The 72,089-nt window shown below is 38.5% G+C and overlaps 4 protein-coding genes across 12 annotated transcripts; 3 read left to right on the forward strand and 1 right to left on the reverse strand.

Annotated features, from left to right (window-relative positions):
* Positions 1–2,590: 2,590 nt before the first annotated feature.
* On the reverse strand, positions 2,591–4,910 carry LOC145799627 (uncharacterized). The gene is made up of 2 exons (XM_082889246.1): positions 4,743–4,910; positions 2,591–3,103 (listed from the first exon to the last, which is right to left on the reverse strand). Exons 1-2 carry the CDS (start codon positions 4,908–4,910, stop codon positions 2,591–2,593), a joined length of 681 nt encoding a protein of 226 aa, XP_082745372.1.
* Positions 4,911–10,967: 6,057 nt separating this feature from the next.
* On the forward strand, positions 10,968–26,558 carry LOC114307335 (ubiquinol-cytochrome C chaperone family protein). 9 transcript variants are annotated; one of them, XM_082878978.1, is made up of 9 exons: positions 10,995–11,182; positions 11,281–11,481; positions 12,194–12,242; positions 12,502–12,718; positions 14,351–14,517; positions 17,679–17,803; positions 23,316–23,376; positions 24,586–24,634; positions 26,194–26,558. In XM_082878978.1, the coding sequence occupies exons 4-9, from the start codon at positions 12,520–12,522 to the stop codon at positions 26,283–26,285; spliced, it is 693 nt and encodes a 230-aa protein (XP_082735104.1). In that variant the 5' UTR covers positions 10,995–11,182; positions 11,281–11,481; positions 12,194–12,242; positions 12,502–12,519; the 3' UTR covers positions 26,286–26,558. The 9 variants fall into 9 exon arrangements, 8 of the variants coding, with proteins under 8 accessions (XP_082735080.1, XP_082735104.1, XP_082735093.1 ...); XM_082878996.1 differs by having other exon boundaries at positions 11,090–11,182; positions 11,281–11,466; XM_082878985.1 differs by having other exon boundaries at positions 11,108–11,182; positions 12,505–12,718.
* Positions 26,559–39,094: 12,536 nt separating this feature from the next.
* Positions 39,095–40,683, forward strand: LOC114301653 (phenylacetaldehyde reductase). The gene is given in 3 exon segments (XM_082889289.1): positions 39,095–39,119; positions 39,434–40,134; positions 40,136–40,683. Coding segments are annotated over 3 exon segments (846 nt in total). The 3' UTR covers positions 40,256–40,683.
* Positions 40,684–42,813: 2,130 nt separating this feature from the next.
* Positions 42,814–44,455, forward strand: LOC114307334 (F-box protein At5g07610). Its single transcript, XM_082878885.1, has one exon. The coding sequence runs from the start codon at positions 42,924–42,926 to the stop codon at positions 44,058–44,060; it is 1,137 nt and encodes a 378-aa protein (XP_082735011.1). The 5' UTR covers positions 42,814–42,923; the 3' UTR covers positions 44,061–44,455.
* The last annotated feature ends 27,634 nt before the right edge of the window (positions 44,456–72,089 follow it).

A 72,089-nucleotide genomic window follows, 5' to 3' on the forward strand; every position in this document is an offset into this window, starting at 1 on the left:
CGCACCACATACATTAGATCATCACTAATCTCCAACACTTTTGGTGATACTATTTGGGAAGGGTCTTGTACACACTTCCGTAATAAAGATACATGGAACACATTGTGAATCAAAACTAAAGCAGGTGGTAGAGCTAATTTGTAAGCCACATTACCAATCTTCTCAGTGATCTCATATGGTCCCACAAATCTAGGTGCTAACTTTCCTTTCTTTCCGAACTGCATGATACCTTTCATCGACAAGACCTTCAAAAACACAAAATCTCCAACATTTAACTCAACCCCCCTACGTTTTTTATCAGCATAACTCTTCTAACAGCTTTGTGTAGTCTTAATACGTTCCCGAATAATGTTCAGCTTTTCTGTGGTCTCTCTCACCAACTCTGGCCCTAACAACGGTACATCTCCTACCTCCATCCAATATGCAGGTGATCGACATGGCCTCTCATACAAAGCCTCAAAAGGTGCCATCCCGATACTAGAGTGATAGCTATTATTATAAGCAAACTCCACCAATGGCAAGTGTTCTTCCCAACTACCGCCAAGATCGAGAACACAAGCTCTCAACATATCCTCCAAGATCTGCTTTACCCGCTCAGTTTGCCCATCTGTCTGGGGATGATAAGCCGTGCTCAAGTCTAACCTAGCACCCAAAGCATGCTGAAAACTCTCCCAAAACTCTGCCACAAACAATGGATCACGATCCGAAACTATAGAAACTGGTGCGCCATGAAATCGCACCACCTCTTGAATATACACCCTAGCTAGTTTATCCGTAGTTCGATGAACACTGATAGGAATAAAATGAGCAGACTTGGTGAGTCGATCCACTATCACCCAAATAAAATAAGTTGCCTCGCTTAGACCGCGACAATCCATCCACGAAATCCATAGAGATGCACTCCCATTTCCAAGTAGGAATCTCAAGAGGCCGCAAAAGTCCAAACAGTCGTTGGTGTTCTACCTTAACCTGTTGGCACACATAACATCGAGAAACATACTCTCCTATATCTTTTTTCATACCTTCTCACCAAAACGTCCTCTTCAGGTCATGATACATCTTAGTCCCACCAGGGTGAATGGTATATCGAGACCTATGGGCATCATCCATAATTTCTTTCCTCAATTCAATAATATTAGGTACACACAACTTGCCCTTGAATCGCAATCCCCCATCTAAGTCCACAGACCAATCAGTAGGACAATCATCGATCAAATCCACTACAAGGTCATCGAGCTTGCTAACGAGAAACCCATCTAAATTCTGCATCTGACGAACTTTACCCAGTAACGTCGGCTGCACGGTCAAACTACCAATGTATGCCTTCTCTGCATACTCTATTGGTTGAATATCATGCATCGAAATTAACTCCAAGGACTTCCATTCTTGAATCATCAAAGAAGCTATAATCCCATGTTATCGACTAAGTGCATCAGCGACTACATTTCATTTCCCCGGGTGGTAAAGGATCTCGAAATCATAACTACTGATAAATTCAACTCATCTCTGTTGCCTCATATTCAACTCTTTTTGAGAAAAGAGATATTTGAGGCTCTTGTGATCTGTGTATAACTCAAAGTGCTCCCCAAACAAGTAGTGTCGCCACACTTTTAACGCAAAAACAACTGCCGCCAACTTTAGGTCATGAGTAGGGTATCATCTCTCGTGAGGTTTTAACTGTCGAGAAGCATAAGATACAACCTTTTGATGCTACATCAATACATATCCCAACCCAGTTCCACTCGCATTAGTAAACACTACTAACTTTCCCCTTGTACCGGCATAGTTAACACCGGTGTTGTAGTCAACCGCTGCTTTAACTTCTGGAAAGCTTTCTCACAATCATCTGTCCATATGAACTTCACATTCTTGCGGGTCAACTTGGTCATGGGTGCTGTAATAGTGGAAAACTTCTCTATAAATCTTCTATAATAACCAGCTAGTCCTAAAAAACTTCTCATCTCTGTAGGGTTCGTGGGTGCTTCCATTCTTTGACCGCAACAACTTTCTCAGGATCCACCGCTATTCTCTGATTGGACACAACATGCCCCAAAAATCGAACTTCTTTCTCCCAAAAATGACACTTACTGAACTTCACGTATAATTGTTGCTCCCTTAAAGTCTGCAATACAACTTTCAAGTGTTCTCTATGTTCCTCCTCATTCTTAGAATACACTAGGATATCATCTATGAAAATAATCACAAACTTATCTAGATACGGTTGAAAAATTTTGTTCATCAAGTCCATGAAATAGGCAGGAGCATTTTTCAAACCAAAAGGCATTACAAGAAATTCGTACAACCCATATCGAGTCCGAAAAGCAGTAAGCGGTATACTTTCATCTGACACACCCATCTGATGGTAACCCGTTCTGAAATCAAACTGAGAGAAAATGGTTGCCCCCTTCAATTGATCAAACAAGTCATCAATTCTAGGTAGTGGATACTTGTTCTTGATAGTCACCTTGTTCAGCTCTTTGTAATCTATGTACATACGGAGAGTGCCATCTTTCTTGGAGACAAAGATCGCAGGTGTTCCCCACGGGGAGTTACTTGAACGAATGAACCCTTTCTAAAGCATCTCTTCCAACTACTTCTTTATCTCCATAAGCTCTTTAGGCGCTGTTCTGTATGCCGCCTTAGAAATTGGTGCAGTTCCTGGCATTAAGTCACTGCGAAATTCTACTACCTGTCGAGGTGGAGGTCCAGGTATCTCTTGAAATACATCCTCAAACTCACGTACCACATCTACCTCACTAATATCCTGCTTAGGGATTTCTACCGAGCACAGAAAACTCATCATCACCGACTCTTCTCCATTGTTAGAAGTGTGGGTAAGCTGTGACATACTGGGAATACCTATATTTACAGTCCTTCCAACACAATCTAGAGCCACAAAGTGTTTTCGCAGCCAATCCATACCCAAGATAATTACAAACCCCTCAAACCCTAACACAATTAGATCCGCATAGAAGACTTTGCCCGCAAAGTCAATCTCAAAATCTTTACACATCTCATAAAGAGTAACTGCCCCTCCTAAAGGGGTCTCAACACGAATAGGTCTAGACAAGGAGGTAGTTACAATACGTTCTCTTTCTAGAAACTGCCTAGATATGATCAAAAAGTACTCTAATGGGTTCTTGAAAAAAAAATTAAAGATACCCTCCAGCCATCACCTTCAAGTTAAACACATAAGAAGAATTTGTTCTTAAATACTTAGAATAAATTCAACCACCAAACTAAACCAGTTAACCCATGTTTCCACAATCCGAGGATCACCTAAACTCTCACAAGTCTAGGGTAACCTAGAGCTCTGATACCAAACTGTCACGCCCCAAAATTTGGACAATTAAATATTAAATTAGGACTAAACCCCAATTAATATTCCATCATCCAAATCCTAGGGGTGAAACAAAAAAAACTAAAACGCCAACCAAACCATCCACTATAAATTCATAACTAACAAATACCTCAACATTAAGGTAGCAACAACTAGTCAAAACAACTTAAATAAAGAACGGTTACAAACCATGCCAAATTATTCCAATACTAAAGTCATAAAAAAAATACATAAATTAGTATCAACCCTAAACTTTACATACACTATTAGTCAAAATAATTAAAATCAATCTATCATCTATAAACCCTAAATCTTATATCCACAACTAATCAAAATAATTAAAATTAATCTATCATCTTTATGTAAAACAAAATCAAACTAACGTCAAACAACTAAAAATAAATAAATAAATAAAACAGCGAATTAAACATAAATCAAGAAAAGTGAATTTTGTACTCACCATATTTTTTTGAAGATCCAAAAAAATATTTGAAAAACTAATGGAGCCACCAAAATAAAATCATAATCTATTTTTTTCTTTTTCTCTTTTTCTTCTTCTTCACTTTCCACGCCACACACACACAGCACTCTTTTTTTTCTTCTTTGATGATCAATCTCTCTCTCTCTCTCTCTCTCTCTGGAGCTTGCCGCCGCAAACAACTCTGTTCTCCTTTTTTTTTTTTTTTTTCTTCCACCCTTGACTCCTAAACCCTATTTGACTACCATATTGTATTATGTAATACAACATAATTATAATATAAATATAAATATAAGATAATATATATATATCTATATATATAACACCTCTTTTTATATATATATATATATAACAAATATAAATATATAAATATTTAAATTAATTATATATAATTAAATAACACATTAAATTAATTAATCACCACATTAAATTCATTAAATATCACATTAAATTCTCACGCGACCACACAATAAATGAAACCAAAAATAAAATAAGATAATAATAATCATAATAATAAATAAATGACTTAACAAAATTAGGGTCGCTACAATCCTGCTGACCGGAGGCCTTGTAGCAGGAGAAGAACTCCTCTACTGTCATTGTCGTCCCTCCGGTCGCTTGCAGCCAGGCACTCACGCAGGCCACTACTATTTTCCAGGCGTTCGGCATCAGTTGCCCTGGCGCCGCTTCTAACTTGTTTAATATATCCACCACTACTTGGGGGAGAGGTAGCCTTAAACCCCCTTACAACGCTTCCTCGTACAAGTTGAATTCGCCCGGCCGCACATCCGACGCCTTTTCCTTGGATGTGGGCAATCTTAACCCTATCTCTTAGGGAATTTGGTACTTCCTCCTTATTCCCTCCAACTCCTCCTCCGTGAGTATAGATATGTCCGGTTTGGTGTGCTAGTGGTCCGGCTCCACTTGACTAATAGGTTTCGCGGCTACAATCATCGTCCTTGGACGAGCCCGCACCGCCTCACCAACTACCCCTCCTTTCCTATGCTCCGTACGATACTTTTTCGCCAAATCCACCGCATCGTCGTCGCCTAACGGATCAACCCTTGCGGTTGCTGCTTCCTCTTGGGCCATTTCTTTTGTGTGTCTATGAATGGCTTCGGATGCGGGCACAAGAAAGTTCACAAAATGTTGCAAAGGTGTATCATTCGACACAAAAGCGTTTACTTCTGGAACATTTTGGTTTTTTGCAAAAAGATAAGTAAAACGGATGATATCAAAAGACCAAGGCTTGCCTATATTCCAAGGGTCACAATTAAATTTCGCCAATTTGAAAATTTTCAAAAATCCGCCAAAACTATCTTTTCAACACCCTATATTGACCTATCGCTTCATTTCTTGCTTAACGCCTAACCTTCCCCATTACGAAATTCTACCACGTGTACCACCACGATCCATTGCCCATTTCCCCTTCCCTGTCTATTCCACTTCACTTCACCACGTGTCCCGCCGCCTCTCGAGCCCCGCGCACCGCCACTCACCCTTCGCGGTCAGCCCTCCTCTTGGTCGGTTCCTCCATTCGGTCACCCTTCGCGGTCGGCCCTCCTCGTGGTCAGTTCCTCCACTCGGTCACCCTTTGCGGTCGGCCTTCCTCGTGGTCGGTTCCTCCACTCGGTCACCCTTCGCGGTCGGCCCTCCTTGTGGTCGGTTTCTCCACTCGATCACCCTTCGCGGTCGGCCCTTCTCGTGGTCGGTTCCTCCACTCGGTCACCCTTTGCGATCGGCCCTCCTCGTGATTGGCCCCTCCACCCGGTCACCCTTCGCGGTCCTCGTGGTCGGTCCCTCCACTCGGTCACCCTTCATGGTCGGCCCTCCTCATGGTCGGTCCCTCCACGCTGTCGGCCCACCTCTCGGTCGACCTTCTCCCCGATAGTCTCTCACAACCACCATTTTCTTCATTATTCCCTTTGTTGGACTAAAGCTGCACTCGAGAATGGGGGACTACTGACACGGGTAAGCCCATAGAGGATATAGCCCACCGTTTAGGGCCCAATACATAATTCAAATACTAAAGCCCAACGTTGCTGGAGCTCAACATGGCATTAAGAACCAATAACATCTAAACACGTGGCAAGAGAGGGATAAGCCACATAAGCAGACAAAGATCCTGCAAAGTTATTGCACTGCACATCAGCCATTAATGATGGCCCTTACAGCATTTATTGCGATAACCCCTCTTCGTTGAGACAGAACGGCCTCACCATGAATAAGGCAAGCTAGAGCATAGACTTTCGGCCATGGCGACAGGTCGAAAGGGACAATGAAATGATTACCAGAGAATATAACCAGACGTCGAAGATAAGAAGAAGGTTAAGCTTTCTATCTCTAATCTATCTCTACATTTCACCTCTCTTTCTAACTTGCTCGTCGGAGGGTTCACTGGGGGACTTCCCATTCCCCTTTGAACTCTTGTGCAGGTCTTCTGGTGGGCTTGATACCTCGGGCACCGGTTAGAGAAGCGTGGATCAATCCGACCGGTTCCATCTGGAACACGCTGTATTATTATATTTATTAGTATTGGTTTTTTGTTTCTTGGTGTAACCAAATACTTTTAGGTTGAAGCATACACATATTTTGTAAAGCTTTAATCGACTCTTTTGTAAATTGTACATATATTATTGACCCAAGTGTATGGCAATATAATGTTTATTTTGCTTATGTGGTTATAATTTGATTGACAACAGTAATACTAGCAGGTGTACATTGTTTGGTGTTTAATTTAATTAATTTTTTTTTTAAGATTATAAAATATTAGCTAGTGTGCATTCATTTTTTTTAGATTGTAGAGCACTGGTTGGTGTGTATTGATTTATTTGATTTGTTTAGAATTGCATAGTATAGGCTGGTACGCATTGTTTGATATTTAATTTTCAATTTAATTTGTTGAGATTGCATAACAATTGCTGGTGTGCTTTATTTGGTGTTTAGTATTTTTTTTAGATTATAGAGCGTTAATAAGTGTACAATAGTTTTAATTTGTGTGTTTTGTTTAGTGTTTACAATTTTTTCTTAACTTGCTTGGCACATATGCTTTCACTATTTTGATTTGTAATATGTTGTTATTTTTAGTTTCAATTATGTTTAATTTTCAACTATTTTGATGTGTAATTTTTAATTTAATTTGTTAAAATTGCATAGCACTTGCTGATGTACTTTATTTGGTTTTTAGTATATTTTTTTAGATTATAGAGCGTTAACAAGTGTACAATTTGTGTGTTGTGTCTAATGTTTACAATTTTTCTTAACTTGTTTGGCACATATGCTTTCACTATTTTGATTTGCAATACGTTGTCATTTTTATTTCAATTATGTAGAGCATGTGGTATAAGCAAAATTGATAGAAGTTATTTAAGAAGAATAATATTTTTTTTATATTATTTCAGTGTCTTTATCAAATTTCAACATGATACATATAAATTATAATTATATTTTTATTTCAATATAATTTACATCTTGTCTTCACGCACAGAAATTAGGAATGGCAACGGGGCGGAGCGGGGCCGGAGACTACCCCCCGTCCTCGATCCCCGACGGAGACCCATAGCCCGGCCCCATCCCCCCCCTGATCGGGAATCGGGGATCCCCGACCCCGAAAAATCCCCGGTATTTTTTTTTATATGTAAAAATCTGTAGCATCCATTTACAAATTACAAACATACAAAATCCATTTACAAAAACATCCTGAAAGCATCCATTTACAAAAACATCCTGAAAATCCATTTACATCCTGAAACAATGGATTAAAAATCTGAAGCAACATACAAAACATACTAAAGCAACATAGAATTTTGTAAGAATCTGGAAATGGATTAAAAATCCATTTACAAAACATCCTGAAGCAAAATACAAACCATCAATAAACATCCATTTAAACATCAATAAACATTCTGAAAATTCTAAAAATTAATGCTAAAAATTCATCAATAAACATTCTGAAAATTCTGAAAATTCAATAAACATCAATAAACATCCTGTAGCAACATTCTGAAAATTCAACATCCATTACATCCTGAAAATTGAGCAGCCCATACACAACCCACACACAAAACATCTTGCAACAACAAAAAAAACAAAACATCTGTCCAGCAGCCCACACACACAAGAAAATTCAAGAAGTAGCAAAGAGAATAATTAATCCCAAGCACAACCCGCAAGGGATAGGTTACCCAAAAATTGAAATTAAAAAAAAAAAAAATATCCATTACAACTTAAAAAATCAAATACATTGTTTCTCCAATACCCATGCAAACCACACAACTTCCATCATCTCCTTCAACTTGAATTCCTGTTAAATAACAAGTAAAATACTTTGATGTTTTTTCAAAAAATTGCTACTACATGACATTTTAGGTGTTCTTCCTAGTCTCACATATTCTCAATAAACCATTCTCGCAAGTTTCACAGAAAAAATTACCATTCAGGGACTTATTTTCACTTTCTCCACAAAACTCTCATGCAAACCACATGGGGCAGTGACAGAATTTAATAAATAATGTTGACACATTCTAATATGACCAAAGGCTTTCATATAACATTCAAAAAATTTCAAAAATGCAATATTTGATCAAGTGACAAGTTTTACAATAGACTTCCCAATGTATAACATTATTAGATATACCAATTTATTTTATATTTAATTACTTTTTATATTTTAATTTCTTGAATTTTAGAAAATGAATGATCAATGCTACATGTTTTGCAATAAAGGTTAGAAGGAGAGACATTTGTAGTTTTGTTAGGTAACACATATTCCTGACAGCATGATTCTAATTTTTAGGAAGCAACATAACCACCATTTCAGAAAAATGACAAGTTCAACACCATTTTAGTGTTCTGATAGTGCAAGATTTCCAATCTTTTAGCAGAATTCAAACAAGAAATCAAAAGCACAAATGCTAAATAAAAATAAAATAAAAACATGAAAAAGAGTGTAAAATATATATATATTTTGAAAATCCAATGATATGAACCACACCTGCACTCAATAACCAGAGACCAGATTATAACGAAACAAGTAAATAAACAAAATTATCTTTTCTGTCATTTTAAATTTAAATCCGAATCAAGACTTGAAGAACAAAATAAAATAAAACCATTACTTCCCATGATGTCTTTCAGATCTGAAGCTAAATATACAAAATATTGACCCAAAAATAAATGGAAACTCAGATATATACTCAGATCTAAACTCAAATATACAAAATATTTACAGATCTATACACTCAGATCTAAACACTCAGACATATATATATATATATATATGTAAACCCTAGAGAGAGAGAGAGAGAGAGAGAGAGAGAGAGAGAGAGAGAGAGAGAGAGATACCTAAACAGAGAGAGCAGCGACGGAGGAGCGGCGGTGAGGGAGGATCGGAGGATCGCCGGTGAGGAGGGAGGCTCGGCGGTGACAGATGAAAGAGAGAGGGAGGGACCAGTGGCAAGCGAGAGGGAGGGACCAGTGGTGAGCGAGAGAGAGAGAGGAGTGCCGTGTGTGAGTGAGAGGCTCGGTGGTGATGGAGGATCGCCGGTGAGGAGGGAGGCACGGCAGTGACAGATGAAAGAGAGGGAGAGACCAGTGGCGAGCTGCGAGAGGGAGAGAGGAGCGCCGTGTGTGAGAGGCTGAGTTAGGTGTCTGTGAAAGTGAAACCCTAAACAAATACAGGCATATATGATATATATATATATATATATATGTAGGGAGAAAACGGTAATTTTATTTCGGGAATAAGCGGGGCGGGGGCGGGGGGCGGGGCCCGGTCTGAAACACCTATCCCCGTCCCCGGCCCGGATATCATCGGGGATGAAATTTTGAATACCGTCCCCGGCCCGTAGGGGATATTTTTCGGTGAATAACCATTAAATTCGGGGACAGGGGGTCGGGTCACCGTCGGGCCGGTTTCGGATTGCCATCCCTAACAGAAATCCACTAGTCATAAAACAAAGTAGGTTTTTTTTTTTTCGTTCGTCATTTCGTGTTAATGTTTTGTTGAGGTTACCAAATTTTGAATGTCTAGTTCATCATAAATGCATTGGTCGAATAGATGGCACATGTCTTGCAAAATAGATGGCCATTACCTGTTTATATTATATAATAAATTACGCAAATTTGATAATCATATATATACACAATTCTTATAAATTTCATGTTTAGAATTTTGATGAGTTGTTAAGATTAAATTTACAATCCTTATCTAAAAATAAAATAAAAACAAAAGATATATAGTGTTAGTCTAATGCGTCAAAATTAGTAAATTATAGGAAAAAAATGAGGACAATAATTTATTTCTTCTATTGGTTTCATTAGTAAATTATATGAAAAGAGTGGTGTTATATCTCCCTAATATATCTTGCTTATTTTGACCTTTAATAAGGTGAAAGAGAGGGAGAATAGAGAGATAGAAAGGAAAGATGAGAAGTGAGAAGTGCGATCTATTTTACATTATTAAAGGTGGATTAGAGATGCTCAATTAGAATTCTTAAATATTTTTTTATTAAAAAAAATGAAGAGGACCATAAAGCACCATGTGAATATTAAGGAGAATTATTTTTTTAAAATTTTAATTTTTATACAAAATTTAAGACTAAATTATAACATTTTAAAAATACAAAAATAGAAAGAAAACCCGAGAGGCAAAAGAGAAGGAAAATGCTACATCATAGTATTTTTATTCTCATCTCATTAAAAAAGGAGAGAAGGAAAAAAAATTAATCAGCTTGCTTGTTTTCATTTTTTAAAAAATGCTTTTCAAAAAATTTTACTTTTTTATTTTTTGTGTTTTTACTAAATTTTTTTAATATTTTAAGTAATTTTTTTACTTTTTAGATATACCTAAATAAATACACCTAAAAAGTAAAAAAATTATAAAAAAAATCTTTTAAAAATTCACTAAATACCAAAAATACAAAAAATACAAAAATTCAATATATTTTTTTTGTATTTTTATGTATTTATTAATTTTTTAAAATATTTTTTTTATAAATTTTTTATATTTTAGATATATCTAACTACGGTATATTTAAAAAAATAAAAAAAATATTTAAAATTTAAAAAATATTTATTAAAAACAAAAAAAATACAAAAATTAAAAAATTCAAATTTTAAAAAACTTAATTTAGAAAAATCAAAACAAACATAGACAAACATAGTGAATGCAACACTGAAGGCAACCGATTGTGCGGCGTTGGATTTTTCTACTTTTCTTCAAAATCTCATCAGTAGGGTTTAAGGGCTACGAAACCACATAAGTTGAAAACAAATCACAAAAAACCACAGCAAACGCTTTCCAATATCACAAGCAGCAACAACCCTCTCTCTCTCTGTCTCTCTCTCTCTCTCTCTGTTTACAGGTTCTCCATATGCTTCATATATACGCACCAACAGTTATTCACGAATGGTTCTTCTTCAATCCACATTTTTGGTAAAATGTTTGTTTTGAATTTGACAGATTGCAACTGCGATGTTGCCGAGATGGAGCAGAGCTGTGACTTATCTCTCTAGGGTTTCATCACACAAGAACAACATGGTAACTAGAAGAGATTTTCATGGTTTCTCATGCCGAAGCTATTCCAAAGTCGCCGCTGCCACTGCCACCGAGGTGCCGATCGCAGCCGATTCTGCTGAGAAAGGTTATGTGAGTACACCCGAGGTATAAATTCAGAACTAGTAATTTGGATTTTGTGAGAATGTTATTGATTCTCTGTTGAATGAACTTGCTGCTTATAAAAAAAATTCATTAGAATTTGATGATACTGAGTCGTTAATTTTAGAACTTCAATGTCCTGGATAGCTGTAATCTATCTATATTGTGGTTAATAGCTTTTTCTGTTGGTTGTTCTGTCCTATATGAACAACTCATTCATGCTTAATTTGATTATTCGACTTAACAAGCTTTGTCCCAATCTTGATTTAATATCATACTCTGTAATTTTGAAAATTAAATTTTGGTCTGAGTAAAGAAAAACTTGTATTGGGTACAGCTGCTACAGATAGCGACATCAATAAAGGACTACAAACCCAGGTGAAGAAACACCTAAAAGGAGACCACTTATTTTTTTATTTTATTTTTATTTTTATTTTATTTTGTTCAGTTAGATTGCCTTTGTCTGAGGATGTAAAAATGGACCTTTCTTGTGTGTGCGGAGGGAAAAAAAAAAAAAAGAGGACTGTCTAGTTCCTTAACTTATGTTTTGGTACATTATATATCGATAGTGAAGGAAAATATTATAGCCTCTTCTTGATGGCATCTACAGTGGTAAAAATCTTCATTGTGTGTTTCTTATCTGGCCCAAAATATTGATTGCTTCTTTTTTTTTTTATATTTTATAACTTTGTTATTTTTTTGTTTTTTGTCCCAACAGAAAGTTATTGTCAGCCTGGTAAACCTAAACAAATAATTTGGCTTATGTGGTATGTATTGCTGTTTTTAGAAGTATAATTTAATTGCAACCATACCAATAAGCTATTTTGTGGTCTGATGGTGAGATTTTTTTTACTGAAGGTTGTGTTATCAAGTCTATGTTATGTTCTCTGGTAATACCCAATTGATGTTAGAAAGAAAATAAAACTCTCATGCACTATCTGACTCTTCTTGTCATCTACATTAGATGATATACTGTTGTGTGCTGTTCAATTTTCTAGTGCTGAATACCAGAGTACACTCTTTCAGCAGGTGAATTTGAATAAGATGTTTTGGTCTAAGCCTTGTTCATTGGCTCTGGCCCCTGACTCCCCTCTAAAAGTTGAAGAGCCAAAGTATGAGGGAATCCGGTATATTTTTCTCAAGCTGATGCTGTTTTATAGTAAACAAAGCAAATCCATTCGAGGGGCAAATGTGGTTTACCGCCGTATCATTTCTCAAGTTGATAAACCTGCTATCTACAACGGTTAGTCTTTACATGTTCTGGTTATCCAGCAATTCAATCTTTTTTCAGCTGCTTTAGCAAACTCAAGATTGCCTGCAAATTTTCTGTAGTGTATATATGTAGATTTTATGTCATAGGGGAAATGAATAGTGGTCAAGTTACCTATATAAATGTTTCTCATTAGATTAGTCAAGTTTTCTGATAATTATTATGAAAGAATTTGGAAAGAAAGCATCGTTAAAGCCACACAACAACGAACAACAAATTTAGCTTTCATACAGCAGTTTCCTAGTTGACTTTGTATCTTCTGAACTATTTTAAACTAATTCCTGTAACAATTAGATAGATTTAATTTTTCTATGCTCTATCGCAAAACATGTTTGATTTCCTCTTCATGTAGTCTGATATTGAGAAAAGGGGATTAGCAATGTATCATTTGAGGTTGGGCTTCCTTTAGAGCATCTTCAACAATTACATCCATAATTCACATGTTGAGGTCCACAACAGTTTTGAAAGCTTTGCTAACTGAGGTGAGGATTCTAAATGAATGGATGAAAATCAACCATTTCCTCCCTGGAAAGCCCATATGGTAGGAAAGATGTAAAAGTCTATTGATTTGAACCCATGTCTGCATTACAACATTACACTATGCATGCCAACATGGAAGCCTTTCTTGGAAATCATTATCACTTGCTAGCCATATGGCTTCCTTTTCTAATGAGAGATTGCTTGTCAGCAAAGTTTTCAAAAGCTTACTGAGGCTTGCCTCGATACTCGCCTCGCCTCGAGGCTAAGGTAAAATGCATCAAGGCTTTGATTTTTAGGCTATACTCCCAAAAGGTTTTCACATCATAATGTGAGCCATGCACCTTAGGTGCACCTGGTATGCCTTTTGTGCATAAGCCTATGCCAAGTACACATATGAAGAAGTACCTTAAACTCTTGTTATAGTATGTAGTTTAAACATCAAAAAGCCAAAAATAAACAAGAACCTCTTTTGTGACTATATTCTACAGAAAAAATTAAATGAACAATGAACAAAAAATACAAAATTAATGTTCAAGTGAGAAGTTCAATCACTAAAGTTAAGAATGCCAATTTCACTTTTAATGAAGGCAAGTTTCATTCTCTGCAGTGAAATGTTTGATGCCTTAAGGAGAAAAGTATATATACATTTATATTTAATTTTGTTTTTGTTTTTTGTTTTTTTCACTATTTTAAATTATTTAATTTGTTTACTGAATATTAAAATTTAAAATTTGAAATGCTTACGCCTCACCTCATGAAGGGTAAAATGCCTTGAGTTACGCATATGCCTTTAAAAATTTTGCTTGTTAGGGACAAATATTTGAAATGGGGGTAGAAGGTAAGATGTGTAAAACATTGAAATACCTTAAAAGTGGTTCTTTTCCAGAGATAATCTGTTCCCACCCCTAAAGATAAATCAGATTGGCACTTTTTTGTAATTCCCAAACATTTGATTGGTGGCACGGAAGTTATTTTTTTGTTTAGAACTTGAAATTCACCCTGTGAATTTTATGTGGATTTTACAATGATCATCACCAAAGAAAATAATGCCTACTTTTTGTTTAATGTCTTCCATGCTACCTTGAGTTTTATGTACTGTTGTGTGATAGAACTCTTTGCGTGCAGTATTTAGCTTGGAGAAGACCTTCAAAACAACATTCTCTTTGCTTGTGCTGCACATGTGGCTTTGCTTACACCGTTTGAAACAAGAGGCAAATGAAGGTGTTGAGTTTGGGCAATACTTGTATGAGATATACAATCATGATGTTGAGCTGAGAGTATCTAGGGCTGGGGTTAGTGATTTGTATCCCGTTGCTGACTTCAAACCTTTAAAATTCATTATTATTTAATGTTTCTTTCTTTAGCTTCTTTCTAGCAAAAAACCTTACCAAATTGTTGTTCTTTTTTGAAATTGAGAATTTATTTTAGAATTCTATAGATTTGCATGTCTCATAAGGAATGATCGTGGTTCTAAGAAGTATGGACACTTCTAAGAAGGTAACGTGTTGTGTTTGACATTGACACAATACTTGTCGACATTTCCTAACACTTAGACACACATGAAATGCATTGTAAGTTTGAATAAAATAACTTCAAATTCAATGATAAAACGAAAACAAAGTAAATTTATACATATTCTCCTCTTTTAGACTTCAAAAGTTGTTCTCTTTGACTTAAATATTTATATATGTGATACATAATATTTGTATAAAATTATATATTTTGTGCGTGCCCTCCACATATCGTTTCCTACATTTTTTTTGAAAAATATGGGTTGGCATGCCCGTGTCTGTACTTCTTAGTCATGGTATTTATTAGGTTGAACATGTTTTGTTGAATGGAATCATGCTCTTTGTCAATGAAGAAACTATGAGAAACCCTAAGTTTGGGACATGTAACTATCTAGAAATCTGAATGTTTTCTATGATTGGGAAAGTTTTGCTACTTGTTGAAGATTTGCATTTTAAGAATTAGGCCAAGTTTGGGAAGACTAAATAAGTGCACTTTTTGACTTTTTATGAAATATGGGTTTGATTTGGGTTGGGTTTGAAGTGATGTGTTAGAGAGGTGATGTGACTTAAATAAGATGATGTGACTTAAATAGGATAGTGACTTTTTGACTTTTTGGATTTTTTGGAGGATGCCAAACTTGGCCTTAGTTAAAATGAATCAGTGAATAAACTCATCTTGATTTCTAGGAAAGGTATGATCATGTAAAAATATATGAAAAAAGAAAAAAAAAAAGGAACGTAATTTATGTATTGTATGGTTTTGTGTCAATAGAGAGAGAGAGAGAGAGAGAGAGAGAGAGAGAGTCCTACAAAGGATCCTAATAAATGATTATATGTTTATTGAGGTATAAAATAGTTGAAACCGCCCGCCCCACCAAAAAAAAAAAACTGTTTATGTAACAGGTTGGAGAAGGTATAAATGAAAGGAGCCTCCAACTTGGATTATAGGCTTAGCTCTAGCCATTGGAGGCAAATCATTCAACTAGATTGGAAATGGTTGTGGAGCTCTAAGGGAGGGCTTGTGGAAGAGGGTGATGGATGGAAAGCACATCTATGATTGGGAGAATTGGGTTACTAGTGACATAAGGAAAATCAGAGATATAGTGTTGAATTATTGAAGAGCGTCATCATAATAAGTGTCAAGGAAGACTTCTTTCATCTAACATACTTTGAAGTGGGGAATGGTAGGAGAGTGCAATTTTGGCGGGACCCTTGGTGTGGCCAAAGGTGTTTGAGTGTGGCTTTTCCAGACCTGTATAGGATGGATGGTGGTTATTTTTGATGCCTCGGTGGAGGGTTGTTAGGATATGTCTTAAATGGGAGCGGTTTAGAATCTTATCTTATGGAGATCATTCCAAGGATTGGGAGGTGACGTGGCTCTCGTTGGGATGCTACGGGGAAGAAGGGTTCAAAAGGGATTGATGATACTCTAGTTTGGAGAGGAATGAAGGATGATATATTTTTGGTAGCATCTTTCTATTGAAGCAGTGGTCGGTATGGGGATGTAGCTTTTCCTTGGGAAGGGGATTTGGCAACCTAAGGCCTTTCTCAAGATTACTTTTTTTTGGTTGAAGGCATAGAGAGATTGATTTTTTGGTTGAAAACTTGGTAGGAACAATACTAGTCTATTTTCCAAAAAATAAAAGGAACAATGCTATAACTTTTTTGTTTGGTTTAGGTCGACTATTCCTTTTCTTTTTTCTTTATCTTCTTTTGTTTACTTTTTGGGAGAACTTTATGTCCTCGTTGATATGTAGGTTTTTTTTTTTTTTCCTTCTTATTTTTTTGTTTTTGTTTTTTTTTATGGTGTATATTTGCACAGGGTTGCACCTCCTTGTGATGGTGCTTTTTTAATGAATAGTTATCTTTATATATCAAAAAGTTTGACATGGTAAATGCATGTTAAGCGTTTGAGAGAGAGGCCTGAAAAGGTTAGAGTATGGGTCATACAGAGAAAATAAATAAAATACCCGAACTCTCTGTTTGAAGTGTAAATTAAAAGCCAAAAAAGAGAAAATATACTTAACGGAACTAGGTTTTAGGATGCAAAAATGAAGGGAGAAAGATGCTCAATTTAATGAAAATAACTTAAATCTTATCCCGCAGACTTCAAAGGAAAGGAAGAAAAGGAAGCTGAAGAAGGAGATTGTTTTAGGAATATGACTAGCTTTCTTGATGCTTCAAATACTAGGGATTTCTTTTAACTGTTTTGGAACAGTTAGAGGCCACACATAAAGTGCAGAGAACCAGGAAGAGAATCACAAAATCAGTGAAATAACTTTTACTCCAAAAACACAGGAAAACAATACCAGCAACCTATGCAGCACGAACATCTCTCCGGAGATCACGTACAGGTGTCTGCTAGGTGTTAGACACAGACACGTGTCGGACATGCTAGGACACGTTGGGGACCATTTTTTCAAAAAAATATAATTTTTATTTTTATTTTTATTTTTATTTTTACTAAAATAGCTTACTTAAGGTTGATAAATTTGATAAAACAAATAATAAATATTTAAAAATACGGCATATAGAAAATATATAGAATTATAAGTTTTGCATGAGTCCCTAATGTGTCATGTCTTGCATTTTTCAAAATTTGCGTGTCCATGTCATGTGTTCGTGTCCATGCTTCTTAGCCAGCGGCATAGTAACCTGAAATTAATCATAAAAGAACACTGATAGCTCTAAACTTGACAAGATGGTGTCCCAAGTGGGTTCCATATGAAATTCCAAGTTATATATGTTTGAATGCTTTGCATTATCTCATAGTTGTTCTATATACTTGGTAGGCCACGGGAATGAGTTTAGAAGAAAATTGTGTGATTGTCTTTTGACACTTCAATTTTTGTTGAAAAATATCTTTATCATGTAAGACCATGGTGCATCTACAACACATTTATATCTTAGGCGGACATCATTTATTCCTCTTGGCATGGCAGGTTAACCTACTATTGACTAGATGGATGAAAGATTTGGAGAAGATATTTTATGGAAATGTTGTTGCTTATGATGCTGCTCTGCTTCCAGAAGCTAAACAACATGAATTGGAAAATGTGCTATGGAGGTGAGGCATTCACCCGAGTCAGACTGTTTCATTGCCTTGGTATAAATCGTTTGTGTTGGCATGAAGAACACTTTAGAGCGGCTACTCTCATTTTTCAGTTGATATTTACACTGAATGTTTTCTTATGCCATTGTCTTATATTTTCAATAGTTTTGTGCATTAGAAACGTAGAAATCATTTATTGTCAATAAATCCCATACCAATTTGAATTAAGTTTTAATCCTTATCTGAAACTTTTTACCAGTTTAAAATCAATATTTGTGGAGTTGATAACAAAAAGATAAGGCTAGTCATAGGAAATTCTGAACTTCTATTCAGGTATTACTTTGGAAGCATAAAAGGTAATAATAAGTCTTGAGTATGTGAAGTTTATAGGAGGCATCAAAATCATTATTGTGGCCTATGACAAAATGGCAGCCTAGTTATTATTATTGGGAAACTAAGTGTTCAATTTGAGAATGGTGGAAGAATGTTGTGCCTCGGACTTAATATGGTAGAGCTTGTAATGTTGGTTTGATGACAAAATGTTGGCCTAGTTATTGGAAAATTTAGTGTTGAATTTGAGAATGGTGGAAGATTGTTGTGCCTATTTTTATGGTGGAGACTGTCTATGTATAGTTGGGTTGATCCACAAAAGGTCATCTCACTTATGTGCCTAAGGATAAAGGGGACAAAGATACATGTGGTGCTTTCTTCTTGGCTTGGCGATCTGGACATAATGACCACTACACAACCATAAACAACTGCAATGGTGATTAAGCGTGCTCCTTTAGTATTGAGAGGTATGAATGCATAACATGTCTTTGTCATAGTCAAGAGTTATCTCCATTTGGAGATCCCTCTCTAAGACAGGACAAGGTGCAAGTCGCTACAGTGGGGAATGCAATGAGGTAACTTGATGGTCCCTCAGTTCTTAGTCACCAAACCACAAGACCCCAATGATCCTGTCATGGGGTTGCTTGAGCGTCTCATGACCCTGACACCAACCTCAAGGGGGTTCCTAGGCCCTTCTCTTGACCTAAGCTTAAGCGTAGAACCACAAGAGAAATATGTTCATGTGGATAATTTGCTTGGCTGGGCCGATGGAGGTCCGAGATTGGCTCAAATGGAAATGCATGTGATGCAGAATATAAGAAGCTCAAAGAAGTGTAAATTTAAAGAAGCGGCGATATTTGAAAATTGGAATGGTTTCAAAGAGAAATCGGTAGGACCATATATAATCATGTTTCTAATATTATTATAGTTTTAGTTTATGATTATTTTTATGTTTCTAGGATTTTTAGGCGAGGGGTATTTTGGTAATTTTATATTTGCCTACATGGGCTGTAGGGGTCGCCCATGAGTCGTCTTGTGAGTCAAGTTATTTAATTAGTCTTTGTTTTTGTTTCTTATTTAGTCTTAAATTAGTTTTGGAAGTCATATATTTTAATAGTTTCATATTTTAGTTCTAGTTGGTTTAGGAAGTGTCCTAGTCCTATATAAAGCCATGTGATGCTTATATTCAATAGAGTTGATATTTTATAAAAAGTTAAAGAGCTTTGAAGCTTTTTTATAGATTGTGTGATGCAATCAAACCCTAGGTGTGATGCTGAGTCTAGATGTGTTGCCTAGACTTATCTTTTTCTCCTCATTTCTTCTTTTATGTTTCAATTTGCTATTCTCGGATTGCTATTTACAGCCCTCTAAAAGTGTATTTGTCAATCTCAAAACTCCATCCAATCACCCTCAAATCAACCCTAATCCCTTCCCCTACCTATTAGCCTTCAATTTACTTTTGAAACCATAAATTACTCACTGTTTAGGCCATCAAATAACCTCTGTTTTGAAAATCCAGTGCTGTCCCTATTCATCCTGCATCAGCATGCTTGGCAGAAAATTGTCTCGATTATTCTCTCTATTGAGGGAGTGGGGACCGAGCACATCTAGGAAGCTCTTTGGAGATTGACTCTGAGCACCTTGGCTTGGGGTTGAGGCATTGCATAGGCATCACATACATTAGTCTCTGCTGACGGAACTGTGTCGTGAAGGGATAATTTGCAAATGGCAAGATCCCATTGGGCTAAGTGTCTCCTGAAGTGGCTGGAATGAGAGACCAGAGCTGATGGGGAGATGATGTGACAACTACTTGGCCTGCTGCATAGGAATCTGGGCCCATACCTGCGGTAGGCATAGTAATCACTCAAGAGTCGAAGGGAAAGAGGATAAGCAGGGAAGCAGTAAGGGGAGTTGTGGTTGGGGTTTGCTGGCTCTTTGTTCCATAAGATGCTGTAGAAAGGCCTTGCAGAAGATGAACAAACATGTGCTTCTATCATTTCCTTTGATATGCCTAGCAGGGTTCAACTTGGAAAGAGCCTCGTGAATGGGTTAAGTGCAAAAGGAGTCTTCTGAGGGGTGGTCAACTATATACAATTTGGTTGGTGGCTCTGCTAATCTAGCAGTAGATCTATTAATTATCCTCCAAAGTCGATAGATGATGGCAATTTCTGTGTTGTTTTCCAGAATCCATGCTTTTGTAAATAGCTTTCAGAAAATTGGAATGATGAAATGTTTGACAGTCATTGGTAAAATAAAAACTCAAAATTTATGTTAAAATTGATATATTATTGATTGATTGTGTTGATATATTACAATGATTCCTATATATAGAAGAGAGGATGTGGGAAGAGAATAGGTGAGTGTATAGTAGGTATGGAGTAGGTGAAGAGTAGGTGAAGTAGGTGAGTGTGTAGTAGGTGGTAGTGGTAGGTGTGTAGTAGGTGAATTTTAACAGCCCCCCGCAAACTCAAGGGGGATAGGAACGAACCAACTTGAGTTTGGAGAGAGTAACAAAACAAGAAAATACATAAAAATAAAAGAGGATAGGAGACACTGTATGGTCGTGTCAGACCATTGGTGAAGACACTGGATGGTGGTGTCATAACGTTGTAGAGGACACTGTATGGCGGTGTCAGACCGATGTAGAAGACAGTTTATGGGGTCATGTCGGACCGTTGTAGCAGACAATGTGGTGACAGTTGTTGTGACAGTTTACAGAGTCTGGCTGGACCCTTGTAGAAACTAACCGGAATCAATGTCGGGACAGTTTACAGAGTCTTGTCGGACCCATGAAGGAGCTAACCGGAATCAATGTCGGGACAGTTTACAGAGTCTTGTCGGACCCCTAAAAAGTCGCACCCTCAAAAGGTGTGCCCAATGCATAAAAAGGAGTGCCATCAAAAGGCGTGCCATCAAAAGACGTGCCATCAAAAGGCGCGCCCATGTTGTCGGCGAGCGCCGAGCGGCACATGATGCGCGTGTCTGTCTCTGCGTCAGGGTCTTTATAAACTGAGGCGGAGGCTGTGCTTGGAAGCATAACAAACTAGTTGAAACCTCTTCGTTCTCTGAGAGAGAAACTCTGTAATACTCTGTAACCAACCCGTCTCTGAAACACTCAGCAACCATAACATGGCCTCTTCTTCCCGTCCAGCTAACCAGAACATGGCCTCCTCTTCCCGTGGGCTGCTTACGCTCTTTCCAGAACTGAATGAGTCCACAAGAGAAATAACTGGTGCGGTGGCCCCTGAACCGCAACCAAGCGCCCCAGGGTTTGCTCCGTTGAACTTTCCTATGCGATCTGTGGAGCAAAAAATGGCGGTGCAAACTGATATTGAGGCCAATCAGTATACTTTGAAGTCATGTGTGGAGACCATGACGGCGGTCACAAACTTGTCGCACCGGCTGCAGAGTAGGACAAATGAGGTGCAGCAGTTAAACGCCCAACTGGCTCTGCTCCAACGCATGTATAAGGATGCGCGAGCAGAGATAAGTGTGCTAAAGGCGGAAAATAAGGAGCTGAAGCGGAAGGCCACCGTTATGTTCCGATTTGGAGGGCCGCCATATGCTGCAGTGGAGGAGCAGGGGGGAGTGAACGTGCTCGGTGGATTAGGAAGCACGGAGACCGGACTGGCACGAGACACCCAAGATAAAAGTAAGAAGAAGAGACCTGCAGTAGAGTAGAGAAGGGAAAAGAAAAAATCTCACTGTGGGTGTGGTTGTGTTTTTGTTTGGTCTTTTTTTTTTTTTTTTTTTGGTGTAAAATGGTGATCGGGGTGAGCCCCGACATGAATAAAATGAGTTTGGTGTGCAGTCCGTCTTCGTCTATTTTTTTTTTTTTAACGAAAAAAAGAAGATAAAATAAAATAAAGAAAAGGAAAGTGGGGGTGCAAAAGGTGAAGGAGAAATGATGGGTGAAAAATGTTTGGGGTCAAAAGTGGTGGTGAAAGGCACAAAAAAAAAATTGATTAAAAAATAAATAAAGAAGGGGGGTTCAAAAGTGGACACTGCCAGTGGAAAACATAAGGGTATTGATTAGGTGATATAATAATGCGAAAAAGATGTTGTGGTGGTGGGAGAGATATATTAAAAAATTGATTAATATTCCTCTCTACTCAAGGCTGCTCCTCTGCAACTCACGTGTTGCACACTCATCTCCACGTGCTTCCTTCTCCTTCCACGCTTGCCGACATCACAAACCACATATAATAATCATCTAGTATGACTGAGCAGAAATCCTCGCAGCAGAGATCACAGGGTAGCATCCTCTGTTGGCCACTGAGAGTGAAAAAGCTGGTTGAGAAGTTGAGTGAAGGAAGCCATCCTGGTTTCTCTTCACCCTCAGGTTCAATCGGTTTCATTTTGTACACTGCCATGGCAGAGACTCTGAAGAAGGAAGGGGACGTCATGCCAAATGAACGTGAAGCACAGCATCGTTATGCTCACCGTAGCATCAACGCCGGAGTTAGATACACAACACCATGGCCAAAGCTTGATGAACAGGCCACGGAAGCTCTCTAACTCGAGAGAGAGAGTTTTGTAACTGTTTAGAGAAGTAGTGAAGGAAGAAGATGGGGAGACAACCATGCTGTGAGAAAGTAGGGTTGAGAGAGAGAGAGATCAGGTTGAGGGAGAGAGCCGTGGGCCTTGGTGATCGATGACGCAAGTGGCGAAGCCGGACTTGGCGAAGAGGACGGAGGTGAGCTGAATGAGCCAGCTCGACCCGCCGGTGAAGTCGTGGACGACGGCGACTATTCCGATGATTCAGTTATGGGATTTGTGGCAGCGGATGGAAGGTATGTGTAGAGGTCCGGCGGGCGGCCAAGGCGAGACTGCCGCCCGCCGGTGAAGCGAAATTACTAGGTTCTCAACCTTGCTCTGATACCATGTTAAAATTGATATATTATTGATTGATTTTGTTGATATATTACAATGATTCCTATATATAGAAGAGAGGATGTGGGAAGAGAATAGGTGAGTGTGTAGTAGGTATGGAGTAGGTGAGGAGTAGGTGGAGAGTAGGTGAAGTAGGTGAGTGTGTAGTAGGTGGTAGTGGTATGTGTAGTAGGTGAATTTTAACAATTTATATATTGTGCGAGTAAGAGCTAAGAATGAACTGCCATGTGGTTAAGGGATTGTCCATTGATGTATCCTGTCTGTCATGCTTAACTATCTGCATTAATGTTTATTTATGCCACAGGAATGTCTTCTCCGATGATGGTTCATCTATACCAAATGATGCTGGACAGCGTGCAGTCCAGGCAAGTTTCTGTTTTAAACCCTTATGGTTGTAGAGGATTGTAAATCATCGTGCCAATTTTATATTCCGTGTTGAGATACGTCAGATGAAAAATATAATGGTCTTCTTATTGGCTGTAGCTTCATTTTGTCTGTCGCGTTGAGATACCCTGTCTGTTTGGCTATCAAAACTACAGTATGGAGTGCAGTTGACATTGGGTGCTTAAAAGTGAATATTTATCATTTGTGAATCATGTGATTATTTCTGATGGGTGAAATACCATTAGTTATGGAGCTGCCTTGGATTGTAGATTATGTATACTCCATGCTACATCGTGGCATATATTGCTAGGGTGGCGTAAGATCCTTGACCTTTCTTCCACAACCCAAAGACCCTAAACCATAAATCCTTGAGCCAAAATCTTGAGTTGCAGGTCATCGAGAGTTCAATATACTGGGCCTCATGCACAAGTAGGGGGCTTTCATTTCTCTTGCATGCCCCTTCATTCCTGATTCATTCATATCAAAGGAAGCTTCGTTGGGAAGGGATAGGAATGGCTCTTATGGAAATTTCTGAATATAATTGAATGTACTTGTCAAAAAAAAAAAAAAGCAATTCCAATCGTGCGCCTATTTTGGCACTTTTTAAGCAAAATTTGCCAAAAAAATTGCCCCCCCCCTCTGTTGAAGTTCAGCAACCACAAACAGGCTTTAAGAATGATTTATAAATTTTAGGGTAAATTACACTGATGTCCCCTGAGGTTTGGAGAAAATACAAAAAACCTAACAGTTTGGCATAAATACAATGGGCTCCCCTCAGGTTTTAATTTACATAACACTTAACCCTCTTTTTCATGAATAATTCGTTGGTCATATTGATGGGAAAATGATGTTATCTCCTTTATATTGAAATGCATATTTTTCCTTCTTTATTTTTGTGTTTTCACATTATTTGTATTAGTTTGATCTTTTTAACATTGCTAAAAGGGGGAGTCAGTATAATTAAGCCAAAACTGTGGGGCTACTGTAATTCCTCCAAACTTCAAGGGAGGTTAGTGTAATTTACCCTAAATTTTATTTGTGTTTTTTATCTTGAATTTTCTCTGTATTCACATCTAGATCTTTCTTTTTCCATGTATGGCAAAACATCTACTGGAAAATGACAGAGAAAAAAGTAACAGTAAAAAGAAAAGAAAGAGGGAAAATTCAATAAATTTTTTATTTATATGCAGGCTATGTCAAGATATGTTCGCAGGGAGTCTTCTTGCTTCTCCTTAACAGGTACACTTACCTTTGCATTTATCTTGATATGATTCTATTCCATTTGCCTTCTTTCATGCATGTTGTTTCAGGATGAAATTATTAATTGGAGGGCGATTATTTGTGCCATGTGCAAGAACTTCAGTCAGCTTAATGGTTGGCACAATTGACCTTCCTGGTGACCTTGGCACAATACCCTGACCAACTGAAACCACGCCTCTGCTCCTCTGCCCCCACCGAAAAAAGAGGGAAGGAAAATGGTGGTGTTAAAAAATATTGAGGGAAAACAGCTACAACAAAGAGACATTCAATGAAGAAGTGGGAAAGGTAGTTGATGCCGAGGACAGTGCACACTACACAGTTGAAAGAAAAGCTTTTTCTCAAAGTTTTCATCAAAAATTGTAGGGTAAACTATCAATAGGTCTTAATAGTTAGACTTAATTCCCACCAAGTCCTATTGAAAATAAATCTTCGTAAAATCGTTGCTAAAAATAATTTTTTGTGACTATTTTTTATGTCACTAAAAATTGACAACAACCTACTTTTTTTATCACGGTTTTTATAAATTGTCGCTAAAACATACAATTAGTGACGTTTTTCTGTGACGAATTTTTCAAACTATTGCTGAAAGTTGAAAATTAGTGACTTTTTTTGTGACAATTTTTTTAAACTTCCGCTAAAACTTAAATTAGTGACATTTTTGTGACAATTTTTAAACTGATGTTGAAAAATTAACATTTAGTGATTTTTTTGAATAGTGTTTGATGAAAAATGCTATTAATTATCATAGAACTTATTGGATAATAAGTTCACCTATTAGGACTTACATGTAAGTCCCCCAAATTGTATTGGGATGGTCAGACGGAATGATTGAGAATTATGATGTGGCCAAAATGCATATGGTTCTTTGTATTCTATAAGAACTGCATGACCGAATAATTCGAGGAGGGGCGCACTAAAGGGATGGTCCTTTTTAAGTAGATGACTTGTTGGGCTGTTGGAACAGGACTTCTTTGGAAACAAGAGTTTAGGGAACTCTGGTCTCCAGTGCTGCCTAGAAATGTTTTAGAAAGTTGTTTTTATCTCTTATATATACTTTCATTCAAGAGATTTGTTGGAGTAGATTTTAATTAAATTAAACAATGGATATTGTTTAAATAATCATCAATTTTCTTTATATATTAGATATTTTCCCACCCTATTTATCTATTTATATGCATTATAGATAATCAAAGTTTCAAGGAGCCATTCGATAATTTGACTTATCCGATATAATTATTCCTGTGTGGATAAAGGTGTTACTCAGCAACCTCCCTCCATTTACCTGAGCAACCTGGGTTGAGATGAATGGCCATTCAATCGGCATCTAAATGAAGTTATGGTTATGCCAAACTTTAACTTACATCCCTTTACACCGTAGGGGGTTTGGAAATGTCAGATTTGTGGGCATGGTCCCATGCATGCCAAACTTTTGTTCGATGCAAATGTTCTTGTGGCATGTCAGTTGAACTTTTCTTGAGATAGACTAAACATATTGGAAATTTCATATTTTCTGACAAAATGTGATTTTTGATGGGCAGATAAAGAAGCTTTGTTTTCTGGCAACTTCATGTTCACTTCATTGGAGAACCCCTCAACTGATGACACTAAGAGGGAGCATAGAAGAGGTTGAGACGAGATTTGGCAACATTTATGTAGTAATAAGAGAGATGATGATGGATCATATGATACACCAGCTAGACAGGGTTTCCAATATTTTACATAAAACATTAAATTATGAAGGTACCTTTTCAAATTGTATTTAATTTATTTGTATATTTTCAAAAAAAAAAAAAAAAAAAAAAACTGGTTTTGGTTACTATACTTTTGGTAATTCATTGTTAGCTAATGAATGATGAGATGAGACCTTGATGCAATGATAGTTGTTTTGCATGTGGTGATCTAACCTTACTCTTGTTAAGCTGTAGCTTTGTGTGGATGGATCTAATTGCAATTAACTCACTTTTGGTATGAAATACTAGACTTATTATGACCCATCTGTGATGTTTTATCTATTTCTATCATTTTTAAATTTATTTATTTATTGTTTTTGTGCTGGAAGCGGTATGCTTACTTACTAACGAAACTAATAGATTTGTACAAATAAAAAAGACATCTTCATGACTTTTATAATTAAAAAAAATGATAATATGGTAAGTGCTAAATAAAAAGGAGTGATAAAATATAAGGTGAAGGTGAAGAGTGTGTAAAATTGTGTTATAATTATAAGTAGATCAATCTCTGGAGAAATAGAAACAATTGAATTTTGTATTGCTGTACCAAGTGCCGGTTTATGTTTTTATTTGTTGCAGGATTATTCCAAGAGCCACTTTTAAGTTTTTATTTATTTGTTTTTGTTAAGGATAAAATGACTTTATGAGAGATTTCGAGAATGTGTTCTAAAAGAATTCGAAGATCTTTAAAGAAAACTCGAATTCTCTAGAAATGATGAGAGGCTTAGATTATTCAATGGTCCTAACTAGAAACACAATAGTAAAGAGATGATGGAGATAAGAGATTGGATGAAGAAGAAAATAAAGTAGTTGCACAGAGAATAATAACAATACTCTCTCATGAATCTCCTATTTTCACTCTCAAGGTAGATAATGGAGAAGAGAAATTAATTCTTTCCTTAGAGTTGTTTCTCAAAAATCAATTCCTTTTAAAGCTTTGGGTGTTATTTATAGGCACTTCATCATATAGGATGGAGTCCATGTGTAAGGCATATGGGGAATATTCTCTCTAACAACCTTCTTCGAGGAGGTGACCTTTTCAAGGATGAGGAAAATCTCGAAGAGGAGATAAATCTCTCGGTGAACCCTTCTTCTTAGCTATACCTAACTAATGATCCCCAATCATCCCAAAGGGTCAGGAGTAGTCCAAGAAGACGTCCTGTAGCAAAAGGGTCAGTGGTAGTTCAAGAGAATGCCCTATCTCAAATATTGTCGAGTCTCAGGGACCCCCTAGATCGTGCTACCTCGACCTGGGTATAGGCTAGTTTAACTGAAGAGTGAATTTATCTCCACTCATTGTTCTCAGGGTCAAGTCCTTTGTTCGGACTCCATTACGTCCATGGTTTTGGTGCGTAGATCCCGGAAAGCTCCGAGCTCACAAGTGTTCTGGGACTTATTAATGGAGTGACTTCTAGATTATGTCCGAATCTGTTCGAAGTCAAGAGCTTTAGATCTTTAGGTTCGTAGATCCAAACCGTTTCGAGTTCAAGCTCAAATAGGTCTCTAGGGTCGTGGTTCCAAGCCCTTTCAAGACTAGCCAGTATCTCAAAAAATTGGATTTCCTTCAAGGGTTTCATCTCTGGGCCTTATTGGATGGGCTTGTTGGACTCTCTTTAGAGATATCTGCTTGATGTGTCTTACTCAGCCCAATTTGTTGACTTTCTTGTGGGCCTGTTCAATAGAATTCACTTGGGCCTATTTGACAATATTTTTCCAAGCTCACCAATTTTTGGACTTTTCAGTTAGGTTTTGATTAGGCCCAATTAATTTAGTGGGCTCAAATTAACTCCTCTTACATTTTGCCCCGTGCATCTATAGGAAATTTTGAATTTCTCGGACATGCATATTTTCATTTTTTCAACTATGCTTGGTATCACGCCTTTAGAATATTTTGTCTTCATGTGACTTTTAGATAAGATTGATGACTTATTATAATTTATGGATAAAATTGCCAACTAGTAATGATAAGAAAGAATCTTTTATCCTTGTGCCATGTTTGGTAAACACATTTTTATGCCTTTGATTTTTTTTTTATTATTATTTTTTTCTTAAGGAAAAAATCAAAACTTAAATTGTTTAATACTCCAAATAAACATGGACATTTAATAATACGGCACCAACTAGGCTGCTCAAAGAAAAATAATAAGAATAATATAAAAATAAACATGACAAATTTTTTATCATTAAATTACATATAAGAAATCTTCAGAAAAAATATTTTATAATATTTTTTTCATAATATTTAATATTATTTAAATAATAATAATAATTCTTTTCCTTTCCCGAAACTAATAAAATCAAAAGTTTGACCACCTTTTTTTTGCCAAATATTTGAGACCACTAGAATCAGGTTCTTTGACTATATATATATATATATATATATATTTTCAAGCTAGGTACAAAACCCACCGTCCTTATTTCCTTTTCGCCGAATCTCCATTTTCATGCTCTGTAAACTGAGAGAGAACAGCACAGACCCAGACTTCAACATTTTCCCCTCACTTTGAAAGCAACAAGCCAGAACTCTGCTTCCATCTAGAGACCACCATCACACCATCGGTCCACCTTGCTCCGGTCTAGGCCGTTGCACCGACCCTCATCACTCCGACGTTATCATTTTCTGACCTCGCCAAAACAGCGCTACCGTTGGTTCGGCTGCGCATAGTTTACGTCGCGGCTCTGACTTACTTCCACAGTGCTTACGCTACACCCCCCCCCCCCTTTTTTTTTTTTTTTTTTTTTAATTTCTTCTACACTGCTTCAGATTTGTGTATACAAGTTCAAAACCTTCTCCTCTTAATTTTCTGACTTCAAATCTAGGTAAACTCTTGCCCTTGTAAAACTTGATTTATACTCTGAGAATTTGCAATTTCGGCTTGAGGTAAATGATACAGGATTTGTATAATTTTAATCCTATATTTCGATCCCATAGCTGGTTCTGAACCCCTACTGTCGAACTTGTTCTGAAATAGAAACAAGGCCTGAAGCACTTTTGGTAATTGATGTTGATAAAATCATAATTTGGAATGTTTGAATATTGTAATTCCGGAATCTCTTTGATATTTTGCTTTGATCGAGGCTAACTAGAACAAAGATGTTGTTGTTGTTGTTGATCTTGTGGGCGCTGGGGAAATAAATAGTTGATGCCGGAATTTTGTTTGAACATTGTTGCTTTACATTGGCTTTAGAGGAATCGACTCAAATAGACAAAACCTTGATTGTTGCATTTTCATGAACTTGCTCGGAGGCATAGAATTATTGTAGCTTAAGTGATAATGCCTGAATCATGATCTAAAATTGATATTGCTTGTCTTGTTTGTTGGTTTTGCTATTTGGGGTGAATGAATTCTTGTAAGAACTCTACGACCTCGGGATCCTCGGAATCCGCACTAATGAAAGCAAGGACTATCCCTCAGAAGTTTGAACGGAAACAAGGCTGTCCTTCAGGAGTCTGAAAGTAGCATGCACCCTACTTCAGTAAGAACGATCTTTCTGGTAGGCAATCAAGTCTCAAGGGCTGTTCTTTGAAAGTTTGAGTAGGAGAACACACTATACTTTAATAAGAAAGGTCCTCGAAGCTCGCACTGATGTAAACAAGGGTTGTCTCTCGGTAGTCCAAATGGTCGCAAGGGCTGTCCCTCGGTAGTCTGGGTGGAAGCACATTCCTTTCTTTGGCACTCAATGGAAGGAAAGGTTCTCCCTCGAAGGTTCGAGTAGGAGTACACTCTACTTTGACAAGAAAGATTTTCGAAGCTTGCATTGATGGCAGCAAGGGTATTCTTCGGAGGTTCAAGTGGAAACACACACTCTGCTTCAACAAAAAAGACCTTCGAAGCTTGCACTGATAGAAGTAAGGGCTGTTCTTCGGAAGTCCGAGTGGGAACACACACTCTACTTTAGTAAGAAAGACTCTCGAAGCTTGCATTGATGGTAGCAATTGCTGCTCTTCGGAGGCTCGAATGGGAGCACACACTATTTCGACAATTGATGGAGGCTGTCTCTCGGAAGTTCGAGTGGAAGTGCATTCTATTGCATCAAGAAAGGTCCCTTCAAGTTGGTAACCGAGTCTACTATTTCTTTTTCTTCTTCGAGGGGCAATAAAAATTGAAAATTGTCTCAAGCAACATAACACAATGAAGATCAAAATATAGAAAAAAATAACTTCTAATGAAGATACACAATATGAAGGAAATAATTCTTTTCATAACATAAAAAAGAAAGATAAAACTTCTTGGATAATACAGTAAATGCAAATTGTAAATGTCATAGATAGATTTCTTCTACGGAATGTTGACATTTGCCCTTAGAGTTGCAAGGTCATGTGAAAAGCTTTCACCCGTTGCTTAGGTTGTGGCCGTTATACGCCATCATAGCCACGTCTTCTAAGATACCCTGGGGCCCATGTTCTTTGAATTCTAGTTCATCTGTTTTGACTTTCTTTCTAAAGATCTTTTTAAGCGTTCGACACTTTTCTGAAGGATGTCCTAGTGATCTGTGGAAAACACAATAATTAGGGCTCTCGCGGTCCTTCTTCAACAAAAGCTCTTCGATACGAGGCAACTTCAGTTCCCCGTTTGCCACCCATTCTTTAACTAAGACCTTTACATCCTCAACACTACATGGAAAATGAGTGTCATCTTTGCAATTTTTCCTCTTTTGACCTCTGAATTCCTTCCTTTGCGACTTTCGGGTAGAAGACACGGAAGCCGCAGTGACAGAAGGCCCTCGGGATGTCTTGAAGTTGGTTTTATAACTAGTGTCGAACTCATTCTCCTGAGACTAAAGTATGTTGATATTCTGAGATGCTTCAATTGGTATTGAGAAAGTAGGTAACTTGTGATTAACAAGAAGCATTTTGTACCCGTTTAATGCCCCTTCAACACAGATTTGGACCAAGTAGCTTTCCTCTATAGCCTCGCGACAGTCCACGGCTTTGTCTTGGAATCTCTTCACATATTTGAATGTCTTCACCCTCCTGCTACTTTTCCTTACATAGGGTAAGTGTGGTCACTTTCTTGGCCACTTGAAAGAATTTGGTGTGGAATTTGTTAACCGTCTCCTCCCAACTTCGGATAGAGTTTGGGGCCAAGTTCACGTACCAACTATATGCTCGATCGGTGAAGGACTTGGAGAATTTTCTCAGTCGGAGGACATGATTTGAACCATGAATCCCCAGAGTCTCGATGAACTGAACAACATGTTCTTGAGCATTTCCTTGCTTGCCATCGAATTTGATGAATTTTGGTACCGTGTACCCCTCCGGGTATGGATAATTCAACATCTCGATAGGGTATGGTGGCTTGACATTTGGATCGGGCAAAGAGGATAGAATCCTTTTGCCCTGTTCGAGATCGAACATGGCTTGCACATTGAGAGTGAGAAATTGCTGAGGGAGAGAATTTGATGTTGGTATTCTCGGAACTTAGTTTGTAGACCCGAAGATCGAGCTTGGAGCGACTTGGCTATTTGAGTGTTAAGAATTCACCATTGGTGTAGGAATGTGTTGTTATTGACCATTGGCATCTATGGATATGACATTTGGTGATGGAGCATTGAATTGAGTTCCATAAACTCCGTTACACGCCATGGGTATGTTGGGTTGGGCTTGGAAAGCCGTTGTCGGAGCCAAAGGAGACCCGCTTACTACATGAGTAGAATTTACAATTGGTGGAACAAAATTAGTTATGGATGGAGTATCATTTTGTAGAGAAATATTTGTGGGCCTTCCTTGAACTTCCGTAGTCGCGGGAACGCCATTCATCATGCCGGAAACTCCTCCAACCACCCGTCCATGGCTTGATCCTCCAAGTGCGTGATTTTGTGCTCTATGGGCCACAGGTTGGCCATGTCTTGTTCCTTATGGCAGTTGATTTTGCAAGCCATTTTGAGCAACTTCAACAAGAATTGGGGGCGGGTCTTGATGGTTTTGACCATTCCCAACATCACCATGAAGTTGTTGATTGGCGCTGACTTGACCTTCATTTGTTGTCCGTTGTGCGAAATTCGAACCTATCACAAACATAGTGTGGGTGAGATTTTGAAGAGTGGTAAAGATCTCTTGTTGGGTATTTTGAAGTCCTTGAATGGCTTCGAGCAAGAGTGGTTGATCTTGAGCCAAGGTACCACCATTGGAGGATCCTTGTTGGTGAACTTCTTCTTCTCCCGCCATTTTCACCAGAGTTGTGTGAGTTTCGGATCTCGTTGAGACCATTAACCAATCTGCCTCCCCAGTGGAGTCGCCAAATATATGAGAGGGTTCGAGAATGTGGTCTAAAAAAATTCGAAGATCTTCTAAGATCTTTGAAGAAAACTCGAATTCTCTAGAAATGATGAGAGGCTTAGATTCTTGAACGGTCCCAACTAGAAACACAATAGCAAAGAGATGATGGAGATAAGAGATTGAGTGAAGAACAAGTCAAAGTAGTTAGAGAGAGAATAATGGCAAGGCTCTCTCATAGATCTCCCACTTTTACTCTCAAGGTAGATAATGGAGAAGAGAAATTAGTTCTTTTCTTAGAGTTGTCTCGCCAAAATCCATTCCTTGTAAAGCTCTGGGTGGGTGCTATTTATAGGCATCTCATGATGTAGGATGGAACCCATGTGCTAGGCACATGGGGAATATTCCTTCTAACAATCTTGTCTGAGGAGGTGACCTTTCCGAGGATGAGGAAAACCTCGAAGAGGAGATCAATCTCTCGATGAACCCTTCTTCTTAACCATACCTAACCAATGATCCCTAATCATCTCAAAGGGTCAGGGTTAGTCCAAGAAACCGTCCTGCCGTAAAAGGGTTAGGGGTAGTTCAAGAGAACGCCCTGCTGCAAATATTGCCGAGTCTTAAGGACTCCTTAGATCATGCCATCTCGACCCGGGTATAGGCTAGTTTAACCGAAGAGTGAATTTATCTCCACTCACTGTCCTTTGTATCGAGTCTTTTGTTCAGACTCCATTACGCCCATGGTTCTGGTGCGTAGATCTCGGAAAGTTTCGAGCCCGCAAGTGTTCTTGGACTCATTAATAGAGTAGTTTCTAGATTGCGTTTGAAGTCAAGCGCTTTAGATCTCTAGGTTCGTAGATCTGAACCCTTTCGAGTTCGAGCTCAAATAGGTCTCTAAGTTTGTGGTTCCGAACCCTTTCAAGACTAAGCCAATACCTCGGAGAATGGATTTCCTCCGAGGGTTTCATCTCTAGGTCTCATTGGATGGGCTTGTTGGACTTTCTTTAGAGATATCTGCTTAATGGGTCTTCTTCGGCCCAATTTGTTGACTTTCTTGTGGGCCCGCTCAATAGAATTTACTTGGCCCCATTTGAAAATAATTTCTCCAAACTCACCAATTTTTGGGCTTTTCAATTAGGCTTTGATTAGGCCCAATTAATTTCGTGGGCTCAAGTTAACCCTTCTTACATTTTGCCCCGTGCTTGTATGAGAAATTTTGAATTTTTTGGACATGTATATTTCCACTTCTTCGACTATGTTTTGTATCATGCTCTTGGGAATATTTTGTCCTCATGTGGCTTTTGGATAAGATTGGTGACTCATCATAATTTATGAATAAAATTGCCAACTAGTAATGATAAGAAAGAATCTTTTATCATTGTGCCATGTTTGGTAAACACACTTTTATGACTTCAAATTTTTTTAATTTTTTTTAAAGGAAAAAATCAAAACTTAAATTGCTTAATACTCCACCAAACAAACCTAGACATTTAATAATACGGCACCAACTAAGCTGTTCAAAGAAAAATAATAATAATAATTCTGTTCCTTTCTTGAAATAAAAGTGTCTATGAAAGTTTTTTTCATTAAAATTCTGTGAAATATATATATATACACAAGGATAACATTGTCTAAGAAAAAAAAAAAAAAAAAATTTATTTTGTCCTTATTTAATTACGCGCCTATTTTTTAGGGGAGTTTGTGAGTCAAAATAAATTGGGTTAAAAAGGATTAAAATAAGCAAGTATAAAATTTGAATATAAAACGTAATTTTAATAGCAATAAATGTTGAAATAATGGATTAGTAATAATTGAAAATTAAAAGATACTAAACAGTGAGGATGATGTAACTCATAGAATCAAGATAAATTGGCTCAATTGAAGAGGTACCTTAGCAGATCATATTATGCAATTCTTGAATCACTACAACATATAAGAGTTTTAGAAATCAAATATTTTGGTCTCTAAAAGTAAAAATTTTATTGAAAAAGATATTTAAGGATCAATTTCTATCGTCATGAGGATAGTCGCTAAAAAGTCGTTTCGAAAAGTCAAAAACAAGGCTTTTTGTGACAAAATTTTAAAATGTCACTAATAAATAGATTTTTAGGGACAAAATAATTTGATCTCAAAATGTTTTTTTTTTTTTTTGAGATAAAAAATGTGGGTCCCAAAAGGATAATAATTCATCACTAATATCTAATTTTCGTCGCTGAAATATAATAATGACACTTTACGTAATAAAAATATTTAGTCCCTAAAAAATAATTTTGTTTCTAAATTTTGGTATCTAAAATTTTAATTTTTTGTAGTGAATATTTAATTACAAATTCTATAGGACAATTATATAAGGTCTTTATGAGATCAATAGAATGTTTGAGCCACAAAAAAATAATGAGCTTTGCTAATAAGTGAATTCGTTTAAACATTAACACAAAAAATAATATATATAGTTATTTTAAAAAAGATAATATATATCAATATTTGTAAAAATCAAAAAGACAATTATAAATAATTTGCCACGCGTTAATTTAAACTATTGACACCAATTAATATCCAAACATTCAACTAAATTAAAAAAATAAAATAAATTTTTATTCAAGTTGTATTTGAGGTCAATAGTGAATTTGTGTGCACGTTTCATATTTTTAAATTGGTGATCATGTAAATAAAGTAGGAAAAATTACTTATCAGTGGCACTATTAAAAAATTATTATAGATTCAATAATTTTTTTATAATTTTGATTATTAATGTGTATAAAATTTATCACTTATTTATAATTTTTTTTATATAAAAAATCTACATTAATTGAAATTTCTCCAATATATATATAATGGGAAATTCTACTATAGACACGCATTGAAAGGCATATATCATATAAACTTTTAATTATGATATTTTCTTATTTAATTATAACTAATTTTTTTTAATATTATATCATTTTCTTCTAATTAAGTTGTAATACACACCTTTTAGTCTTTCCCAAATATCATATATTATTGTAATTTGATTTGAATGAAGTTAATAGGTTGGGTACCAAATTCACTGGTAGGGCATATTATATGATATGAAGTAAAGGTGTGAAAAATAAAATGAATTTATTAAATTTTTTATGAAATCTCTCGTATAAGTGTGTTACCATACAAATCCATATGTGTTGTGTGGGCTGCGGTTGTAGAGGCAGTGTCTATTGATGTGGTGCCTTGAAATTGAATCAAGGGCAGCCAAATCAATCCCACTGGTTGGTTTGGGCTGCGATTGTGGAGGCAGTGTCTATTGATGTGGTTGCGTCGGTGGTTGTAGTGGTTTTCTATACCCAACAGTCATCCCCTATTTTGATCTCTCATCGTTTGAAAAACCCCGATTCGGGTAATCTCCGACATGCCCTACCAAACCTGGTACCACTGCTGCCATAGTCATCGTCGTTGCCGCAATAGTGGTCAGCACTGTAGGCGGCGAAAATAGAACCACAAAATCCCAATCCTCTTGCTTTTACACAATAGTAGTAGAAGTAGTGGCCCTAACGCTCATCTGAGAGAACTGGTCCTCAATTCCGCTACCCATCGTCACCTTTTGATCCTCAACCACGTGAACTCGAATTGGCGGCAAGTTTGCCAGCGACGACGAAGACGAAGCCGACCCAAACGACGAATTCATCTCCAGCATTGGCGAATCGGGCACCGAATGAACGTCTTGACCAACACCACCACCACCACCACCTTGCTTGTTGATGATGTTGTTACTACTACTCTTCACCTCATTTGTCGATGAGTTCTCATTTCTGGCAATCACCACATCATCGTCTGTAAACAATTCACCGGTTGCCGATTTAGAGAACCCATCTCTTGTAGCACTATTGAGAGTGTTCAAAAACTAGTCCTCGGACTTCATTGAGTTCTCGAGCAAAGACTTAATTGAGAAACCCTAATCGGGTTTTGTTGGAAAGAGAAACAAGCAGAGTTGAGATGATTTCTGGGTCAAATTGTTCGAAGTGAGTCGATTGTACTCTTTGATCATGTTCTCCAAATCTTCATCGGTGGTGACGGAGATCATAGAATTGAGGTCTTCGTTGGGTAGTTGGTACTTGATTGTGAAAGATCGATCCCTGATGAGGGTTTTGGAGAGTTGGATTGTGAGGTCGGAGAAGGAAGAGTGGCGATCGGTGACGATGATGCGTGTAAGATAAATTGATAGAGAGAGAGAAAATAAATTGTGTATATATTGATTGATGAATTACAAGATTGTTGTATATATTGATATTTGTATCTGTATATTACAAGTCCTATATATAGAGAGGTTTTGGGAGTAGTAGGTGTAGAGTGGGTGGTGGTAGTAGGTAAAGTGGAGGTGGTAGGTGGAGTGGGTGAGGAGTAGTGGAGGTGTGTAGTGGTAGTGGTAGGTTTTAGTGGTGTAGGAGGTGTACATTAACAGCCCCCCTCAAACTCAAGGAGGATAGGAACTAACCAACTTGAGTTTGAAGAGAGTAACAAAACAGGAAAGTAAACTGATAAATAAAAACAGGATAGGAGACACGGTATGGTCGTGTCGGACCGTTGAAGCAGACAGTTTACGGGGTCATGTCGGACCGTTGTAGCAGACACTGTGTGGTCGTGTCAGACCGATGTAGAAGACAGTTTATGGGGTCATGTCGGACCGATGTAGAAGGACAGTTTACGGGGTCATGTCGGACCGTTGTAGAAGACAGTTTACGGGGTCATGTCGGACCGATGTAGCAGGACAGTTTACGGGGTCATGTCGGACCGATGTAGCAGACAGTTTACGGGGTCATGTCGGACCGTTGTAGAAGACAGTTTACGGGGTCATGTCGGACCGATGTAGCAGGACAGTTTACGGGGTCATGTCGGACCGATGTAGCAGACAGTTTACGGGGTCATGTCGGACCGTTGTAGAAGACAGTTTACGGGGTCATGTCGGACCGATGTAGCAGACACTGTGTGGTCGTGTCAGACCGTTGTAGAAGACAGTTTATGGGGTCATGTCGGACCGATGTAGCATGAGTTATGGTGGTGCACCAAGGGGGCGACTTAGGGAGTGCGCCATGAGCGACTTATACATGATACTGTGTATAACCCCCCCTCAAACTCAAATAGGTGTGAAGATAGAAACCTATTTGAGGTTGAAACAAAGGGATTGATAAAGCTGACCGGTGTAGAAGATACTGTATGAGTGTGTATATAGGCTGCCCAAAAAATATACATGGATGTAGATATCGAGCCCTCAAAAGGTGTGCCCAATCTGTCAAAAGGCGTGCCATCAAAAGGCGTGCCCGATGCATCAAAAGACGTGCCAGATATGATGGCGAGGCACGTGAGTGCCTTGGCTGGCGTGCCCGTTTGTCTGGCATCAAGAGGCGCGCGATGCGCGTGGCTGCCCTGGCTATTTAAAACAAGGTTGAGGCGAAGGCTGTGTATACGAGTCTGAAACCTCTGAACGCTCGGAGAGCTTGTCTCTGAAAATCTTGAAACACCCGGAAACCAACCCTTCTCTGAAACACTTAGCAACTCAAAAACATGGCCTCTTCTTCCCGTCCAGTTACCCAGAACCTGCTCACGCTCTTTCCAGAACTGAACGAGCCCACAAGAGAAATAACTGGTGCGGTGGCCAGTGAACCGCAACCAAACACCTCTGGTTTTGCTCCATTGAACTATCCGATGCGGTCGGTGGAGCAAAAAATGGCGATGCAAACTGATATTGAGGCTAATCAGTATACTCTGAAGTCATGCGTGGAAACCATGACGGCGGTCACAAATTTGTCGAACCGGCTGCAGAGTAGGACAAATGAGGTGCAGCATTTAAACTCCCAGCTGGCTCTGCTCCAACGCATGTATAAGGATGCGCGAGCAGAGATAAGCGTGCTAAGGGCAGAAAACAAGGAGCTGAAGCGGAAGGCCACCGTGATGTTCCGATTTGGAGGGCCGCCATATGCTGCAGTGGAGGAGCAGGGAGTAGGCAACTTGCTTGGTGGTCTAGGAAGCACGGAGGCTACACCGTCAAGGGCCGTCCAGGACGGAGGCAAAAAGAAGAGACCGGCGGCAGAGTAGAGAAGAAAAATCCCGCCGGGGGATGTGTTTGTTTTGTTTGTTATTTTTTGTGTTTTTGTGGTTTTTGTTGTTGTGTTTGTTTTTGTTTTTGTTTTTGTTTTTGTTTTTTTTTTTTTTTTTTGTGTAAAAAAAAAAAAAAAAAAATGTGAGCGGGGTTGTTCTCGGAGATGAATAAAATAAGAGAAGGGTTGGTGTGCCATTTTGTTGTTGTTGTTGTTGTTTTTTTTTTTTTTTTTTTTTTGTTTATTTTTTTTTTTTTTGTTTATTTTTTTTTTGTTTATTTATTTTTTTTTTTTATTTATTTTTTTTTTTGTACTCATACCCATGTTTTGCGGATAGAAGACTAACAAAAATAAAGTATAAAAGAAAAGAAAATGGAAGAGAAGTGTGTGAATGTGAAAGGAAGAAAAAATAAAAAATAAAAAAGAAATGGGAGAGTTAAAGTTGTGGGCGGGTGTGTTGGTTGCATTTCAAAAGATGGAGTTAAAAAAAAAAAAAAAGTGAGTGGGATGAATGATGGCAACAACACATGATGGGGGTGGAGTATATAATAAAATAAAAGTGGGTAGTGGAAGAGATGAGTGTAAAGAAAGTTTAGTGAGAATAGTGTGGTGGATATTTGTTTGGAGCCACGGCTTGGGCAGACCAAACACTGGGAAAATGTTAAAAAAGTTGAAAAGATGATGGGAGAATGGGACAAGCCCATGTGAGTGAAAGATGAGTGTGAAGAAAGTGAGGGATGTGGGCGGTGGATGTGTGATAGATGAGAAAAAGAGAGATTGGTAATTCAGCTGGTCTCTGTCCCAAAATGGGAATGTCCTCATACCGCTTCCCAACATTGTTGTACTCCCAGAGCTTATGAACTCCATAGTCCACTGCCCGTTCGCCGATGTAGAAGACAGGTAGTGTGCGTTACAGGAGGCAGCAGCTTCATCGGCTCCTGGCTCGTCCGCCTCCTCCTCGACCGCGGCTACACCGTTCACGCCACCGTCAAGGATCTCAAGGATGAGAAAGAAACGAAGCATCTAGAAGTCCTAGAAGGAGCAGAATCGCGTCTCTTTCAGATCGATCTCCTCGATTACGACTCCATCGTCGCCGCCGTCACTGGCTCCTCCGGCGTCTTCCACCTCGCTTCCCCTTGCATCATCGATCAAGTTAAAGATCCCGAGAGGGAGCTATTGGAACCGGCAATTAAGGGGACACTCAACGTGCTCACGGCGGCCAAGGAATTGGGGGTTCGGCGGGTGGTGGTGACCTCGTCTATATCGGCTATCACCCCGAGCCCTAACTGGCCGGCCGACAAGGTCAAGAACAAGGATTGCTGGACTGATGTTGAATATTGCAAGCAGAATGGATTATGGTATCCACTTTCTAAAACACTAGCTGAGAAAGCAGCTTGGGAATTTACTAAGGAAAAAGGTTTGGATGTGGTTGTGGTGAATCTTGGAACTGTTATGGGTCCTATTATCCCCCCCAGCTCTTAATGCAAGCATGTTAGTGCTTCTTCGCTTTCTTCAAGGCTGCACTGAAATATATGAGAACTTCTTTATGGGACCTGTCCATGTTAAAGAGCAGAAGTCCTGTTCCTGAAATCTCTTCCACAACAAGGAGCGATGAGGATGAGTGTCTAATATTGGCAAGTGATGGTCTTTGGGATGTCATGTCAAACGAAGATGTTGGAGAGGTGGCTAGACGCCTCTTAAGGAGACGACGCAGATGCATGATGGATGATGAGATTCCCGCAGCACAAGCAGTCGCTGATAGTCTCACTGAAATAGCTTTTGGGAGAAACAGTTCTGACAACATTTCTGTCATTGGTGTTGATTTAAAATCGAAGAGGATTTAGAAGAATTAACTAGAGAGAGAGTTGAAGATACAGCGGAGCGAAGGTATGTGTAGAAAATAAACGGAATAGGTTGAGGTCCGGCGGGCGGCCAAGGCGAGGTTGCCGCCCGCCGGTGAAGCGAAAAAGACTAAGTTCTTAACTTAGCTCTGATACCATGTAAGATAAATTGATAGAGAGAGAGAAAATAAATTGTGTATATATTGATTGATGAATTACAAGATTGTTGTATATATTGATATTTGTATCTGTATATTACAAGTCCTATATATAGAGAGGTTTTGGGAGTAGTAGGTGTAGAGTGGGTGGTGGTAGTAGGTAAAGTGGAGGTGGTAGGTGGAGTGGGTGAGGAGTAGTGGAGGTGTGTAGTGGTAGTGGTAGGTTTTAGTGGTGTAGGAGGTGTACATTAACAATGCGGATGTTGTCGCTGACGTAGCATATTGAGGGTAAGTCTGAGTAAGAGAGGATGGGTTTTCATCCTTATTTTGAAATTTGGAGTCAAAATATAATTTTTTTAACTTTTTTTTTTTTCTTCATCAAATGTGAGGATAGGGGTAAAATTGATACGATTTAAAAAAATTTAGTGGTAAAATTGAAATTATTCGAAGTTTGGGTGTAATTGATCATTGAGGTAAAGTATTGGGATAAAAATAAAATTTTCTTTTTTTTGAATTTAATTTTTTGAAAATTTAATTTTTTATTAGGGAATTGATCAGTAAATCTCCGTTTTGTAGACTTGCAATTCATAAGGTTCTACATTTTTTTTTGTGACTAAGTGGTTCTTTAAATTATTTGTTGAGTGTTTTGCCATTATTAATACAGTTGAGAGACATGTGGCGTAGTTATGTATGGGGAAGGTAGTGGGGTGTTTGTGTGTCACGTTGTTCGAAAAACACATTAGCAACTTTTTAAAGTTTAGTTGTTTTTAACATGCGCAGTGTGTGTTGCGAATTCCTTACTAATTGTTTTTTGATGTGTGACGTGAAGACACGCAATAATTCAATCAAATTGGGTCTGCCACGTTAGAGTATCACATGTCACGTTTAGGAAAAGTATACTAAGAAGTTTTTATGTATGGGGAAGATGGTGGGATGTTTGTATGTCACGTTGTTCAAAAAGCGCATTAATAGCTTTTTAAAATTTGATTGTTTTCAACACGTGCAGTGTGGGAGATGAATTCTTTACCAATTGTTTTTTGGCGCGTGACGTGAAGACATGTAGTAATTCAATCAAATTAGGTCTGCCACGGTAGAGTGTCACATGTCACGTTTAAGAAAAGTACATTAAGGAGTTTTTAATTTTTTTAGAGTGTCACAATATACTCGCCACGTTGTCACATTTGAAAAAAGTATACTAAGGAGTTTTTATTATTTTTTGGAGTGTTACATTATACCTACTACGCTGCCATATTTGGAAAAAAATACACGAAGGATGAGTACAAATTTTAGAGTGTCACATCATACCTGTTGCGTTGTCTCATTGTTGGAGTGTCACATTAATATCTGCTACATTGGAGTATCATACCATATCTGTCACACATTCAAAAAAACAAAAAAAAAAACTTCCCTGATTAACTAGTGAGGGTATATGTGTCTAACCAATATCCATCTACGTTTGAAAAAGGACTTATTGGTCACACACTACACCTAATAAGGACTCTTTAATCAACCATTTAAAACGTGGGATCAAATGGTACAAAAGTTCTCAAAATAGGACTTTACAATAAATTTCTTTTTTTATTTTCGTATATATATATATATATATATATTTTTGTGTGTCAGTGAATTTTTTAAATATTTTAACAAATGTTTTACTTTTTAGATCGACCTAGATGTATTTAAAAAATAAAAATATTTATAAAAAATATTTTAAAAAATTAATAAATACATAAAAATATAAAAATATACTGAATATATATATATATATATATATTTATATTTTTGATATTTAATAAAAATATTTTTTTCATAAATATTATACTTTTTAATTACATTTATATTATATATATCGCTAAAAAAATAAAAGATTATTTAAAATATTAATTTTTTTTACTGAAAATAAAAAAATATAAAATTAAAAAAAAATTAAGGTCAAGTTTGGCATCTACTAAATAATACAAAAAGTTAAAAAGTCACTATCCTATTTAAATCATATCATCTTATTTAAATCACATCACCTTTCTAACACATTACATCAAACCCAACCCAAATCCAATTCATATAAGCTAATAAATCAAAAAGTACATTTTTTTATAACATCCCAGACCAACCCTAAATTAAGAAAATTAGAACAAGGTGAATATTATTCCCGTTTCAAAGAACGCACCTATATTCTTCTTGGAAAAGAGGGGACACATATTTTTGCATTTTAATTTGAGTTGGCACAATAATTTGTGGAAAACGAAGAGGTGTGGACATGGCGGACGATTCGACTAGCAATACCAACCAGTCATCGGCCGAAGCTGTGGCGAACAACGACGATCTCTTGAATCAAATCCTAGTGGGTCTGCCGATAAGATCACTCCTTCGATTCAAATCAGTCTCCAAACACTGGCTATCTTTCATCACTCACCCCCACTTTGTTCGCCGCAGAACTCTCAACTTCGAACCTTCCGGCCTCTTCGTGGAATGCTATTCGAAGCCACTTCTCATTCCAGGGTTCGATTTCATACCTTTCAACAATCTCAACCCCACAAAACCCCCCCTCACAACCCACCCCAAATTCATCGGAGACCCTTTTGGTATTCGAAATTTTCAGTCTTGCAACGGTTTGTTGTTGGGTGATGGTCGGCATTTATACATCTACAATCCCACTACCAATCAATTCACCACTACTCCTGAACCACCTACTCACCGAGCTCGCACAACTGTCAACTGGTTTAACTTCGTTTGTTATTCTAGTTTAGCTTTTGATCCATCGAAATCGCCTCACTACAAAGTTGTTTCTGTTTATTCCTCTAAAACATTGTCTGAACACTATGATGTTGAGATCTTCTCCTCCGAAACTGGCCTCTGGACTCCCTCATCGACCAACCCGTTACGTGCCGATAATGTTAATTTCAAGAATGGGGTATTTTGGAATGGTGCTCTTCATTGGATTGGCTTTTGGGATGCCGATTCCTTGTACTTCAACATTGAGGAAGATCGTTTTAGAACACTGCCGACGCCTCCTACCCCAGAAGGTCGGAATGAGAGGGGGCGGAGGAATTTTAGGGAGTCCCGTGGCCATTTGCAGCTGATTGATATTTATGGTTCTCAAACTAAACAATTCAATGTGTATGAGATGGAGAGTGACTACTCTGCATGGTTTGTGAAGTACCGTGTTGATCTTGATGCCATTCCAAATGCATTTCCCGAAATGGTTTGTAACTCACTTGGTTGTTATGAATTTTTCGTACTTAGTCTTGTTCGGAGAGAGAATGATGACGAGTCATTTCTAGTGCTGCACATACCAGGTAAGATCCTGCGATATAATTTTCAGGACAATAGTTTTAGTACGGTATTAGATTTTCCTCCAAGCCACCAAAGAAAAATGCTTGGGAGCACTAATTAGTGCTCCCACTAATTAGGTGGTAGTGGGTCCCGTCATTAATGATGTGATGTTTTGGTCTTGGAGTTGTATTTTATTTTATTTTTTTTTACTTTTTTAATGCATTAGTGCTATTAGTGGTGATGTTTTTAGTGGGATGAATCATTGTTGAGCCACCAAAAGTTTAGAGTTGGTGGACTGTGTGATGCATTCGAATACATTGAGTCTCTGGCTTATGTTTGAAAATGTTTCCTACTCAAAATCGTTGGGATTCACCTGTTTTTTGACTATCTATCGATCTATGTTTTTTTTGTTTTTTTAAGTCGTGAAACTGTAAGCATGTGTGTTAAATGTTACTTGATTATAAGAATAATGCACCAGTTGCATCCTTTTGCAAGAAGTTTCAATTTTTTTTTCTAGTTTTTTTCGATAGAATACCGAGTGGTTGATGCAATACTGCAAAGCTATTTATCATGCATAGAAACTTGTATATGACAAAAGAAAGAGATATATATGTGTGTGTGTGTGTGTGTGTGTTCTTTTAAGTGAATCCTAGGCATCTGTTTATAGATGCGTTGTGCCTCTTCATCAAAAGGCACGAAGCATCTGGATTTGTAATGATGTTGTAGGTTGATCTGTGTGGGAGGAAGAACAGCCTGTTATGCTGCCTATGGATTTGTTATGCGGCCTCTGATTGTTTTGGTATCCTGATGCTGAATGTTTAGTTGCAACCTTGTGTTATGCAGTCAACCTCTCTTGTGGAAGGTTGCTGTGGTGGTTTTTGTGTGTGCTTGGCTGTGCGTCCTCTGTTTTGATTGTCTTTTTATTGCGGTTGGTTACTCACCAACTTTTGATGGTGTGCTAGCAAATGATAGGGCGGACTTATCGGTGCCAACGTAGTTGGGATTGGTTTGTTTTGCTTTGATTCTCTTTGCACTCATCGCTTTCTTTATTGATGCAATTCTCTTTTGGTTCATCAATAAAATTTACCTTTTGCTGATAAAAAATAATCAAAAGGCGCTGCCCTGCAAAGGTTTGTATCTTGTTTGATGTTGAACATGTACTACTCTTTGTTAGAGTTGTATATGTTAAATTTCATTTATTTCATACTCTGGGAGGCCTTCACTAACGCAAGGGAAGGATATGATGTTCACCTCTGTTCGTCGGTTTGAATTTTGTAAGGAATTCTTTTTAGCATTTGGGTAGGGGACATAATGGAGAGGGTTGGTTCTTGTGCCGTCCTTTGAAAGCTTGGGGCAATATGGTGTTTGAGCTTTTGTGATTAAATTGACTTTGAAATAACACATGACTATTTTTGTGCAATTAGTCAGTTTTAAGTTTTCTACCCTTGTGGCCAAAATGATTTAAAAGAATTTTCACTGTTCGCAGAAGGAGAACCCCTCCATGTTACAATTTGATATTGCTAGGGGAGAGGCTCCGTATGCATTCACTCATATGTGGAATGAGGTTGAATATTTTTTTACGCAATGGTGAAGAGTGATATGAATTCATTGACATGGACCTAAATTGACAACGAATATTACTGTAGAAAAGGATATAAAAAAATTAAATTCAGTTGAGCATATAGATCTTTACAGAGTGTAATGACAATGAATAATTCACATAGCTGATCCTAATTGATTGGGATACAAGGGTTTAGGTTGATTTGATTTATAATTTTGTCTTTTTTTCCTGTAGACTTGTATTAGTTGTTAAGCACAGATACATAAATGTTGCCACCTATTGAAAATTTACAAGAAATGGATTCTCTAATGAAAATCAGAAAGCACATGTACATGCTGCCTGTGATTTTATTTCTACTAGATTAATTGTGCAGTTTACTTTTCACATTCTCTATTGCAATGGATGAATTTGTTTTTATCATCAGTCTCTTTCTTGTCTTTCATTCTTCATCAAGCTAATAGTCCTGCTATTGCAATCTCTCAATCTCATAATTCTCTAGCTTAGGTTTCTTCTCACTGTTCTTCTTCCCTCTTTCATTCCTCTCCTCATCCTTGTGACCTGTTATCTTTGTTGAGTCTCCTGTAGCTGCTTTGACTCTAGGATTGACATCTACTTTTATCATCCTATTTCCAGCAAAGGGGGTCTGAGTTTAGTAGCCTATTCTGGCTTAGACTTGGTTGGTTCTTGGTTTTCCTCTTTGCTTTCATGGAGGCTATTCATTTCCAAGCTGGTTAACAGGACTGGCCCCCCCCCCCCCCCTTTTTTTTCAAATCCTTAGGCCATGTTTGTTTGGCCGGACTGGATTAATATTCCCATGACTAATAATCCTAGGACAACCAATCCGTTGGATTATGTATCCTATCTTAACTAATAGTAAGTGTAAAATAATTAATCTGTACTTGAATTGTTTAACCAAACATCGGATTAATAATTTTATTGGACTATTAATCCAATCCCAAGCTCATGTCCACCCAAACAAACATGACCTTATTGCCTTGATGTTTTTGTTTTTCCACTTAACAGGACATAAGGACCTCTCTGCATTCACTGCTCGGCTCTTGTTTGTTTTTTGTTATAAAGCTCAATCTTCTCACTTTTTTTGTTTTTGCTTTTTAAAGGCTTCATTTGCGCAGAATGACAGCTTTTGAGTAGAGTAGAGGCTGCTCAATTTTTATGCCACTTTAGCTCATTGCCTAAATAAAAAAATTTCCGAAAATTTCTTATTGCCAAAGGTCCCGATTGTCCAAAGGCCTAATAGGATAGTTTTTATTATAGGTTCCGCCTGAGGCCTAAAAAGTCCTTAGGCCCTAGTGTGTTAAAGCAGCTAGAGTTGCAAACGAAAGGAGCCAAGCCGAGCCGAGTGGAGTTTTGCTGAGCACGAGCTCAGCTCGTTTGCTTATCAAGCTCGTTTATTGAGTTTCAGCTCGAGCTCGGCTTGATAACTAACTAAGCTCGAGCTCAGCTCGGCTCGTTAATATTAACGAAACTCGAGCTCGGCTCAACTCGATAAGATTTTTTTAAAATATTATTTATACTATTTAGGATAAATTATAAATACACCTCCTAAGCTTTGGAAATTACATTCCACCCTCTGAGGTTTGTAATTTTATAATAAATCGTTCTTTTATTAATAAATCATTAATTCAATTAACATTTTTAATAATATTAGAAATATGTTTCAATTAATAATTTAAGTAATTTTATTATTGTATAGGAGACCAATTATAAATTTCATTTTTTTAGTTAATTCTGTTAAATAAATTTTTTTGGCAAGGGAGTATTTGTAATTTTTCAAATCACAAGAAATAATTTGTATTTTAATCAAATTTTAGGGAGTATATTTGTAATTTACAATATTATTTAAATAAAACACACACACATATATATGTTTATATATTATTTAATATATAAATAATATATTTATTATATAATTTAAATAAAGATAAACAAGCTGAGTTTATTTGAACTCAAATTCGAGTTCAGCTTATTTACTAAACGAGTTGAATCAAGTTGAACTGTTCGTGGATAATTCGATTCATTTACGATCTAAAAGCAGCCCAACATCTTGCTAGCTTTGCAGCCAGATCTAAAATTTACTGTGAAGATGATGTCTTTTTTGGTACGTCATTTGTAGTCGTAGCAAGTATTAGTTGTTGATGTTCTTTGTTCTTTCTCATGATTGTTTGCCATTGTACTTGTTCTTGTCATCCCCTTTGTTTTTGGATGCCTCTGGTTTTTATTTTATTTTATTTACATTAGCGGTGTACGGTGCTAAGCACAATTTTAAAAAAATACTTTATTCATTCTAAAATATTAATCCTTTATCTTATTTTTTATTAGGGGATTTTTTTAAGGTCTCTGATATTAAGATTTTATAGCATAAAGGACATTTAATATTTTCATAATGTCTAAGGTCCCTCAACATTGATCCAGAGAAAATTCGATCCAGAGAATTTCTCTGGACACATCACAGAGAAAATTTCAAATTTCTCTGGATAGTGCTCTGCTTCTTGATATTAGTCCTCCGAGGGTAGTGATATAATCCAGAGATCCCGTACCTATTAATTCAATCTACACTCTGTAATTCATGGACTAAAACATGGATTCTAAATTTCAATCTAAAGAAAATTGAATGAATACCCAAAGAAAACTTCAATCCAAAGAAATTTGAACACTCGGAAAAAATTTCAATTTAGAGAAAATTGAACATTTCAATCTAGAGATCAGTACCTATTAATTTCAATCTACACTCTGTAATTCATGAGGGTAGTGATATAATCCAAATATCCAGTACCTATTAATTCAATCTACACTTTGTAATTCATGGACTAAAACTTGGATTCCAAATTTCAATCTAGAGAAAATTGAATGAACACTCAGAGAAAATTTCAATCCAGAGAAATTTGACACCCAGAGAAAATTTCAATCTAGTGAAATTTGAACACCCAGAAAAAATTTCAATCCTGAGAAAATTGAACATTTCAATCTAGAGATCAGTACCTATTAATTTCAATCTACACTTTGTAATTCATGGACTAAAATATGGATTCTAACGACAGAACCTTGAGATCCACAGCTTAATGACTGCCCAGGTTGCAATTTCTCACAAATCCCAAAGAAAGATTCTATATATCCGAGACAGAGACTTGTCTCTACGTCGGATAACCCAAACCCATCGTCGCAGATATCATACTACTTTTCTGGCTTTCGGTGCCGACAGAGGAGGGGCCGAGGTGGCGGTGGGTCTTGATGGCGACATAGGTTTGGGTTTTATCTCCGGTGCTGGCTGTGGTGGTTGGTTTTTTTCTAGTGCCTCTTCGGACTACTGAGAATCCACCTCTGCCAAGATATTGGACACTTCGTATTCGTCAGAGAGTTTTATGGTTTCATCATGTCCTATGAGAGAGAGAGAGAGAGAGAGAGACAGAGAGAGAGCGCGATATATATACCCAAAAAGGAAGGAGATGATGAGTGAAGATTACAGGCGAATCAGATTGTGTGGGATTGGAGAATTTGCTTGGGTGTAAAGAAATGGAGAAAAAAGACAGCAGGCAGGTTCAATGATGAGAGAGAGAGAGAGAGAGACGAAATAGAGAAGGTAGAGAGAGAAATGGGGTTCGATAGAATGAAGATCAGAAAGAGGGAGTCAAATTTCTCTGATATCATATATGGGTGTGGGTTTAAAGACCTTTGACATCGAAAAATAATATTGTGAATCTTTTTCATTACTAAAAATGAGAGAGGGACCTTAGACTAATTTTTCCTTTTTTATTATCTCAAAATATTAGTTCATTTTAAAAAATTAAGGACTAAAATAATATGAATTTCTTATTTTTTCATTTTTTAAAATTTATTAACAACACAAAAAGTATAATTATGACAATTTATATTCCCTAAAAAATATACTATCAAAGGGCAATTTTGGAAAATTAATTTTTTCAAAGTGCAATAATTGTACTACTAAAAAAAGTTAGATTCCCCAAAAGGGACTATTATTTTAAGACGGAGGGAATAATTAAAATTTAATTTTGAAATTAAATAATAATGTAAAATTTGTTTGACATGCATAGGAAAAATAATTTAGAATCAATTAAATTTTAATCATTTTCATTGGAGGTCCTTTATTTATTTATTGCATTAATGGTATGTTTTAAGTTTTTAATAAGAAATAAATGTCATAGTTTAATTGATATATTGAAAAAAAGAGAGAATAAATTACAAAAATTACATTTATGACAAAATAAAAATATATTTATGTTTTATAAATTTTTCAATTTTAGTTTATCCTATGTTAAAGTTTGCCCAATGATATATTAAATCATATTGCATAAAAGTATAGTTGTCTTTTTAACTTTCATGTAAGAATGGACAGTAATTAGATTTTGAAATTAGAGTTGAGCTAGATATGACGTAGAATCCAATCAATTTGAGCTTTACACGAATTTGTCTCTAACCTAATCATTAAAGCATTATTTTAGGAAGTATTTGATAATTAGATTCAATCCTTAAAACTAATTGTATTAAGTGATAATCAATTAATCATAATTAATTTCACTTAAAAATTTTAAGTATTTCTTAAAATATAGGTTAAAACTTAGAAAATTTGAAATCATATGAAACTTATTTATTCTGATTGAATTTATAAATATTAAATATAAGTATTGATATACACTATTATAAATTCATTACCACCACTACTACCATTACCACTATCGCCACCACCACCATGTCACTGCCACTATCACCACCTCTATCACTATCACCATCACCATCACTATCATCATGCCACCACTACCACCTTCACCATCGCTGCCACCACTATTACCACAGACTTCATCACCATTGTCATTGTTGCCATAAGTACTACCATAATTTATTACCACTAGTATTGCTACCACTGCCACCAGCACTACCAACGTTACTATGCCACCATTGCCGTCGTCGCTACCACTACTACGACTATGCCACAATCACCACTACCATCAATGCTACCACTACCATCACTACAACCACCATCAACTCTACTGCCACCACTATGCCATTGCTACTGCTACTATTACCACCAGCACTACTACTACCATCATACCATCACCCCCACAATTACCACCACTAACATAATATAAAAATTGAAATATACAATTTGAAAAGAATAGATTTTAAATTTGATGTTATGCGTATCAAATAACGTATTTTTAGTTTATCACTTAAATTTTTATGAAATAGCAATTCAACTTAAAAAATTTAGTATTCAATTTAATTTTTAATTTTCAGTTTTATCAAACATCACCTTACTCTATGCCTAACTCATAAACCACTTAAGCTATTTATTTATTTAGTTATTAAATTGGTGAATAACACATATGTTAGTATTTGGTTTTTATAATAAAATGAGTTAATTACACCAAGACTACCTAAACTATTAACAAATATCACTTATCCTCCTCATTTAGATTTTGTACATATTGATCTCCTTAACTATAAAAATGGAACACTTTTACTCCCTCCAGACCACTTCCAAACGGGATGTATTTGTATAATTTTCATAGTTGAGGGAGTCAATATGTACGAGGTTCATAGACAAGGGAGAGAAAAAGATATTAATAGTTGATGGGAGTTTTGGTGCGATTAACCCTACTAAATAAAAAAAACATGTATATTCATATTTATTATAAAAAAAAGTTGGGCCAAAAATTACATATTTATATTTAAAATTATTGCCAGTTAAAACTATCTATTACATGGTCGCCCTAAATTATAGGCCTTATTCTAGCCCATTGATTGGTTAATTAGTAAAAACAATTGATAATAATCAATTTAAAATATCCTAATTTATGAGGTTGTCACAAGTATGTGTTAATTTGAAAGTGTTAGTATTGGATTAAATGCAAATGTAATTTAGAAGCCGAATTTGGATCAATTTTTATGCCAATCATATAAATTTTAGAAGACTGTGTTGGCATAAAAAACTATCCAATACTTTGTCGACTTAAAAAATATGTCTTGCTCTAACCATACCTTGGACCCATCCTAAAAAATTGATTATTCAATTAGTAAAAATAGTTGGTAATAGTCATTTGAAGGCTCCTAATTTAAAGACCAAACATTATGAAGGCTCCTAATTTTAAAAAATAAAATAAAAATCAAAGATACTAAAATATTAATATGATTTTGTAATATAAATTCTTTACCATTTAAAAATATTTAGTAGTTAAAAATATAGGGTTATTAAGGAATGAGACTAATATCATAGGAGCTTCTAATTACACACACAATTTTTTCCCACACCTACCACATGCATTATAAAATTTATAACTTAGGCATAAATATTATTACATCTATGTGTAAAAACAAATTAAATATATGTAATTACAAATATTTCAATACCACCGTTGTTGATGGGGTGTTAAGAAGTTTATGTTGTGCAAAAAAATATTATTAATATAAATTTTGCAATATAAATTCTCTACCGTTTGAAAATATTTAGGAGTTAATTTAGGAATATAATTTAACAGGTTAGAGTATCTATATATGGTATCATAAAGTTGACTATATGAACATTTGAAGGAGTTAATTTAGGAACAAAAACTAGTAATATTAAAAAATATTTAATCAACCAATCATTTTAAGACATGTCTTTTTTTGCTTTTGCAATAATTTAAAAATTCTGAAAATTCATGTTGAGCATGCTCTCACATCCTGTGATGTCTAGGGCCTTTTTAAAACAACTTGAGTATATTGATTCAAAATTTCTATTCCTTATTGGAGTCCTTATTACTTTTTGAACCTCATGAATCACGTGTTATCACCTATTCTTCTCTTTATGATTATTTATTTCCATCCTAAAGTGTTTTCCGAGACGTCGACTTGGGTCTTTGGTTGTTGGATCGAGTTCGGGAATGGTAGGAATGCTTTAAGGTTGATTTTAGCCTCACTTGAAAGTTGAGTCTGCTCGAGCTGTCCTTCTGTTGCTCGAGCGGTAAATTCGGCCATCTAGTTTTTTGTTTTGAAGTCTGAAATTCTAGAAGTGTGATTTCATCGCTCGAGCGAAGGTTTTACCACTCGAGCGATTTATTTGCAGAGGAGAGAGATTCTGAGAGTTTGAATTCACCACTCGAGCTCAAGATCCATCGCTCGAGCGGTCTGTTTGGAGTTAGATTCGTAAAGTGTGTCCAATCATTTAAAAACTGAGGCGAATCACCATTTTCTTCACTTTTTCATTTCACTCTCTCTATCTCTCCCTCTACACTTCACTCTACTCTCTTTTCTCTCATTTCTCTCTAGAAAACACCCAACCTCTTAAATTATTGATCTCCCAAATGCATTGGAGATTTGACCTTAATTCCTTCATCAAATTTGGAGAGCTCTTCAAGGACTACGATGTGTACGGTGGAGATCGGATTTTGACACTGTTAATTTTTGGAGCTTCTCTCATCTTTTCTTCTCCAAGCTTGAGGTTAGGAGTTTCTTAGAATTATATATATGATTTTAACATGTTTTTGTCTATTTTGATGGGATTATTGTGTTGGAAGTTTGGAATTTGGTGTATTGAGTTTTGGAATGTTTGAAAAGTGATTTCTCTCATGGTTTTGTTCAAATTGATTTATTTTATGAACATATGAGACTCTTGGAAGTCTATTGATAATGATATAATTTAAAAAAAAAAAAAATGAGAGAAATTCATTTTGGGAGAAAACCGTAGATTTTGAAAATTTGGGAAAAAAGTTAATTTTGAGAAAAACTCATGAGATGATGTGATTTTGTTGAGAAAGGTGAGGAAAAATCATGTGTTTGATACATTGTTGAATCATCTATCAAATGGGAGAGTTTTTGTTGAGAAATTTGTCATGGATAGTATGTTGCGAATACTTGGATTATGGAAATTGGATAATTATATAAATTGTGAATATGAAAATTTGTCATATGTCACATATATGTGGATATTGATTGTTATTTGAAACATTAAGGAATGTTGAAAGTTGTAATTCACATTGAGGAAAAGTGTTGAGAATTGTGGGATTTTATATATTGATATTTGCATTTGCATTTCATTCACTTGCATAGCTTTTGAATATCGATTATTACGGCTATGTTTTGAAATCGAGTTATTGTTTTGAGAAAACAATTGATGATCTTGAAATGTTGTAGGATAAATATGTTTGGTAAGTCGGGATAAGGGGCATAGTTTGGTATTGGTTAAGTTGGACTGAGTATCTAGGGTGAAAGACCGAAAACACGAGCAGAGTAGGTACCGCGTGCCTTCCGGTTAGGAGTTGTAAAGTGGTGATTGGTAGTGCTTGACATGCCTATTTGCAGACACCAGTATAGGGATTACCCGAGTCGTATTTACTGCTTCGTATGTGCATTTTGAATTCATTAAGATAATGTATTTTTGAAAAGAGCATTGCATGTGGTTTCAAAAGGCACAAAGTTATGGTTTTTGAAGCATGGCATTGCATAACATTCATGTTATAAGACTGTTTAAAACATATATAATTTGTTAAGATCTTTCTATTGGCTTTGTTCTCAACTATAGTGGATTTGTGCAAGAAAGGATGTGATGATTCTGCCTAGCTAAAGGTGTGAGAAATGTTTTCAGAACACGAGGCTTTTTTTTCTTTTATTGTTTATTTTTGACAAGCCAACATGTATGAGTTTCAATAACCATTTTTGTGTAACTAGGCTTAAGCCTTGGAACTTGTAGCCTATGTCGCATTCTTTTGTGTTATTCCTTTTACATTATCCTTTTCACATGCTATGGATTCATACTTTAAGGAGATTGAATATGTATTTCATGTGGACAGCTACAACTACAAGGATTTGAATTGCTTAATGTTGATTGGAGTTGATAATTATTCATTGGTATGGAACTAAGTCAGCATCATTTATGTTAGTTATTTGAGGGCGTTACAACTTGGTATCAGAACTATTGGGTTTGAATACTTGGGGCTTGCGGGAAGTGGATTTTATACAATGGGTTCATTTTGCTAATTAGGATATGTTCTATGTTTTACGTGTTATGTGATAACATGCTTATATGACTAGATAGGTATGGGGTTGAAATTTTAGGATGTTATTTGTGCCTATAAAATTCCTTGAAGTCTTATTAGAAAGGCACCTGATCAATACTTATTCTAACAAGAATTCTCGGTGTTTCATGGGACAAGTGTCATCTTGAAGGAGTAATCCGTATGTGTTTATGTGGTTAAGTGCTTATGTGGAGTGAAACTAGGTATTTACATGAAATGAAAGCTTGTAAATTAGTGTGATGGGATGAGTGAGACTTAGTTGCGAACACATATGCGATCGTATGCTAAATTGTTCATTATTGTCCTTAATTAGGATGTTAAGACAAGGTCAGGGGCGTGATGGTAGAGGCAGGAGGCATGGTAGGCCTCACTGAGGTATTCATGAAGTGCTGGTCCATGAGGTTCCAGTGTAAGAAGAGGGGTTCAGCCAAGCTAATGTGGCCGAGCAAGTGGGACAAGTGGGAGTCTTGGAGCAAGCAGGTCAAGCCGTTATGGGTGCCTTAGCCCAAGAGATGGCGGGGGCTTTCAGAGAGTATATGAATATCTTGAGGGTGGAGAACCAAGCTAGAGAAAACGCCATGGAGACGAGGGCGAGCTTTCTTACTCGAGAGTTCTTGCCGGCTAAACTGAATAAGTTTCATGGTGGCCTGGAAACCAAGAAGGCAGATGAGTGACTCGAGCAAACTATGAAGACTTTTGAGATGCTTCACATAAATGATAGTGAGCTTAGGGTGACCCTAGCGAGTTAATACATTAAAGGAGATGTGAGCCAATGGTAGAAGTACGCCAATGGCCGAATTGGGGAGATATGAGAGGCATTTGTCGTCGCTTTCCAGGACAAGTATTTACCTCCCACTGCTAGGGAGAGACTGAGATAAGAATTCCAAGACCTCAAGCAGCTGAACATGTTGGTGGCCAACCTTTACTAGTTTGTCCCGGTTTGCACCAGAGTTGGAGGCAATGGAGGAACGTCGTTGCATAGAATTTGAGAAGAGATTGAGAACCAAGATATTGTTTAAGGTTGTCGGGAACATGATCCGGAACTACGACTGCCTTGTGGAGGCAACAACACATGTTGAGATTATCGTTCAAGTCAAGAAGGAGAGAGTTCAGGGTTCAAGGTCTAGGGAGCATGAGTCACAAGGGGATTTTAGACTTAGCAAGAGGCATAGGGGTTTTGCTTCATCCCAACCCCAGTAATAGCAGACCAGATTCACCTTTTCGTTGCCTAGTGATTTCCCTAGAAAGAATGCTCCCCATTGTCTATTTTTTATTTATTTATTTATTTTTATAGTTAGTAGGTTTTAAGTTTTCTACCCTCATGGCTAAAATGGTTATTTTAATTTTTTTTTAAAAGGAGAACCCCTCCAAGTCACACTTCGATATTGCTAGGGGAGAGGCTCTGTATGCCATCATTCATATGTGAAATAAGGGTGAATAGTTCATGATGCCATGGTGAAGAAGAGTGATATGAATTAATTGACATCGACCTAAATTGACATGGGATGTTACTGTAAAAAAAGGATATAAAAAAATTTAATTTAGTTGTGCATATATCTCTTGATAGAGTGTAATGACAAAAAATAATTTGCATAGCTGATCCTAATTGATTGAGATAGAAGGCTTTAGTTCGACTTGGTTTATAATTTGATGTATTTTTTTTCCCTATAGACTTATATTAGTTGTTAGAACATGTGAATATGCTTGTGAATAAGATCTATTGATCTAAATAAGCAAAGGTACCAAAATGTTGCCACCTATTGACAATTCACAATAAGTGGATTCTCTAATGAAAATTAGAAAGCACATGTACCTGTTGACTTGCTGTGTTTATTCCTATCTTCTTGCTATTCTCCTCTTTCATTCCTCTCCTCCTTGAGACCTTTTTTTTTTATATGTATATATATATTTTATTATCTTTGTTGAGTATCCTGTAGCTGCTTTGACTCTAGGATTGACATAAACTTTTATGGATATTTTGATCGTATTTCCAACAAAGCGGGTCTGGGCTTAGAAGGCTAGGCTTAGACCTGGTGGGTTCTTGGTTTTCCTCTTGCTTAACCATCAAGGAGGCTATTCATTTCCAAGTTGGTTAGCAAGACTGGGCTCTTTCTCAATTCGTTAAAGCCTTGAAGTGTTTGTCACGCCCCAATTTTTATTACCCGAATAACACTACCATATCCATTAATATAAATCCATTTTCATAAAGAACATGCGGAACCATAGATACATTACATCCATAAATAAATAAAAGTCCTCTCAGTTGTACATACATAGAATGCAACAGGAATTACATTTAAACGAAATGCCTGTAGGCTTACATCTTTACATTAAAGTAAGGGTTTAACCCTTTTACAACAATGATGTTCCGCCAACAAGTATATGCCCGTGGCTAACAATTAAGGAAGATCATCGATCTTGAATCATCTCTCAACTTGCATGTGAAAAATGATTAGCAACGTGTGATGAATATTAAGTCCAGCAGAGATCCTAACATGATCCTAAACAATAACAACATACAGATATCTATGATCATGAATGCACCATGATGTACAATATAAATAATGTGATAGTTTAATATTCAAAATATACTTATATAAGTACATTTCTCTAAAACATTCATTTCAACAGCACAGGGTGTAAAACCATTCGTTTTATTTCCCATTTATCCAGTTTAGTTCAAAAAGCATTCTTTCACAATACAATCTTATTTCTTTAAACCTCCACGTTAATATAAAAGAATTCTATCTCCACTTTTGTTTTGAAAACACATTTACGTATACGAACCATAACCCAATCCCATAACAAGATACTGAAAAACATACATTTCTAAATATAAATAATTGAATGTAATACATACTTCCATTTCCACCGGCCTACAGCACGGATGTCAATGATATAGTCCACATAACACTGTAGCTCGACTTTCTTCGTGCCCCCTTTCGGAGAGCTCGAATTGGTCCTATAGTTTGGACTCATATCACGGTTCTGAATCTAATCTCACAAAGTGCAATGTGAGACTGATGAACACCAAAGAGTCCAATCTGGCAAATCATTTTGGAAAATCAGATTTTGAATCAAACAATGCCAAAACGGGACTTCTTTGCTAGATTACAGAGTTTCCACCTAAATATTTTGTTTTTGGGAAATTTAGGAAACCCTGACTCATGCCAAAGGCCACGTGTCCATCATCACCAAAGTTGCCTCGGCTCGAGAACTTGGGTACGAGAGGGGAAGGTCCTGAAATGAGCACCCTCGCTCACCCGATCAAAGATCGGTGTAGACGCGCCCCGAGGGCTTTGCTACTATAGTTCAGACTCAAATGTCACGGTTCTGAATCTAATCCCGCAAAGTGCAATGTGAGACCAATAAATCACCAAAGAGTCCAAATTCGGCAAATCATTTTGGAAAACTGATTTTTAAGAAAGAAGTGCCAAACATGGACTGCTTTGCCAGATACAGAGTCGCCACCTAAATGTTTTATTTTGGGGAATTTAGGAAACCCTGACTCGTGCCTAAGGCCATGTGTCCGCCATCACCAAAGTTACCTCGGCTCGGGAACTTGGGTATGATTGGGAAAGGTCATCTATGAGCACCCCCGCTCGCCCGATCGAAGATCGGCCTTTACTAAGCATGATATTTTGTTTTGAAAACATATGTGTTCTTATTTTGATTATTAGCCTAAAATTACTATGTGATGCACACAACACACAAGTATAGACTAGATCGCCTAAGTTGGAACAAATCATCTCATGTTTGTTTGTTTGAAAATGGTTTGAAGGTGCTACTCGCAAGTAGGCTAAGACGTGGATTTGCCACCCTCAAGTGGGCTTAGAAAACATTATTTTGCCACAATCAAGTGGGCTTAAAACTCACATTTCAATGAATTGTTCCAATTCAAGTAATCTAACCTTCACCCACAGGCATTCAGGCAGTTATATCATATAAGCAGTTAGCCTCATGGCAAGCATGCTGTCATGTTAACACTCATATACATGCAAGATGCTAAAGCATAAACACTCACAGTGTACTCCGAGCCAAAACAAAGAATATGTTAGTAATCAATGTATGATCCAAGTCCATGTTAAGATGGCTAATGCAACGCATGCAAAGATGTAACTAGAAATAGGCTTGGCTATTCTAAAATGACATGTGAGATGCGACAACTCGATACATGTATTCAACTTGGAATTGAAGTACAATGCAGTTAGTATGATGTGCCGAGCCCGGTGCATGCAATATTGATGAATGAATGCAAACATGCATAACATAAAGATGCTAATTGAAACGTGCCCTAAAACTAACCATCATGAGCAGTTAAGTAAAAGGGAGAAAGACGTGGGGTTGGAAGACATGCATCACACACACGCACGCTTATTACACAATTGTGCCCTCTCAATGGAGGGACCGAAAGAATAATACAAATGAACTAATTAACTAACTAACAAGCTAATTAATTATTACACAACACTTAACTAATTAAGAAAATCAATTAAGCTATGAAAATAGTAAAACAGCCTCGGGAAGAGGGATGCATGCATGCTTGGACGGCGTCGCTAGGAAATCCATCGCCATGTCACATGTTGCCTCTGTTTGCACTGCTTTGTACCTCTGAAAACTGTGCCAACTTCTGTGACACTTCTGAACCACCTTGGGGACTTTCTGAGAGTCCATCAGCCAAGAGATAGGGCCATCGGCCATGGGAAGTTGGTCATCGACCAAATGTAAGGCTCTCAGCCAACAATGTTTAGCCGACCGGCACTGAAGATGGCCGACCGGCGATATCTTCCTGCAGAATGCTGTTTTGCTGCAGTAGAGGAAAAACAGAGCATGGCAAAACATTTACAGGACAATGTTTGCACGACCACCCTCCCTATCATGTTATGAACTCAAGGGAATATAGTCCTCGACCCTCGGGCCACCAATCACGCATTTCAATGCATGATGGCCAAAGGAGGCGAATGTGCAATTCAATATGAAATGAAATGCACAAAAACACATAAGGTACCCCAACCTCTATCATGCTTGATCAAGAGGCAAGGGATGCATGCTTAATGCTATGCAACTTAGGCATGCAAGCAAGCTAATGCAACATGAGCATGCAAGCAATTAATGTGCAATAGGCCTACAACCTAACAAGTAAACATGCAAGGCATGTAACAACAATGCCAATGACAAACATGCAACAACATGTGAGGCAAACATGTGACAACATGTAAAGGGACAAGCATGCAATAAGCTTGCAACAACATGTAATGAGACTAGCATGCAAACATGCAAAGCAACTTATCAAAAGGCATGCCAAATGCAATATAATTCAAGCGTGCGACAACATGCAATAGGCCAAGTATGCAACAACATGCAAGGCAAACATGCAACAACATGCAAAGGATGGACTTAAACCAAAATAGATAGCTCTCAAATAGGCCCAAATCAGTGGCCAAAATGCAATGGAAATGAGGATAAAAACACATACAAACATGCATGCCAATTGGCCTAACACTTAAGCATAGTAGTGCAACCCTTAAGCACACTTAAAAGACGATAAACATGGACATGTGACAAACATGTTAAGCTTTGAAATCATGTTAGGAGAGGTGCCAAACCGACCAAAGTACACAAGCAAAGCATGCAAGAAAGCTTAAAGCTTGAGACTAGCCAAAGGAGGTCGAACCATGGCCACACAAGACAAGCCCCAAAAGGCCAAGGGGACCTAAAACGGTCCCAAGGCAGGTTAAAGTGAGTCTAAAGCATGCAAGGAATGAGGCCAAAACATGCTAGAACACAACACCAAAGGCATGAGGCATGTGAAGCTACAAAAGAGGTATTACACTACACCTATCAAAACCAAACATGGCATGACTTAAGCAACCAAAATCAGAGTTATGGTGTGTTAGAGCAAGACCAAAAACACATTGAAATGGCATCCTAGAGGCCTAAACATGATGGCATACATGATGACACATTCATGAGGCATAAAACACAAACCCTTTAAAGCATTAAAGAAGTGATAAGTGCAAGTGTGCAAGCATAAAACATGGACTGAAATAACATAATAAGTGATGCCAAACCACTGAAATGGCCTAAGTAAAGCATGCTAGGGACTTAAACACCCAAAGCTAACAAGCTAGATTGCATGGTAGCTATACAAAATAATGCAAGCATGACCAAAACAATGAAAAACAGAGCTTTAGCATGGTAAAACAAGGCTAAAGAATTCATGGAGTTAAGCCAAAACATGCAAGCATGGTAGTCTAAATGCTAGATACATGTTAAGGCAAATGAGGGGATTGCAAGGCAAGTATGTGGTGCATGTAAGAGACCACTAAACCAACTTTAAACAGAGGTAAATCAAGGCAAAACAACACCAAATACTTGCTGAAATGAAGCTAAAACAAGCTAAGGACACATGCGTATTCAAGATGACAAGGAGAGGGGATGACCCTCTCCTATTTGAGACACCAAAACCGCCTCCCCACCACTGAAAATCCTCAGGATTTCAGTGATAGAGAGGCCATGCAAAGCTAATAACGAAGGCCAAAATGGATGGCCTAAAACAAGGCCTAACATGGCCTTGGAGGGGGTAAACAACCCCAAACCTCAAAATAACCTTAAACAAAGTTCTAAAGCAAGTAAAAATAGAACTTTTATCAGTTAATAGCTAAGCTTAAAACAATAAGCAAGAAGGGAAATCTTAAGCAAGAAAGGGGTATCTAAAGCAAGAATGCTCTCCCTTGAAGAACACCTTCAAGAACACAACACCAGTACCTTTCTCTGATAAAAAATAGCTCAAGAACCCTAACACCAACTCCCTAATGCCTCAGCAACCAAGGATGGTGTAGTGCTAGGTGTTTGTGTGCAATAGTAAGGCAAAATCACACTTTAGGTCACAAAAACGCACACAAATATATGAAGAGAGGGAGATATAGAGATAGATAGATACAACTCTCTAACCCTAAAAATTAGAACCTCTGAGAAGGGATGAGGGCCTCCCCTCTTATAGAAATCCAAATTGCAAAGCTTCTTGGAGAAGCTAAGCAAGGGACAAATCCCTTCATACACGTGTATGGAGGGGGGGAATTGTGGATGCCAGCTGTGCTAGCTGGCATAAAATATCTGCATAAAGCAGATGAACAGTGTTCGGCCACCAAAAATTGCCGATTGACCAACATAAGGGCCGGCCGACCAAAAATGGTGCCGATCGGCCAACACTTTTGGCCGATGGCAAGGAAACAAGGCCGATGGCATCATGCCATAGTCAATGGAGTGTGGGGATGGCCAACAAGCCACCCTCTTCCCTCAGAAGCAAAACCACAAGTCCTTGGTCCATAATCAAGCACAAAACAGACAAGTTGAGAGATCCTAGCGCAAGGCACGCGGCCAAGACCTTCGGGAACTCAAAACGAACATGGACATGGATGATCATCGGGTGTTCAAATGATGACGTCCAAGTCTTGAGGACGGTAAAAAATGGGGTGTCTATAGTTGCCCCTCTTTGACAGAACTCGAAAGTCATAAGATGACGGGAGTGAATGTCAAAGCCCAGAGACGACCCATTTTTAACAAGGCCGAAGACTCAGGCAAGCATACAGGATAACAAAGAGATGCGCTCGCAGGCTGGGGCAAGATGCAAATGACATGCAAGATGCCGAGCATAACTTATGATCATGCAAAGAGAGCTGTAATGAAGCATAACATGCAACAGTTTAAGCAAGCGAATAAGAAATAACATTCCTACACATTCCAACAGAAAGGATGTAAGAAAATTATGCAATTCTCACTGCGTCTCACGCGGAGAAGACTAAAAGCAACTACCGAGAATACTCGGAGTCTCAAACACAATGTAACAACCCTCACCTTACTCTTGTCATACTTGCATACATTCGTGCATGATCTTGCCTTGTTATATTGTTTTGAAGGTTTTGTCTTGCCTTGATTTGCTTAAAGTTGCTTGCATGATTCTTGTTCTTTGCTTGGTGTGTGTGTGGCCGAGGTCGCCTTGAGCTTAGTTCGCCTTTGAACCTTTGTACTTAGAACTGTTTTTGAGGCCTTGGTCGACCCCCATCTTCACCTCGGGCATTTATTGCCGAGATGTTTTGCATTTAGTGAACCTTGTCCGCAAGAAGGTATGGCCTAGGCCGAGATGTGGCACACCCCGGCCAAGGTGTGGCACAGCTTAGTCAAGTGTTGTCCTCCCTCGCCGATGTTTTGTTATCCTGTTGCCGGATCCTTGATTTGAGCCGATGTCATTTATTGCCGATGTATCTTACCCGAGTTTGCTGCATACGCCTTGTCAGAGACTTGTCTTATCTATCAATCACCTTTTGAGTTGAACCAACCCGGCAGCGCCACGTGTCCGAGCTGATTGTTAAGACAGCCGGCAGACCTAGAAACAAATCATTTTTTCTTGTCTCAAATCCTTGCTTTTAGAGAGAGAAGTTCTTGAGTGAGAGCAAGTCTTCCAAGCTTGATCTTCGTGGTTTGAACCGTTGGATTCGAGTTTTGAGGTGAGAATCTTGATCTACTTTGATTGTTGTTGTTGATCATCTAGCTGCATTGCATGATCGGAATCGTTTTGCATGTCATGCATTGCTTTGAAGTTGGTTTTGGAATGAGAAAATGGTTTTCATGAGTTCTTACAGGAAAGTCTCATTTTGATCCAAAAGTTTGGAACGAAAACCATGTTTTCATGTTTGTTCTGGCATGACCTTCTCGTATGGGTACCCAGGTCCATGTTTTGAACTCTTGGCATGAAACCTCAGATTTTTGTAACAAGTTTTGAACTTACATTCATATTCCTCATGATCATGTTCATCATGTTCTTCACATGTTCTTCAAAGGGAAAACCCAGGTTTTCCCGACTTTGCTTTTGAATGAGGCCATCGGGACCGCACCTCCGCAAGGATGTGTGGGACCTCGGCAAAGACCTGGTTGGTACCCCAGTGTGTTTTCATGAGACGGGAGCAGAGTGTAAACTCCCAGCATGTTTTGCTTTGTTATCGACTTGGGTCTGGCGAGAATGCCGAGATCATTCGCATGTGTATATGAGCTTGTTTTGAGAATGTGATTTGCCATGTGATTGTAGGTCCTTGATATTTGCTTTGAGCCTACACCCGTGGAAAACTATGTGAGTGGTATTTCTAGTAAAGCTATGTTACACTTGTTTTGATGAATCTTGCTTTGTTTTGTTTTGACGAAAGTATTTGCTAAGCATGAATGAATAGCTCTGTCTTGATGTATCAAGTATAAGCCTTGTTTTGATGTCATCCTTGAAAAGTCCCTTGTGCTGGAGGACTCTAAACTTTCGCAGCACTAAGTACAAAAGGATACGGTCCTTTCTTGAAATGACTATGTTGTTAAATCGGGCTACGGGCCTAAGTAACACAAGTCCCTTGTGCTGGAGGACTCTAAACTTTCGCAGCCCTAAGTATAAAAGGATACGGTCCTTTCTTGAAATGACTATATTGTTAAATCGGGCTACGGGCCCAAGTAACACAAGTCCCTTGTGCTGGAGGACTATAAACTTTCGCAGTACCTTTGACTAAACGATTACGGATCGTACAACCCTTGTTTTGATGAGCTTGATGTGTTTTGCCGATGTCAGTAAGCATCCTTGAGACTTGTATGACTTGACAGATGAATACGGTTCATCCTTTGTTTGTTCGGAAAGCTTGAGACTTGTAAGATTTGATTGATGAATACGGTTCATCCCTTGTTTCGCCGATGTCAGTAAGCATCCCTTGATACTTGTAATATTTGATTGATGAATACGGTTCATCCCTTGTCTTGATAAAGTTTGATGCGTTTGTTTGAAAGACTCCGGCTATATTCATGCAAACCTTTATTATTAGTACCATTCACTGAGTATCCAAGCTCACCCTCTCTATATATATGTAGGTGATGAGCAGGACGTCGGCGACGCCTAGACTGTTTTTGAAAGCTTATTTGGATTCATGATCATGTCGGCTTTGTTTTTTTGTATTCACGTCGGCGATGCCATTTATCTCATGTCGGCGAATCTTGAAAATCATGCTTCTTGGCTTGTAATTGCTGTATTTTGTATATGTCGGCTCAAGAAGCCTTTTGATCAAGATGTAATACGTATTTTGTTTTGTTGTATTCAAGTTGTAAGATGAATGACATTGCATTTGATCTATGCACAGCTCTTATGGACCACTCGTATTTTAGATTATTGCTTCCGCATTTGTGAGCCACGTTTATTATACTCTGATTGTGTTGAGTTTTGAAAGTTGGCCTTCGGTAATCCCAGATTACTGGCCATCACGGCACCAAACTACTAGGGGCGGTTTGGGGTCGTGACACACAACATCTCTCAGCGTTGCACACGCAAGAGAGGAAAGAAAGCATCTCTCAGCGTGGCACACTCATGAGAGGATCTGAGAGCATCTCTCAGTGTGGCACAAGCATGAGAGGAAAGAGAGCATCTCTCAGCATGGCACACGCATGAGAGGAAAGGACTGTGCAAGAAAGCGTGATGCACATAACAGTGCGGGTACGTCCAAATGTGACACGCAAGTGGAGAAAGGGTACGTCCAAACGCGGCACGCGAGTGGAGAAAGGGTTGCGCAAGAAAGCGCGATGCACATAACAGTGCGGGTATGTCCAAACGCGGCACGCGAGTGGAGAAAGGGTTGCTCAAGAAAGCGCGATGCACATAACAGTGCAGGTACGTCCAAACGCGGCACGCGAGTGGAGAAAGGGTTGCCCAAGAAAGTGCGATGCACATAACAGTGTGGGTACGTCCAAACGCAGCACACGAGTGGAGAAAGGGTACGTCCAAACGCGGCATGCGAGTGGAGAAAGGGTTGCGCAAGAAAGCACGATGCACATAACAGTGCGGGTACGTCCAAACGCGGCACGCGAGTGGAGAAAGGGTACGTCCAAACGTGGCACACGAGTGGAGAAAGGCTTGCGCAAGAAAGCGCGATGCGCATAACAGTGTGGGTACGTCCAAATGCGGCACGCGAGTGGAGAAAGATATCAGTCAAAAATGAACCGGAATTTCTCTTGAATGAACCGTACATACAACATTGTGCCTGCACAAAAGAGAGATTTTGACAAGTAGAATTTAATAGGATCACATTTTCAATTGTTAGATGAAGAAATCATTTCAATATGAGATAAACACGAGTATAACAATGCAAGTAGGGCATAACAATGCAAGTAAAGGCATGCGCGACAACGCACGCAAGGGGTACATAACAATGCAACCTAAGTGTACGCATAACAATGCGAGCAAGATGTGCGTGACAATGCAAGTAAAAAGGTGTATGACAATGCAACAAGTGTGCGCGATAACGCAAGTAAGGTGGTGCATAGCAATGTAACTGAAACAAGAACGACAATGCAAGTAAAACATGCGTGACAACGCAAGCAAGGGGTGCATAACAATGCAACCTAAGTGTACGCATAACAATGCGAGCAAAAGCATGACAACACATGTAAGTAAAGCATACACGACAATGCAAGAACAATGCGAAAGGGTGCATAAACACATGTAAGTAAAGCATACGCAACAACGTATACAATGTGTGTAACAATGCGAGAACGGGGTGCATAAATACATGTGAGTAAAGCATACGCAACAATGCAAGCAATGTGTGTAACAATGCGAAAACGTGCATAAACACACGTGAGTAAAGCATACGCGACAACGCATACAATGTGTGTAACAATGCGACAAGGTGCATAAACACATGCGAGTAAAGCATACGTGACAACGCATACAATGTGTGTAACAATGCGACAACAAAGAGGCACATATTCAACGGAAGCATGGTAAAGGCATGTCATTCATGATGTTGAGATGCAACTCGAAAGCAAGACGAAGCATGCTAAATGCAAGAGCGAAAGGACACATAACAAGCGCGCTTATTAAAACATTGTAATGCAACATGCTTGAAAGCCATTCTCGAGTTTCGCAATGTACAAAAAGATTCGAAAAGGATACACCTTGCGCACATCGAGTGCTGAACACGGAGAACACGGTTCGAGGTTTACACGAAGGCCGGTCGAGCTTCAAAAGTGTACTTTCTTGAGAGATGAAGGCACTAATCAACACAACTGACCCAACCAAGGGTATTGGAGGTGCATCGACCACAAGGGGAGGCCATTGGCCACAAAAGGAGATCATCGGCCAAATATTTAGCCGATCGGCCAACAATTTGGCCGATCGGCCCAAAATGGCAATTTCGGGGCAGTTTTGTGTTTTGGCTATGGGTCTTTAAATATGGGGTTCCAAACCTCATTTCCTCACTTCTCCAAGCTCGAAAAACATTCCTCTTTCTTTCTAGGTGATTTCCCGACCTTCGATTCGTGTTTTTCTCTTATTTTCGACCCTTTTTCGTCGTTCGATTCGCGAAACCCTTCCCGTTTCGCACACTTTAAACCGAACAAAACTCGGTTTTCGGTGTTTCCTTTTTGGTTTCCACTACTTGGGGTTTGTTTCCCCCCGAGTTTACTTGGTTTTCGTGCCTTTTCCACACTCTAACCTTTTCTTCCTTTTTCATCCTCTCCGGGTTGACTTTCGGGTTGACCTTGCGCATTCTTGCCCGTTTTTCACATTTTTGGCCATTTTCACATTCCTTTTGAGATGGCAGATGACATTCCACGTGGTGGGACTCCCTCGGAAATGGACGTGGACCCTGAGGTTGAGCTCCTACCTCTTCGCATCCGGCCGTTCGATCCGGCGACTTACAGGCCAGCGATACACGTGTTGCCTCCCGATGGCATCCGCTACTTCAGGAGCTATGCGCGGGGCGCGCCACTGGAGCTTTTGCTGCGCGAGCCAGAGTCACATCTGTCTTACAGCACTGCTGAGGTATATTCTTCCTCTGTTTCACTTTCTACAATGTAGAACATATAACTGCAATAGTCGATTATGTTCTTTAACTGCTTAACTCAGACGTACTGATACATCACATGCTGTATTTCACTGTGAGCACACCCACACCCAATATCTGTTTAAATCTGAACACATGCACACACGCTGTATTCTCAACTGAACAATTCAAACACACTGATACATCATATGCTGTAGTTCACTGTGAGCACACCCACACCTAATATCTGTGTAGATTCGGACACATGCACACACACTGTATTTTTATCAATTCTGAGTGCATTCAACACTGTATTTCTAACACTGCTTTGCAACTGTTTGTTTTGAACGCAGGGAGATTCCCATGCCTTCCAGGGGTATGGGAACACCGTCACCCGAGATTGGTATATGGAGCTACCTGACGCAGTTCGCCATATTGTCGACCGGGCCGGCTTTGGGACCTTCTGCATGGGACTCTCATGCCTCACTGCGAGCAGGCCCCTTCTTGCTGCTTTGGTGGAGAGGTGGTGGGACACCATCGACTCCTTTCACCTTTCTGACACCGGGGAGATAACGATGACTCCCTTTGACTTCTCCATACTCACAGGCATCGGAGTGGGGGGTGATCCGATCCCCTTTGATATAGATATGGACGAGTGGGACGCCGCTCAGCTATACTTGCTTGGCACTCAGCCACCTCTTGCTCGAGCAGGATTTGTGAGGTACTCATGGTTCGAGGATCACTTTCGGATCCAGGCGCCTACTACTCAGGAGGAGGAGGAGCAGTATGCTCGTGGCTTCATCATGTTTCTGCTGGGGACCACGCTCTTCGCCGACCGAGCGAACACTGTTGCCCTTTACTTGCTGAGCGCATTAGTGGACGTGACACGGATCCGCCGCTACGACTGGGGTGGCGCAGGCCTGGCCACACTTTATGGGTATATGAGCTCATCCTCCCGCCGCAGCGGGCAGTTGCTTGAAGGCTACTGGCGAGCCTGGGAGGTACATGTTCCCTTTTCTGTCTTTTCAATTTTGTTTTTCATTATTTGTACATCACACACACTGCGCGCACGCAATCTGCTTTACACTGGTTGTACACTGCATACACTGCACAATACACTACAAATACTGCACTCTGCTTTATCTGTATACTGCTTTATTTGATAAGAATACTCATATCTGCTCTATTACATTCTGTAGTTATGGGTGTATGCCTACTTTCCTAGGCTTGCCCCAGTGTCGGATGAGGAGATGCCCCTCATGGTTCTGTTTTCTCACCGCTTCGATGTGAGATGTGAGCGGAGGCCACGGGAGTCCTTCATGTTCTTCTGCCGCTACTTTGACACCATCACCATAGCCGAGATATGTCAAACATTTCAGTTTATTTAAGCTTTGTTTTATATTGTACTCTCAACAACAGTAGATAACAAACTGTGTTTTATTTGCAGATCACCTGGCAGCCTTGGGCCCCGTTGCCTGATGCAGTTTGGGAGCGGTATGCCGGTGCTCGAGAGATTGCCCGGTTCAGGGTCTTGTTAGAGGGACCGGTCTACTGCGCTTGGTACTTAGGGAAACGCTTCCTTCGGCAGACCTTGGGCGTGCCAGAGTAGACAGTTCCAGCACCTCCTCCTACCCATGTGAGGCACACTGAGAGTTACACCTTAGAGAAGGTGATAGACTACACGATTGGCTGGAGCTATGAGAGCTTTAGAGATGAGGACGATTACTCCGAGTATATCCAGGCTTATCTCATGTGACCTCTGACCGGTGCTCGCCGAGCTGAGCGAGAGAGACCTGCAGCGCCGGTAACAGGAGCGGGAGCACCGAAGGCACCTCAGGCCCATGGAAGGAGTGGGTCCCGGAGAGGATAGGGAGCTGGATGGCTAGAGCTGCCCACGATGATCACATGCTGAAGGCAGGGTGGGGAGACTTACCAGATCCCTTTCGCTCCTCCTCCGGCTGATCATGAGCTTCTCAGAGTCTACGGCTCGACCTCGGTATGTACTACTAGACTTTGCATTCTATACAGTCATTTCAATTTATTTGATAGCCCGCAGAATACTAATGACTTCAATGCTTTTGCAGGCTTCCATCGAGTACACTCGCCAGTCCCTGGAGTTGACGGCCTCAGCGATAGGGATACTGCAGAGGAGCATCGACTTGCTCACCATCTACGGGATCCTGGTAAGTTCATTCAAACTTAGTCCCTAAACTTTGCATACTCTGTTCCATACTGATTTGATATACCACATTGTCGATACGGCACTGGATACACAGTACTCACGGCACTGATACACTGTACTCACACATTACTCACAGTATTCATACACTGTACTCACACACTGCTCACGACATTCAGACACTGTACTCACACATTGCCCACAGTATTCATAGACTGTACTCACACATTGCCCACAACATTCATACACAGCTTTGCATAGCATAACTGATGCGTTTGCCATTTGTTCCTTTCAGGCCCCGTTCCAGATTCCGGCCACGGGAGGTGCTCCAGCTGGACCATCTGTTCTTGCTCGAGGAGAAGGGGGAGCTAGGCAGGGGATGACATTCCATAGCCGGGGCAGACATAGGCCCGCTCATGCTGAAAGTAGTTCGCGAGAGCCCTCCTCCGATGATTCTAATGAGGAGGCGGCGTCGTCCCAGGGCGAGGCTAGAGATAGCTCAGATTCTGACTATGGAGATGGCGGTGGTGCCCCTGGACCCTCGTCTAGGAAGAGGACAAGACTGACTCCCGCACTTGAGATGACTGATATTGATCCAGACTTTTGCTGCTTTTTCTTTTTAGCTCTGTTCAGACACTTTGTTATTTTTCTCCTCTTTTGCTTTACTTTTCTTTTTATTGGTAGTTTGAGCACATTGTACTGCCTTAGGCAGGTTTTACTTTCTCAAAACTATGTACTTTTTGCAAAAGACATGATAGAAATAAAACAGCTATTTCGTTCAAAAAGTGTTACTTTTGTACATTTTATGCATTGCATCGCATTACATAATAATGTAAAACAACTAACGACCAAAACAACTCGATAATCAAAACAAAGAACTAGATAAGCTAACCAAGTGTAAATACAACTCGATAAGCAAAGAAGAGACTTAAAGAATGTGAAATACAACTTGATAAGCAAATGTACAACTACTCGATAAACAAATTGCAGTAACAGGCGTGACTTCGCAAAATCATCATCAGAAGGCATTGGAAGTGGTACCAATCACAAATTCTCAGCATCTTCAATACATAAACAGCTCAGGGAACAAGAAGGGAGGCCATCGGCCAAAGGGAAAGGCCACCGGCCACAAGAAATGGCCATCGGCCAATATTTTTAGCCGATCGGCCAAAAAGGATGGTCGATCGGCACTATTTTTGGCTGATCGGCCAAAAATGGCAAGCACCTCCAGAGTGTTGACACCTGTCTTCCACTCAACACCTTATCTTCTATAAAAGCCCCAGCTTCATAGTTTTCCTCATTTTAACAGTGATTTGCACCAAATGGAAACGTTTCTTGCCCAAAATCTCACAACTTGGATTGCCAACTTGGATGGCTTGGAAAAGTTGAATTTTCGGGGCTTCGGCATAAACGCACTATTCACTTTGGGTCGCACCCCGCTGCGTTTTCCGTTCCTCAATGCCGCAGTAAGGTTTTGGAATCCGGCGACACACGTCTTTAGTTTTGGCGGTCAAGAGATGTGTCCCACTTTTGAGGATTTCCAAGCTTTGATGGAATCCAAGTGCGACGAGGAAATCTTGCCTCAGTTCCTGTTTGGCCACGTCCAAGCCTTAGGACGGATGTGCGGCCTTACTGTGCATGACGCTTGGTCATTGATCCATGATGGAGAGTTGGACACTTCGAGCTTGGCTTGTCGGTTTTCTGATGCTGGTGACTGCGGCGACCATCATTGGCAGGGTTATCGACGACATGTGCTTTGCTTATGCATGCTATCACATTTTTTACTAGCCCCGGGCTCAGGCGGGTTTAGCACTCGTTTGATTGAGGTCGTCGAGGGCTTGAAAGAGGGCAAAAGCTGCATCACCATGACCTTAGCTGAGACCTTGATGGGCTTGGACGCTTTTTATCGCCGGGAGACGGCTAGATTCGCGGGGAGTCCATTACTATTGCAGGTAATGTTTCCTATCCCATCTCACATATATTGCTCACATCACTCGGCCCTCAGGTTCGATTTTTCTCTCAAAACCTTCTGCTCACTTTTTCTCTCAACGTACATCTCTCTATTCTTTATTCTCTCATTTTTCATCCCTCCCCAGGTGTGGTTGATGGACAAGTTGAGAGTTGTGGACTCATGTCCAGCATATTCAGCTTGTAGCTATTTCTCCCGACGACGTCTGGTCGATGCTCCGGATGAAGGATGGTGGTACAGCTGGATATGTAATTTGTCCACGGATCGCATTGCATGGCGTTGCCCTTGACTCAATTTACCGGCAATGAGCTATAGCATGACCCGTTAGCCCGGGATCTAGTTGATCGGCCTGACACATTGTGCGTTTTACTTTCCGTTCCGGTTCCGACGCCAGTTCGAACCTGATCAGACTTTCCCAGAGGAGGGGATTGAGTACCCCGCTACATTCCCGGTCTGAGGCGCGCAGCTGGCTCGGTATGCCGCAGCATGGAGGACGAGAGAACTTCTGGCCCTCGCTCCTACTTTCAGCTACATCCTCTCTGATGAGTGCTTAGATTGGCTCAATGAAGAGGC

Source organism: Camellia sinensis, chromosome 1 (genome assembly GCF_055761805.1).
Source record: "Camellia sinensis isolate YWXY chromosome 1, ASM5576180v1, whole genome shotgun sequence".
NCBI lineage: Eukaryota > Viridiplantae > Streptophyta > Magnoliopsida > Ericales > Theaceae > Camellia > Camellia sinensis.

Coding starts and splice junctions, on each gene's coding strand:
- LOC145799627 (XM_082889246.1), bottom strand. CDS start 4,910: ATGGCCCAAGAGGAAGCAGCAACCGCAAGGGTTGATCCGTTAGGCGAC. Junction 3,104..4,742: donor CCGCGAAACCTATTAGTCAA/GTGGAGCCGGAC, acceptor ATATCTAGGCAG/TTTCTAGAAAGAGAACGTAT.
- LOC114307335 (XM_082878954.1), top strand. CDS start 11,293: ATGTTGCCGAGATGGAGCAGAGCTGTGACTTATCTCTCTAGGGTTTCA. Junction 14,518..17,678: donor TGAGAGTATCTAGGGCTGGG/GTTAGTGATTTG, acceptor TTGGCATGGCAG/GTTAACCTACTATTGACTAG. Junction 24,635..26,193: donor TTCTTGCTTCTCCTTAACAG/GTACACTTACCT, acceptor TTTGATGGGCAG/ATAAAGAAGCTTTGTTTTCT.
- LOC114307334 (XM_082878885.1), top strand. CDS start 42,924: ATGGCGGACGATTCGACTAGCAATACCAACCAGTCATCGGCCGAAGCT.